Source organism: Peromyscus leucopus, chromosome 5, assembly GCF_004664715.2.
Source record: "Peromyscus leucopus breed LL Stock chromosome 5, UCI_PerLeu_2.1, whole genome shotgun sequence".
NCBI classification, from domain to species: domain Eukaryota; kingdom Metazoa; phylum Chordata; class Mammalia; order Rodentia; family Cricetidae; genus Peromyscus; species Peromyscus leucopus.
In genome coordinates this window covers 30,357,725-30,429,259 of record NC_051067.1, presented here as the reverse complement: position 1 = coordinate 30,429,259, position 71,535 = coordinate 30,357,725, and the positions used below count along the sequence as shown (strand labels likewise).

At 43.3% G+C, this 71,535-nt stretch overlaps 3 protein-coding genes across 3 annotated transcripts; all 3 read left to right on the top strand.

Moving 5' to 3' along the window:
• Positions 1-14,307: 14,307 nt before the first annotated feature.
• LOC114701232 (serpin B9-like) lies at positions 14,308-26,962 on the top strand. Its single transcript, XM_028881245.2, has 7 exons — positions 14,308-14,370; positions 17,935-18,112; positions 19,010-19,147; positions 19,795-19,912; positions 21,798-21,940; positions 24,285-24,440; positions 25,822-26,962. The coding sequence occupies exons 2-7, from the start codon at positions 17,945-17,947 to the stop codon at positions 26,224-26,226; spliced, it is 1,128 nt and encodes a 375-aa protein (XP_028737078.1). The 5' UTR covers positions 14,308-14,370; positions 17,935-17,944; the 3' UTR covers positions 26,227-26,962.
• A 1,289-nt stretch (positions 26,963-28,251) lies between these two features.
• Positions 28,252-29,512, top strand: LOC114701251 (protein FRA10AC1 homolog). The gene has a single exon (XM_037205836.1). It carries the CDS (start codon positions 28,295-28,297, stop codon positions 29,234-29,236), a length of 942 nt encoding a protein of 313 aa, XP_037061731.1. The 5' UTR covers positions 28,252-28,294; the 3' UTR covers positions 29,237-29,512.
• Positions 29,513-43,238: 13,726 nt separating this feature from the next.
• LOC114701227 (serpin B6-like) lies at positions 43,239-62,693 on the top strand. Its single transcript, XM_028881232.2, has 7 exons — positions 43,239-43,310; positions 48,991-49,165; positions 50,970-51,122; positions 54,563-54,680; positions 57,817-57,959; positions 61,721-61,876; positions 62,179-62,693. The coding sequence occupies exons 2-7, from the start codon at positions 49,001-49,003 to the stop codon at positions 62,575-62,577; spliced, it is 1,134 nt and encodes a 377-aa protein (XP_028737065.1). The 5' UTR covers positions 43,239-43,310; positions 48,991-49,000; the 3' UTR covers positions 62,578-62,693.
• Positions 62,694-71,535: the final 8,842 nt, after the last annotated feature.

Below are 71,535 nucleotides of genomic sequence, written 5' to 3'. Positions count from 1 at the left end.
TGTCTTTCCTTGATGTTTCTTTGTTGTTTTGTTTGTTTGTTTGTCAACTTGACACAAGCTAGAGTTATCTGGGATTAGGAACCTCAATTGAGAAAAAATGCTTCCATCAGACTGCCTCAGAAAGTCTGTAGTGCAACCATTATTATTAATGATTGATGTAGAAAGACACAGCCCACTATGGGTGGTGCCACTCCCTAGGCAGAGTCCTAGATGGAGGATCAAAGCAGGTTGAGCAAGCCATGGGGAGAAAAACAGGAACCAGCATTCCTCCATGGCTTCTGTGTCAGATTCTGCCTCCAGGTTCATGCCTTGAGTTCTTGCCCTGATTTCCCTCAATGACAGCATGTGACCTGGGAGTCATAAGTTGGAGTAAATCCCTCCCCTCACACAAGCAGTTTTGGTCATGCTGTATTTTCACAGTGATAAAAGCCCTTACAAAAGTGCTGTCCTTTAATGAAGATACAGAGGAATCCAGAAACAAAATGACACGTTCCCAGAGAAGACTGTTGGTGAGAAGCTGTGTTTCTGGTGAGCTTGGAGTTTCACAGGAAGCATGACTACGTGAGGCCCCACCAGTGCTATCACTATGATGATTTATGTGCTTCTCTGGTTCTGAGGCCAGCAATGCTGCTCCATTGTTCTGATCTTGAAGTTATGATTCTTGGATAAAAACCATGTTATATTATTGTCATGAGCCCAGATTCCTGCTCCTCTGTACAATACTGGGAAATCTCAGAAAACATGCTTTCTCTTTGGCCTTGGTTTAAAGGTCATCTTTGGTTTATCTACTATGTGGAAAGATCCTTGAAAATCAACCATAGAGGAAAGCATTTTCATAGATTTTGTGACATACTAAGAATAATACAATAAGAGAAGATTTTGAATGGAATAATAAATAATCTACTCATATTCTCTTAATTATTAACTTATTTGTGAATAGGCTTAATATCTCTTGTGTATCATTTTTGTGAGGAGTATAAGAGATAAGAGAAGCTAATTATTCTTGTATTAATCATTTATTCTATTTACCTTTGGCCAGATCTAGCTTCCAGCACTAGTCACATTATTTATAACAAAGGGAATTTCCATTAAGCTGTATAGTATAGAGATAGCCAACATATTTATGTTATTGACCTTTTCTATTTTGGGAGTGGTTGGACCTTGTGGACTCCAGTGATCGATCCTCCTGTGCCAGGTCCCCAGTAGCTGGAACTGTGGGTAACATCCCCACAACTGACTTCACACCATATTGTGATGGTTAACATATACCAAGATCCTTCTTCCAGTGTTGGCAACAACAGTAGCTATTTGTTATATTAAAAATCATCATTATACAGCTCTGACAACACAAATGTAATGCTGGATATTAAAGCAAACTCTAAGGACTTCTCTATACTCCCTTTGAATGTAAAACAATGAAGGTTGTGAGTGGAGTGGTTTGGCACCAATTTATTAAGAGCACACATCTCAGCTGTGTTAAAGTATGGCATAAGCTGGTCATGGTGGAGCACAACCATAGCACAAGATAGTTGAGGGCTTTGTTTTGGGATGAGGCCTCTTGGTTTCACGCAGGAGGCTTAAACATTGAACTCATTTCAAGGGCTACTCTTACTGAGTCACTGAGACTATAGACACCTGCTGGTGCTCCACCCTCAGGTGAAGGATTCTTTAAGGCAAAGGCCTCATGAAGCAAGTTGGGTCACTCTGTCTAGGAAAATAGTAATAAAAGGCTTAGGTAATGGTTCAGTAGGTAAGAGCTCTTACTCTATAAGCATTAGTGTCTCAGTTCAAATCCCAAGCTCCCACGTAAAAAGACAGGGTATGACCACAGACATACACCCCTAACCCCTGCACTGTTTGGGAGTGAAGACAGGAGAATCACTGGGGCTTTCTGACTGCCAGCCTAGCTCCAGGTTCAGTGAGATAACCTGCCTTAAGAAAATAAGTTAGAGAACAGGACATAGATGCTCTTTCCTGGCTTCAGTACATGCACATAGCACCTCCCCCAAGTACATACCTCCCTACATATTTTAAAATGAACTAAAATATATTTGGTGCAAATTCTTAAAACTGCATGACTCGAGCCGGGCGGTGGTGGCGCACGCCTTTAATCCCAGCACTCGGGAGGCAGAGGCAGGCGGATCTTTGTGAGTTCGAGGCCAGCCTGGGCTACCAAGTGAGTTCCAGGAAAGGCGCAAAGCTACACAGAGAAACCCTGCCTCGAAAAACCAAAAAAAAAAAAAAAACTGCATGACTCTGTACACACCTACCTATGAATTCATACAATTTATGACATATCTAGGTGACTTGCCAGGAAAATGTATAATTCCTTTGCCAATGTTATCTTTTCTAATTTCAGCATTCACAACAAAGAAATGAGCTAATGCTCCTTTTAAATTGGTCCATGGGAGTACTTCTCAATGATGCTGTTCAAAACAGGGTACAAGTTCAGAAGACAACTCCTAAAAGCAATGCTAAATCTCCAGTAAGACTAACATTGAGTTATTTACCAACCTATTCTCCTTCCCAGTAATGTTTGATCTGCTGGGAAAAACAGACAGATGCAACCTAGGTGGTGGAGCTGCCTCATACAGGTAGAGAGCTGAGCATGGTCATCTCCTCAGGACAACACTCATTTATCTGTGATGAACCCTGAGCAAAGGGACAGAAAGTCTGTGCTTTTCCACTGGCTCCATTTAAGAGCATGTCAAGAATTCCCAAACTTAGGGTGGTCACCAGAACAGGCTGAGGATTTCTTAGCTGAAATTCTTGATACCAGAGTATTGTGTGTTGTTGGTTGTTTTTACTTTTTGCTCTTTTGAGGATCCCACTGTCCAGCTCCCAAATAAATCACACACAGAAGCTTATTCTTTCTTACAAATGCCTGGCCTTAGCTTGGCTTATTTCTTGCCAGCTTTTCATTACTTTAAATTATCTCATATGCCTTTTGCCTCTGGACTTTTATCTTTTTCTATTTCTGTTTATCTTTTCTTTCCTTCTTATTTTGTGTCTGGCTGTTTGACTGTATGGCTATCCTTGGAGTTCTCCTGTTCTTCATGTTCCTTGAACTCTTTTCTGTCTTTTGCTCCTTCTACTTATTCTCTCTACCTACCAGCCCCATCTATCCTTTTTTCTGCCTTGCCATTGGCCATTCATCTCTTTATTAGACCAATCAGTTGTTTTAGACAAGCAAGGTAACACAGTTTCACAGAGTTAAACAAATGCAACATAAAACAATGAAACACTTCTTTGCATCATTAAACAAATGTTCCACAGCATAAACAAATGCAACACATCTTCAAATAATATTCTACAATAGTTGTGGTTTCTAGATTTTTTTGAGATATTGCAATATTTGCATATATCTATTGAGTTACCTTGGAGTCTTAATATGAAATTAATTCATGTTTCACATAGATCCTGTGCACATAGTTGGTGGTGATATTATATGGTGTTTTAATAATTTTTAAAACAAAAATGATTTAGATTGGTTTTTGACTTGATTTTGTCTTTCAGAGGAGGGATGCTTAGACTTCAGTGCAAAGTATCTTTGTTGAGGATGGGTATGCATGGCCATTTAGCACCTTAGTGTAGAACTGCCAGTGAGGACCAATGTTGATGCTTACAAGAAAGAGTTCCAAAAATACATAAATACCATTCTGCCTTCTGAAGGGAGGGGCAAGTTGGGGTCCTCATAATTATGGGATATATTAGCGTGTATTTGAGTCATCATGAGCTCCATTGTGTCCCTCAATATTCATCTTTCAAAGTCCATATTCCTGGAAACTCATGAAGGGATTGCATTTGGAGATGGTCTTGGTGGAAGTGATCAAGTTATTTTTTTTTAAAGGCAGGATAGAGGGGATTCATCCAGCACAAGTAGTGACTTTACAAGATTATTGACCCTCACAGTGCTCCAGAGTTTAAGAATCAGCATTGTTCCTGGTAGGACCTGCATCCAGCACATCACAGCACAGGACAAGGATTTCCTGGGTTCTTTGGTAAGTTCAGAGGTTCTTTCCATAAAGCCAAGTTATGAGTGCTGCCATGCCTACTCCAGAGAATTAGGAGAGGCCAGCAGAGCTGATGTGCAGGAGGCTGTGTGCTGCCGAGACAGAAGCCAGGCCAATCCTCACAACAGGCATCTTAAAAGTACAAAGGGATGGCATCAGCTGAAATGCTGCCACAGGGATCAACCTAAAAGTGATGCCTTAAACCAAACTTCCCATTCCCCTGGAGGATAGGCGCTACAGACCCTGGTTTCTAAGTGGCATTCTGGACTCTGCTATCTTATGGATGATAGGCTGGCTAGTTTGTGTCAACCTGACACAGTGCTCCCACCAGATTTGCCTGTGGGCAAGCTTTGTGATGCATTTTCCACATTGGTGATTGGTGGAGGAGCACCTGGGCCATTTGCTTCTATTTGTGCATGTGCTTCCTTCCTCATGGTCATGGACTAACAGGTCAGAGAATGAGAACTCTGGATACACTGTACACATACAGACGGACACAGGACAAGGAAAGAGATAAGGGAACCCCTCTGTGTCCTTTCTTTTTTCCTTATGGCTAAATAGGATGAGTGACGGGTCGCATAGGACCGAAGCTAACTCCAGGCAGGCAGGCAGCATGGTTCAGGAGGATAGGCAAAGATCCTGGAGGCTGTTCCCATTCTGAATCCCTCAATTGTGTCCTTCCCTCTCTTCCTGTTAAAAGATAAATAGAGGTTTTTTTTGTCTTGTTTTGCTTTTTTACCACTTGTGGCTTGTATCATTCTGAGACATGACTTTTCTATTTTCCCTATCAAGTTATTTCTCTGGCATACAGTGATATGCAGGACACAAATATAAATCCGACCAGTTAATCATAAAAAACTTTACAATTAGGTACCTAATTTAGTGGCCCAAGCCTTTGATCCCAGTACTCAGGAGGCAGAAGCAGGCATAACTCTCTGAGATCATAAATATATATATATATATATATATATATATATATATATATATATATAATGCATTTTTAAAAAAATTGGGGCAGATAATACTTTTTCACCATCTCTGTATCAGGTATTTTCTAGTTCCTCTACTCTGGTGCCAATAAAGCAGGAGAGAAAATGAAAGTTTAGGTGTATTTTTAAGAAAAACATCTACAGACTGCCTTGGACCAGAATTCACTGAGTAGTTGCATGGGTTCTTGGTTTAGCAATGGGGGAGGTGTTGGGGACACATTATGTCATCTGGATTTTCAGATTTGACTCTGCTTTTCCACATAGAAAAAGCACTTACATTTGAGAAGTTAAGACTCTGACAAATATAGGAACGACAACAAAATAAAGTTCCCATCCATTCCCTTTTCAGGCTAAACTTGAGAAAACCAGATATGAATGATGTTAAAATTCTGAATCTTTCTGCCTCTACCTCCCTAGTGCTGGGATTGTAGGCCTGTACTACCATACAGCTTAGTGTCACACCAACTCCAGTGTCGTCCGTGTGACATGAACAATTATGTCAATAATAGTGGACGGGAGATACGTGTCCCATGGGACTAAGCTCCCTGGAGGTCCCTGGCAGAGTGCCCGTGTTATGCCTCCTTCTCGAAGGAGACGTGCTTCACAGATCATGAGCTCTCTGGGCTATGGGTTCTGTATAACTGCTTTTCTGATAATGTTCTAATTAATCTATAAAACACAGCCAAAATTAATGAATGCTTGGGTTGTGAACTGTGGAGGAAAGGGGAAGCTGGACATGGACCTTATTTAGATATAGCAGAATGAACTATTCCTTAAAGACCTCAAGCATCAAGCCGCTAGATAATAGAAAGTATAATAGTTCAGGCACTTTTAGGAAATGAACACTCACCCACTAGGAATCCTTTAGGAATCCCAACTAAAGTGATTTATGGCAGAAAACATTATCTCATAGGAGGCAGATGGTGGGCCCCTCTGTTGAGGAAGTTCAGCATAGAAAACTTAAGGACTACAGAAGAACCCCTTCCCCTTACAGGTGTAAAAGTACAAGTGTCCATATTCCAACAGGTAAAAAGGTTTTATATTAGAAGAGATATATTGTAAAGAACTGAAGAAATACTTAGGGAGGATCTGCAGCATCCAAATTGGCTAAATGGGTCATGAGAACCAGAAAAGTAAAAATGAATAATAAACTAGCAAGCAGCTGAGATAAAGATGAAGGACACAGCTGCAAGAAGCCTACACAAGTCTAGGAACTGTACTGTTTAAAAAACACAGACTGCTCTTTGGGTCATAAAGTTCTTGTGAATGAAGGGATATGTCTAGTGCCGATTAGTAACTGTGTGCTTGATGTTTTTTAAAGATGATGTAATTGAATTATTGTCAAGCTCTTGTTGTTCCCTGTATGACTTGATAGTTTTCTTTTCTGTATATAAACTACTGATTTGCAGAAGTAAAATTGCAGCAGATTCAAACCACTTTTGAGGGGGTTGTCTGTCTGTCAGTCGCCGAATCCTTGCCTTCCTGACTACCCAAGCCCTGATTCTCCTACGGTCGTGGTACTCCTGGTGGGCCAGTCCGTGGCAGCTTAGAAAGCTCTGGAGATCAAATTCAGAGAGTCTGCACATGCTACATTAGCATTGGAACAACTAAACTCAACAGCATCCCCAGCCTAGAGTTTTTTTCTGTGATGTTGAATGCCTGGTGCTTTTGAGGAAGTCAAAGCCAGCTTTTCTGGAATGTAGACTTGGACTTATATTCATCCCAAGATCATGCAGAGGTGCTTTTCAAAGCCTGTGAGGAAAGCCCTGAAGAGTGAGCTATGTGTAGGGGCCCACAGAGGCTCCCTAGTAAGGCCTTACTCAAGGTCAGAGAATCTGGGCTTGCTTTACTCAGCAGGGCTACATAATAGGATGATTTGGCCAAGGGCATGGTTACCAGGTGTTTTGATGGGTCTACAATTGGATGTATATGGTGCTTTGATCTTGAAAGGGGGAGGTCTTTTGCCTGTCCTCTTGGTAGTGTATAAAAAGCCCATTAGAATAAAACTCGGGGCAGTTGGGTATTGACCCTGGGCCCTCCTGAAACTGTCTTGTGTCTATCTCTGTCTTTCTCTTTGTCTAGAGCTGTATTTCTATCTAACACTTCCTCATTTCTCTCTCCTCCCTCCAAGAACCCTTTGACAGGTCCCAGCTGGTCTCCCACAGCTATGGAGGTGGACAGAATGCTCAGAGGCAGGAGAACAGACAGGATTTGGTGAAATCCCCTTTCTTTCACTTGGGAACTAACTCCTGAGTGAACCAGCAGCATCTCCCACTGAAGTGGGTTCTTTTTTCCATCAAAAAGTGATGGCATTCATGGGGATTCTGCTCCCTCTCTTCCTTGCCTTCTTTTCAATCTTGTACGATCAACTTGTAGTTTGAATGGTCTAATGAGTGTGCTCACTGTGTGGTTTGTTAATAGCTGTATCAGTGTTAGAGCCCTGAAGAATAATAGAGGTTCAAATGGCTGAAGTTTCAGACTAAGGACATTTATGGCACCCTTGAAGGGCTCTGCCTCTGTGTACACCCTGGGTGTGCATTTTTGTGCATTCTTGTGAGCTTTCTGGAATGCTACTTTATATGCTCCTATGTGCAGCAAAAACTCTGGATTCTGCTCCCAGGGTGGCCAGAGTGACCACTGAAGTGGTCTGTCTAGCTCTTCTTGCTTGCTGTATAGTAGCTGTTTTCTCTGAATTGAAATATCTTCCTTTGAGAAGAAAATAAAGAGAAACATTTAAAATTTCTAATAGTTCTTCCTTTCATTATTCAATATTCTTTATTTTGATTTAATAATTTACAGTTTATTGGTTGTTTTGAACAAAGAAGTGGACAGCCTTAAGACATGGAAATGTCTTGTTAGCCAGTCCTTTTAGAGAAATGTTTCCTCACAACTGGAAATGGGATGTACTGTCCAGTTACAGCTGCATGGTGTGAAGTATCTTAGAAAAAGAAAAGCAAAAGCTCTTTTTTTTTTGTTTCCTGCTGTGTTTCTTTTTTATTACTATTATTATTTTATTTTATTTTACAATACTATTCAGTTCTACATTGCAGCCACAGATTCCCTTGTTCTCCCCCTTCCTGCCCGCCTCCCCTTCCCCCCAGCCTACTCCCCATTCCCACCTCCTCCAGAGCAAGGTCTCCCCTGAGGACTGAGATCGACCTGATAGACTCAGTCCAGGCAGGTCCAGTCCCTTCCTCCCAGATTGAGCCAAGCATCCCTGCATAAGCCCCAGGTTTCAAACAGCCAACTCAAGCAATGAGCCAGAAAAGCAAAAGCTTTGTATAGACCCCGTTTTCCTAAGACCTTCTCTGAGCTCCATACTCTCCACTTTGACCATTCTTCCCTAAGACTCTGTGACATTTCGAGGACTTTTCCTTGTAAATGTTTGGGAAATTTTGCTGAATTTGTGTGACCTGTGTTCTTATCATTGTGTGTATATATGCTTTAGGAGATTACAGTAGCAGTTATACTAATAATCCCTTGTGTTTTCAACTTGTCAAATTATATAAAAGACAATCAATTTCTAAGAATGATAAAAAGAAAACAGTAGATTTTTTTCTGTGAAATTATTTTAAAATTCTTATAGGATAAAAATGTAGGAGCCAGTGAGAGAGCTTACAAAGTTTGGTCTCTGAGCATGGCAGAACTCCAGGCCTTGGGGAGCTGAAGCAGGAGGATCATTAGATTGAGGTCAGTCTGGGCTTCATGAAGACACTTGTCTCAAACCAACAGGAAGGTGTTTCTCAGGCAAGCTCTTACCCAAAGTGACTAAAGCCAAGAAGTTATAAACTGATAGTTTGGATCCCTGGTTTCCTGACACTACCTGGATGTGTTCTAGTCTTGGTCTCCACTTTTACTCTTTTTATGATTTTTGCTTCAGACAGAGGCCTCTTACACCCCAAGGTTGGGGTGTTAGAATCAGGTAGAGAACTATAACTGCCTGCCTGCCAAAGCATGAGAATGTTCTAAAGATACATTTGTACTTCATTTTGGCTAACAACTATTTAAACATTGTTCCCCCAGTGAATTTTGATTATGCAGGAGTATTATGCTGGTGGAAGCAAGAATACCAGAGCCTTCCAGAGGAAAACTTCCCAGGAAGAGATTTCATAGTTGTCTGACCACCTTGCAGGACAGAGGAGAGCCAAACAATGATAAGCAGGACCACACCTCGACTGCTTAGCTCTGTTTAACTCAGGTCTTCTTGTGGTGATACTTTATTTGTGCTGAAATGTGATATTTTATTTGTATGTTGATAAATAAAGTTTGCCTGGAGATCAGAGGTCATAGCCAGGCATAAACAGAAGTCAGGTGGTGGTAGTACGTGCCCTTAATCCAATCACATGGCAGGCAGAGTCTCTGTGTGTTCAAGGACACAGCCAAACATCGTGACCCACACCTTTAATCCCAGTACCAACCACAGAGGCCTGGAGGTCTGTACAGACAGGCAGTGACGAGGAAGTGAGGTGGCTGAGTTAAGAGCCAATGAGAAGGCAGAACAACAAGGCAATAAAGGCGCAGTTTAGACAGAAAGAGGATCTCATGGGAAGCTATGGCGATGTGGTAAGCTAAGGTTAGTTGGTGGCTATTGCTCTGATCTCTATGGCTTGCAAGCCTGTATTTGGCTCCGTGTTTCTTATTTAGTAAGACTGTTTAGAAATTTGTCTACATCTCATATTAAACTCATGTGAGGAATCTGACTAATGGACATGTGAGGTCACTGAAAGGCTTGGTTCCTCTCCCCAGTGTGGCCACACTGATTAATCCTCCCTTGTCTTCTCTTCACTATGAATTTGCATCTTTTAACTTGCTTTTTAAGGAGAGATGGCCAAACTTGGCTTGTTAGGACTTTCAGAGCATAGGCTCTAACTGATGATGACATGATTGTTTGCCTGTTTGTTTGTGATAGAGTCTCACTCTGGATCCAAGCTGTCTGGAACTTGATATATAGACCAGGCTGCCTTTGAACTCATAGAGATATACTTGCCTCTGCTTCTCGATTCTGGTATTACAAATGCCTGATGTATTTATTCACTTCAGTGAAAGTATATGATAATAACTCTTATTTGGGATTCATAGTTGGTAGCTGGTTAAGCTAATTCGTCAAATCTCAACCTTCACTTAAGATATATTAAATTAAACTTTCCTGTGTTGTTTCCCACATAACATTTACTTCTGATACTCAGTTTCCAGCCACCAAAGGTGAGGCACTTCCCAGCCTGAGCCAGTCTCCTGCCACTGTAAGGTCCACATTCTGATCCCAGGACAGGAGGAGGGTCAGAGGAGGCTGGGAGTTTGAAAAACTTGTGAGGAGCCATGGACAAATAAGACATATTTATTCACTGTGGGTGAAGGTCACTGGGCAGGTAGCCTGCAGCGGGCACCCAGGCACACAATGACACATACAGTCTGAACACAGGAAAGCACAATCACACAGTCCAGCACATAGTCCACACTGAAGTAGGGACAGAGACCCACAGGCTGGCTGCAGAAGATGAAGACTCAGATTCCTGCCTCTCACCTATAAAGACAGAAAGAAACTAAGTTGGGACATAGCATAGCATTCTCTAAGCATAATTTGAAAAAATTCAGCTCCAAAGTGAGAGCATCTTCAGTGTTTGGAACTGGGCAACCCTGAGAGAGTCTGCAGTGGACCACTGAAGTCTCAGATGATTAAGTCTCATTGAAGGAGCTTAAGTGAGAGGTATGAAGGCATGAAAGGAAGTATCTTGACAGAGATCACAGGTTCTAGGGAGAGGCAGACCAAGGTTGTGACTAGGACTGGGAGGATGTTTCATTAATTAAGTGTCATAGAGATGGCAGAGTCACCTGACATGTGCTATAGAGTGTAAGGATCTTTAATCTTGGGAGGATATAGAATTTACCATAGAGATGAAGAAATTAACCAGAACAGACACAGAGTTACAAATTTGGTGCCGTGTAATTCTATGGCAATGATGATGATAATAATCACCCTAATTACAAACAGAAACAGGAATTTGAGTAGACATTCTTGTAGAAAGATCTATAAATGTGAAATGAGCACATGAGCTTATGATTGGCATCATTACTCATCACGGAAATAAAACTCAGCACTAGAAGGAGTACCCACTTCACACCCATTGTCTAAAATAAGAAAAGACAATCACACATGGAGAAACTGAAAGTCACAACCTTCTGGTGGGGACAAAAAGCTGCATAGGGGCTTCCAAACTCATTGGGTGTTTCTTCAAAATGTGAAATGTAGAGTTGTCATGTGACCCAGAAATTCCATTCCTTGGGCTCTTCCCAGGGTAATTCCTAGAAAGCATATGACTATACATAAATTTATACATAAATGTTTGTTATAAACTTAATATAGATAAAGGGTAGAAACAATCTAATGCTGACCAACTGAATAAACAGTCATTATAGACAACATTATTAATATCTTTAACCAGCAATAAAAATGACTGACTGACAAATGCGGTATCGACGCAGCACAGAGAGACCAAGAAAGTTAAGAAGACTCAGGAGCAGAAAGAAGCCTTTCACACCAGTCTGATGGAAGACCCTTGTCAGCTCAGGTGACACTTCCTGTGGGGGTTGGCTGCATACACGCAATACTCATTCTATGCAGAGATAGTTCAAATGAGAATGTTAGAACAGCACTCATGCTTACAGCCTAAGCATACACGGTCCACATATAAACCTGCAGCTTCCTACAAATCCTACAAGAAACCCTACTTACAATACAAGGCATGTCTAATAGCCTTGTAACCCATGCTTTTATTTTAGCATATTACATTTCATTTGTGGGGCATCCCTAATGTCATGCTCATGTATGAAAAACGAGGATGAGATCTTTGGTATGGGGGAGGAGGGATGTTGCTGTAGTCCTGCCGGTTACAGCCCAAACAAACAATATGGTAGATTCTGACTTCAAAGGATTCTCCAGGTGGGAGAAGAATGAGAACCAGGTGCCATCAAGCAGGAAGTTCTGTGAAGATGCTGCCAATGACTTCCTTAAGAAAGAGGAAGTAGAGGGCAAAGACCTGTGGGATCTGAGTCGTAAGAGTGAGCATTGCTTTAAGGGCAAGCCCATCTTCTAACAGACTACATGTAGAAAATGAAAGGGAAAAAAAAGGCCAGAGCATTCCAGCCAGGAAGAGAAAATAACATGGCCTCTTGTTAGAAGATGTAGAGGAGGATGACAGGGAAGACGCTGGAGGGAGCAGGGGTGAGGAAGAAGGAGAAGCAGAACAGGAAGGAGAATCTGTGTCAGAGGACACAGGGACAAAGAGGGACAATAACTATGGGCCAGCTGCTTCAGTGATGAGGGACCAAAGTGAAAAGTGTCCCCAAGAACACAAGCTAAGGCAGGAGATGGTCAGAAGTTGTTGGTCAAAGCAGAGGAGCTAGAGAAGCTAAAGGAAGGGACAGTTGAAATCCCCCTGGGGTGGAGAACACAGGGTGACTGAGGAAGCAGATTCTGCACGTAAGCAAGCCAACCTTCCTTCAAGCAAGATGAGACAGAAGCCTCTGTCCCTTCAGCTGCTGTCACTCCCTGCTGGTTCAGGGGTCAGAAGACAAGGGGAGTGAGCAGCCTCTGTGGAAACATGGAGCCAAGCAACAGAAAATGAGCACCCTGGGGAAGACAATAGCACCAGGAAGCTTCTGGGAGGAAGATTGGTGAAAAGCTGCCGTCCATTAGCCAGGAAGGAGAGCACATGGAGAAGAAAGCTTTCTAGACTGAGTGTGTCACAGATAGTGTGAAATTGAGTGAGCTTTCAGGCTCAGCCAGTTGGAACCTTGACCTTGGGGAGAAGTACATGTGTGATACTGAAGTCAGTGTGAGCTTTTTGTGTGTCTGAAGTCTCTAATGGTCCTGTTACAGAAGGCATCTTACTATGTTGAAGTTCTGTTTATGTATCTTGGTCTCATATAGCTTAATTTATTGAGGTTTTAAAAGCTTGTCCTAAATAACTGAACAAATAGAAGTTGAACCTTTATTAAATAAGACAGAGAAGGTGTGGTTCCTTAGCAACATTTTGGCATGGAACTTTTCAGAATCACTAAAGCCACCTGTGTTTAAACAAATATTTGTTTATTTCTTAATAAATTCAACTCTATTTTATATTGGCTCATCTGGAAATTCCTTTCTATGGCAAAGTCAAGAACTGTGGCTTGACCTGAGTTTAGCTTTCTGAAAAAAAACTCAACCTGCTGTAGGTGGCATTGTGTAGCATGTCTATGACCCTCTCCCTAATCATGGGCTCCTTGAAACAGTAAGGATGAAGCCTTGGAAACATCAGGTTAGTTAAAGAAGACCTCACACAGGCCACATATTTCATTCATAAGAAATGGTCATTACTAGCAAATACAGGCAGAAAATGGATTACTGGTTGATAGTAAAGGAGGGTGGGTTTGGGGAAAGGATACTGGTAATCAGAAGTAAAAATGAAAGTCAGGGATTATATGGTGATCCCTGTCATATAGCTTCATTAATATACTCCAAGACACTCACTGTATGCTTTAAAAGAGAATTAGTACCTTGAGAACAAGGGTTTCTGATATAAATACATCTATCCTGGGACATAGTTCCTAAGCTACCCTCAGCATGGCTAGGTGGACAAACAACTCCAGGATCTAAGAAACACTCCAGTATAGGGAATCTCATGCTGTCTTTTGGCCTCTGTGGGCAACAGGCACACAAATGGTGTACAGACATACACTCAGGCAAAACACTCACACACAAAAAATATACTATTTTAGTCTAAAAACATTAAAGGTGAGACATGTAAGATTCCAAATTTGAGGAGGTCTCTCTTTGAGTTCTGCAAATACAGTGTGCCCTGTGCAAGGAAGGAAGACTAGATATCCTGTACAAATTTGCCTCAGTGTCTATTTCTGTCACTGTGCATGGAGGGGTCCTTCAGTGGAGCATCTACACCCCAGCAGTTGGAAATGTCTCTTCTGAAAGTTAGCACCAGGATTCTGCATGTGGGTCTATGGTAGTGCAGAACTAACATGACACCTAAACTAAACACCTTCACAGCTGAGTCCCTGGCATGGATGGAGACGTGGTATCAGTTACAACCACTAGGTGCTCTGGCACCCTTGGGAATCTTCTCCCTTTGTGCCCTGTCATCCAGAGATCCAAGGCTCCTACTAGATTTTTCTTTCTTAAGGGACCAGGTGTTCACTAACCCCCACCCATCCCCACCCTGCTGAGGACAGAGTTGGATAAGGTCAGGCCAGTCCCTCTTCCTCTGGCCTGGGGCTCTAAGCATGATGTCAGAGCCCTGCAGTGAATAAAGGGTCTTCCTGAACAGGACAGGCTGCTAAGCTGTTTTGCACACTGCACTGGGAGGCTGTGAAGTTGGCAGGTAAGGGATACCGGCTCAGTCGAGGGCTGTGGGACTGACAAAGACCAGCTTTAGAAGGTCCAGCCTGAGTCCAGAAGAAGGAACTCCAGGACCTGAGTCTTAACAAAAGTGAATGAGGGCAAGTGGTGTCTGGTGGGCGTTCACAGAGGGGGCTTCTCTAGAAAGCCCAGCCGTCAGTGGTAGTGAGGCTGGTCTTAGGGCTGGAGTCCTGCAGCTTTGTTGACTCATCTCAGTCAGGCATAGGTGCTGCAGGGTCTCAGGGGTCTTCTCCACTGTCCTCTGTCCTGCTCCCCCTCATATCCTACAACATAGCCCATTTGATTATCTCTGACATCTTCTCAGGATCTGCAAAATAATGTCTCTTACTTCTGGGCCCTTTTAGATCAGCAGGCTCTAATCCAATCTGAGCTCTCTTCATTCCAATTATAAAATCAGTGGTCCCATGGTGACTGGACATCCTCAAATGCCACCTTTAGCCAGGTGCTCAGAATTGGAGGGCCAGACATGTCCCTTGTGTAATGACATGGCATGCAGGAGCCTTGGTGTCCCAGTGGGTGAGGGAGACACGCCATACAAACGCAGTGGTGGGTGGTGTCACAGGTTGGAAAGTCACTCACATCCCAGGCATGGCATTCACGTGGAGAGAGTTTATCATAATAGAGAGACAGAGAAAGAAAGAGAGGGAAAGAGGGAGAGAGGAAGAAAGAGAAGGAGAGAAAGATAGAAAGTGAAGGTGTGCACACCTCATGGTGAGAAAGGGAGGAAGTGGGAAGAGGAAGAACAAGGGAGGGATTTCCCTAAAAGAGGATTTATTCCAGGATGCAGGGCAGGTCTCCAAGGGGGCTGTCAGAATGGCAACATTCCTCCATGTTGATTAGTATAAAAAGGCAAGTTATGGATAGCAACTGGGGGAATAAGGGCACTGAATTCTCAAGACCTCTTCCTGCTGATTGTGGAGCAAAGTGGGAGGAGGAAGTTGGGAGTTGGGTCATATACAGAGGGATGTGTGAGTGAAGGAGCATTCAGCTGGCTGTCATTGTGGCCACCTCAGAGGTGGAGATCTCAGGCCTGTTCCTTGAGGGAGCTGAGAAAGCAGCTTGCTAGGAGAAAAAATTAGATTGTTATCACTGGCCTCATGAGCAGGGCTAGCCACAGGAAGAGAGATAACTGTCAGAAAGAATGAAACAGAGAAATGCCCTGATTGTACTGAAGAGGTGAGGGTGAATGAGTGAGATACACAGGTGGATATGCCCTTTATTGGGACATCTTGCAAAACCAGGTTCTAGTTGCTGGGTAGGTGCCTACTTGAGCCTGGAGAGGTGGTACTAGCAGTGAATTGAGGGATGACGTATTCTTTAGGAGTACATGAGCCATGAAATCTGCTGTTTCACTGGAGGTGGGGGTGCATCCATCCCAGTGGGCATCCTCTGTTGGTGGTTGGCATCCTCGGAGCTGGTGCAGGAGCTGGTCTATGTGGAGGACTCTCTGTGGGTTGGTCTTAGCCCAGGCAGAAGTGAAACTGCAAAATATGCTTTAAAATGGGTGGGGTCAAAATGGGCTCTGGAGACTGTTAGTTTTCATCAGACCAGATGTCTTGACACAGTAACAGAACTTTTTCCAGGAGCCTGCAGATATCTGTCAGACAGCTGGAACAGATTTACATCCTGGCATCATAGCAAAAGGCTATGACTTGGAGTTAAAAGATGTGAACATTTCCTGGTTTCAGCCCAATAAAACATCTTTAAATCTATAACCAGTGGAAATTTACTGAATGGAAGAGGTTGACTGAGTGGAGGAGGAGGGAGGCTTCCCTAAATATCATCAGAGTGAACAGAAGTGAGACAGCTTTCCTAAATTCATATAAAGAAACCTTGAAGCTGTTTCTTTTATCTGATTATCCCGGAGATACTGAGAGCAGTCCATAGTAAAAAGTTACAATGGAAGCTGTTCTCTTGAGTTTTTCTGGTCCGGTAACAAGGTTAATTCTGTCTAGACCTAGTAGTAGCCCTAGGAGAGTGAGACCTGTGAATTTTATATAGAGAACTGAGAAGGCAGCTGAAGCAAAGCCTGGTCATCAGATGGAATCAGAGATCTGAGAAGGATAAATCATATCTGAGTACACCAAGCAGCTTTTGAATCTATTAAAAATGACAGGGACCAGCCCATACCCAGGTCTCCACATCGTTGGAGGCAGAAGTATCAGAACTGCATCAATCTTCAGCACCTACTGAGGCACCAACCCATCAAGGCCTCCTTGTACCATGTCATTACACTGTGTCTTCAGAGAGCTCCAAGTGTGGTGGAGACACAGTGAGCAAGAGAAAGGACCGCACTTAGGAGTGATGACAGAACCGGCTGGGGCAGCGTCGCTAGGGTGGCAGAGCAGAGGCCCTGAGGTTGTCCTGCCCCAATGAAGGAGGGAAGGGTGAGTAGTTTGAACTCAGTGACGGAGAGGGGGTAGATGACCCTCTGGGTGGAATAAACGGCACTTCAAGGATTCAGAAGCAACTTTAAAGGGATGAAGATGGGCAGGAGTGTAGGGGTCGCACAGTAGGTCAGATGAGAAGACCAACCAGAAGGCCAGGCATTTAAATAAAGCTGCCCCAACTTTCCTGAAGAGCCTTTGGGGAATTATAAGGAAGAGTCACAGGATCTGGGCACACTCTCAGGATACTGTGTCCGTCTGTCTGGGGAGAGGGAAGGAGTATGGGTTGTGATGTTCTGAGACTCCCTAGGCTATTTTATCGCCTAGGGATAAAATATCTACATTTAAGCACTGTAGAAAGTACTCGGGAACACACCTCCAGTGTTCAAAGGTCATATGACAGTCAGAGCACAGCCATGGGATGTACAGGGACTCAGATTTGGGATATTGTGGCAGGGGCAGCCACTTAGTCTGGGCCAAGCTGTCTATTCATCTGGGAGTGTGGTATGCTCCACAGAGAAAGAGCCTGGTGCCATTGGCTGATCAAGGCCTCCTGAACAGCCACTGCAGGTGGATGCTCCCTGCTGCACAGCAGAGCTGGTGACACCAGCCTGTCTTTGGGTCTCATTCAGCATCTCCATGTCTGTCCTGTAGCAGCTGCAAATGCAGAGACTCTGTCTAATGCACACCTGGACATCTCAGAGGAGTCTTCACAGGCAGACACAGAATGCAGCTTTGCTGAAGCCAGGCTAGAGGACCTGGATGCTCATGTCTGTTTTCTTCTTCCCTTCCTCTTTTCCTCCTCCTCCTATTTATCCTCCAGGCCACCATCTGCAGAGAGAGGAACTGGTGTGTATGGAAGGAGACTAGAGCCCACCTCTCTCAGCTGGGTCCTGTGTGCGGTTCTGATGATCTGACCTCTACCTATACAGATGACACAGACGCTAGTTTGGTCTGTTGCCATGACCACACTTAGATAATAATGCTAAGATTGGAAGGACTGTGACCAAGAATGAATTTTCAAACCCAACTTTAGGTATTTAGGAGCTTTGAATGAGAACCAAAAGTCTCACAGTCCCCTGAGTCAGGTCAATGAACCTTCAGCGCTGTGTTGAGTACCATTTCTCCTTTGTCTCCAGACTCTGCATCATGAATACTCTGTCTGAAGCAAATGGCAACTTTGCCATCCACCTTTTAAAGATACTCTGTGAAAGCAACCCTTCAGAAAATGTTTGTTATTCTCCTGTGAGCATCTCCTCTGCTCTGGCTATGGTCCTTTTAGGAGCAAAGGGAGACACTGCAGTCCAGATGTCTCAGGTAAGCTGTCTGTCACCCCACACCTGCTTCACTTGCCTAAGCGCTGCTGAGAAGGGAGGGTATGAATATGAACACACTGTTTCATGGGGCAGGGGCTAAAGAGGAAAGAAGCTAGTCTAATCTTGTGAGAACCTCTTCATTAAAAAAAAAATTCTTTTTATGTGCATTGGTGTTTTGCCCACATATATGTCTGTACAAGGATCTGAAAGTCTCTGGAACAGGAGTTTCAGAGAGTTGTGAGCTTCCATGTGGATGTTGGGAATTGAATCTCTGGGAATACAGCTAGTGCTCTTAACTGCTGAGCCATCTCTCTACCCTGACCCCTACCCCAGGACTTCTTTCAGGGCAATGAGCTTTCCAGACTAATACCTTGGAAGAACTCTCAAAATTTTGTCCAGACTTGCCCTAGAAAATGGTGCACAGATAGATTCATGCTATCATGTGGCACAGGGCTTTAATTCCAGCTACTAAGGTGAGTGAGGAAGGAGGATCCCAAGTCCAAGGCTAGCTAAGGCAACTAAGTTTCTAATGAAAAGTTTTATCAAAGGTGGAGAGGAGGCATTGTGAGCATAACTCAGTGGTAGAGCTGGTAAACTCTTGCTTAGCATTTGTTTGGAGCTAGGGTCAGTCCCAAGTACTGCAATGGAAAAAAAGAAGATGTTGAAATTATTTGAAGCATGGGTTGCTAAGACCTATATTATTTTTAGAGTAATAGACTTGTAATTATTCATTAGCAAAGAAAGCTAATTTCTGCTTTTAATTGTCTCAATACCAACCTGTTTCGCATCAGAGCCTCCCTTACTCACTACCTGAGTAACTCTTCAGCTCGAAAATTATCTTTACAGCTACAACATCTCATCCACTGAGCTCATAGTGATTTATTCTTTTCCTTCACAGGCACTTGGTTTAAACACAGAGAAAGACGTTCATCAAGGCTTCCAGGGGCTGCTCAGTAACCTGAACAAGCCCAACAAAAAGTACGCGCTTAGACCTGCCAACAGACTCTTTGCAGAGAGCACTTGTGAATTCCTCCCAGTAAGTTGTATCAGTAGAATGACATCAATTGTATTCAAATACTTGTTGCTATAGATCCCTATTGAAGGACCCTAGAAAACTTGGGAAAATTAAGGATCAAGTTCTAGTCATTGTCATTGTTCACATCTCTATTACCTGCACTTAGAAGACTGAGACAGGAAGGTAGTGAGTTCTAGCCCAGCCTAGTGAGACTCAACTCCTGAATCTTGCCCAAAGATCACAGTTCTGTATTGATATCTTGAAATACTTCAAATCAGAAATATTTTTATTTTTATTTATTCATGTAATTTTTAATTTATTCATGTCTGATTATTCTCACTTACAAAAGCCTAGAAAAAAGGTGTTTGTTCTTTTTGGTTTTTCGAGACAGGGTTTCTCTGTGTAGCTTTGTGCCTTTCCTGGAACTCACTTGGTAGCCCAGGCTGGCCTCGAACTCACAGAGATCCGCCTGGCTCTGCCTCCCGAGTGCTGGGATTAAAGGAGTGCGCCACCACCGCCCGGCAAGGTGTTTGTTCTTTAAAGTGATATACACACCCATTTTAAGTTTGGTTGTTGTTTTTCTTTTAATGCCATAGTATTCAGATGATTGGAAAGTTTGCTGACACTATATTTTGCAATGTTACTTCACTGAACATGTTTCTCTCCAGACCTTTAAGGAGTCCTGTCGTCAGTTCTACCACTCAGAGCTGGAGCAGCTGTCCTTTGTCAAAGCAGCAGAGGAGTCCCGGAAACACATAAACACGTGGGTCTCCGAACAGACTGAAGGTCAGGATTTCAAGTTATTTCACACCCCACATTCTTGTCCTTTCCATCCATCCCTCCCTCCTCCTTCTCTTAATTTTCCCTTCTCCTCCCCCCCACCTAACTAATCTCACTGTTATTTCAGAGAGTCAAAGGGATGCAGACCAGCTAGGCCACATGGTATAATTTAGACCTCAGTGTATTCATGGAGATTTTACTCCGACACTTAGACTTTAAAAACAGAGTTGTTTGTGTATTTCTCTAGGAGAGAGGGGCTGATACAAATGTCCTGAGAACTCGTGGGCCTGATTTCCAGTCTAACAGATTGCATTAGAATACAGGGGTGGTCTGCAGTTGGCAGGCCAGGTGACTCCACTATCTCTGAGATGGATATGTAAGGGTAGAGCTTGCCCATAATCTTGCCCTTGGGCTGGATTCTCCTACAGTCTTTGTTGCCTCGGTCAACACCACCTTTACCTCTGAAGAGGAGTCCTGTTTCTGCTTCCACATTTCCTGCATCAGATCCCTTACTTACATTTGATGAAACTAGACTTGATTTCCTCTGTCAGGGCTGCTCAGTTACATTGGCATAATGGGGGGTGAACTTAGTTGGTTTTTTTTTTTTTTTTTTTTTTTTTTTTGGAGATGACATGTTTCAGCATTGGTCATGGAGATCATTGTTTGATAATTAAACCATTCAGATGCCTCTGCAACACTAGGTACATTCCTATTTCTGCTGAAAGAGGGAAAGACAGACAGACAGAATAGAATGAGAATATTTTCTCAACATCTCAGCAATTGTTTGTGAATTTTTTGTTGGAGTCCTTACTTCTTGTGTAATCTTGATGTCATAAGTTAGCAAGGATTGCCTTGATCATGAAAGAATACTCCTTAATAGGATCATGAAAGAATACTCCTTAATAGAGAAGAAGAGAATATGTCTTTCAACCTGCATTATTTCCTCTAGGGATGGATGGGACTCTGAAGTGTAGAATAGTAATACATCCTCCAAACTAGTGTCTGTACTTGAGTGTCTGACATACTGTGGTATGTAGAGCCGGGCATGATGACAGAGTACTAGATGCTGTATTTCACAGCAGTGTATTCGTCAGAGTGCTCTAGAGGAACAGAATTTTACTAAGGGGATTTAATAGAATGGCACACACAATACAGGCTGAGTAATCAGCTACTGGCCATCTGCTTATGGACAGGCTGAGAGACTGGTAGCTGCCCAGTCTATGAGGCTGGAGACCTTAACAGTCAGTGGGAATGAAAAGCCTAGACGTTTCTGGAGAGTCACTAGTCTTAGTCCATATGGGCTCCAGTGTCAGCTGAAAATTGCAGTTGCAGAGATGTGAACGGTGTCGATGCACTCACCAGCAGGGACTGAGGCAGGCAGACCAAACAGTGCTGCTTCCCTCTCAGTCCTTATATCAGGGCAGCACAGGAAGCCTTTGCTTCCTTGGAAGAGCGTCCTGTCCATTAGTTACTCTTTCTGGGAAATGTCCTCACAGACCTGCCCAGAGACATGTCTCTTGGTTGATTCTAGAACCAGTCAAGATGGCAACCAACATTAGCACCCAGGTGGAAAGTCTGGTGCCCTGTGACCCCTTCTACATATCCTGCTTCTTTGTTTTTCATCCTGGAGTCACTCTTTCTGCTTTTCCCAAACCTGCTTTCCTTGAGAGACTTGGAAATTTTTCAATATCCACACGTTTGCCAAGCTCTTCCAGTGTGCATGGCATCAAGTCAAAAATGGGTGTTTGTATGTTGTTTTGATTTTTTAAATATGTTTATCCACATTCCACAAATTTGAAAACATGATGCTTGGACCTGCCCAGATATCAGATCAGTTCATTTCTCACATGTGTATAACATGAACCTGAATGAATCTCTGCTTCCTCAAAAGGGAAAATTCCAGAGTTGCTGTCAAGTGGCTCAGTTGATTCTGAGACCAGGCTGGTTCTTGTCAATGCCTTATATTTCAAAGGAAAGTGGCAAAAAGAGTTTGACAAAGAACGCACAAGGGAAATGCCCTTTAAAATAAACCAGGTAAGGAACAGTGTCCAAAGGTCCACGCCAGTGTGGTGGAGAGATTGCATGGAAGGGTGTAATTGTGAATGTGTAGCTCTGGGGCTCAGTGGTAGAGATCACATGTCCTGTGTGGGTGCTGGGCTTGGCCCTTAGTGCAGATAGAAAGAGAACAGGAAATCACAGAAAACGACAGAAACATATATTTCTGAACAAAAGGTTAAACTGTGTAGAAAATGATAGGAATAAAGCGTATTTATGCCCTGTGTTATTTTATGTCCTGTTGGTGCCTCTTACTGCTTCTGGTAATTTCTCTAAAACCATTGTTCCTACTTCATTTTAGAAATTAAATTTTCCTTATGTTCTAGAATAGCAAAACTAAGCTGCCAACATAGTATATTATATGTATGGAACATGAGGCAAAGTAGAAAGTAACATATGAATACTTATATAACAGTAATTTTTAATTAAAATAATTATGTAAAATTATTGCACAATTTGTCATTATTAAACAGTTTTTATCACTTTCTAATATTGAAACTGAGTGATTAAGATTTCAGTCTTAATTGACATATAATTTGAATTAAAGTAGATATTAGAATTGTTTGCCCTATACCTATAAAAATATAATTTGATGTGGTTTGGAATATCATGAATGATAAACTCCTTGCTATGCTTTTATTATGGGTGCTTTAAAAAACTTTGTAAAAGAATGAGTCCTTTTATTGGGTAATTTAATCTTCATTATGGGTGGTCTGCAGCAAAATTTTATATTTAATGTACCACTGTAATTAAAATCTTCCCAGATGGTCAGCCCACTTCTGTGTTTAAAAAATACCTCTGGACTATCATAACAGAAAAAAACTGGATTAATCATAGAAATATTCATGAGATTCTATCCAGATAGCCCCTCACTTTTAAAGGGTTGACAAAAACTGTCTACCTGTGATGGGTCATCAGACTGTAATGCACCCCTAAAATGCATGGAGATCAGTCCAGAGGGTCCCCAATTTGTTGCTATTTAACTGGGATTTTCCTTCTCACTAATGGGCTATCAGGATGGAGCTCTGCCCTAGCCTGTGAGTACCTGTGCTCTGGAGCTCTCTGCTCTGTGGTGGGTTAGAAGATTGTGACCCATTGTGAACCTCTAAGCATGTGTGCTCCTGTTTCCAGGCTGTTTTCTGAGAGGATGTATCTGTCTGCAGTCCCATTTATACCACTATGAAAATATCTCCGTCTAGTTTATGAGAGCTTTTCTGTTATTTACAGTTGCTTTTGCTGTTGCCTTAGATATAATGGTTGACAGTATTAAATGGTGGAAACCCTATTTCTGGTGTGCTGGTGGTCATCTTTCCATTAGCGTAGCAAACCCTAGGAGATAACCAAATTAAAGTAGGAAATACTTAATTGGGCTCATGGTTCCAGAAGTTTCAGTCTGGTCAGTTGGTCCAATCACTCTGGGTTGTGGTGATGCACTACAGCATGGTGGAAATGCATGGTAGGAGCTTGTTCGCCTGACAGCAGTCAGGAAGCAAAAGAGAGGAACAGGAAAAGGTTGTAGGACAAGTATCTTCTTCAGGGGTTCCCTCACCAATACTTATCTTTCTCCCATTAGGCCCTACCTCCTAACGGTTTGTCCAGCTCCCAAAGGTGCTACCCTGTGGACAAAAGCCTTGGATCATGAGCCTTTGTGGAACATTTTAGACCCAAGCAGGATTTGAAAATATTAATATTTGAATGGCACATTTGTTGCTGGATGACACATCATCTTTCCTGAGTCGATCCCTGTCCAGGTTGTTGCTTTGTCAACTTGAGATGAGCTAGAGCCATTTGAAAAGAAGGACTCTGCACTGAGAAACTGCCTCCATAAGACTGGCCTAGAGGCAAGTCTGTTGGGCATTTTCTTCATACTTGATTGGTATGGGCCCAGCACATTGTGGGTAGTGCAACTTGGGCAGATAGTCTTGAGCTACGTAAGAAAGAAGATTGAGAAATCCATTGGGAACAAGTCAATAACTAGTTTTCCTTCATGGCTTTTACCTGAGATCCTGCTAACTTGTCTCAGTGATGGAACCTGAGAGTTGTGAGACGAAATAAACTCTTCCCTTCCCAAGTTGGGAAGTTTTGGTGATGGTGTTTCATCACAACTGTAGAACCCTATCTACAAAAGTCCCATAACTGTTTGCACTCAATTATTTTTATGAAAGTAGGAAGAGGCTGATAGATATTGACTAAGTGTGTACTGTACCATGAATAGTGTTTTCATTGTGAGTGCTAAAACATTTCTGCTGTTAAATTCCACTTATTTGGAAACCTTCTGACCTCTCTTAATAATATCTTTTATGTTCTGGATTCTTTTGTTCAGAGGGAGAAAAGACCAGTGCAGATGATGTATCATAGAAGTGTATTTAACCTCGCCTACGTGAAAGAAGTTGAGGCAAAGATGCTGGTGATGCCCTATGATGGCATGGAGCTGAGCTTGATAGTCCTGCTCCCATTTGATGGTGTGGACCTCAGCAAGGTGAGGCACCTCTCTCAATGTCCATGAGAAGAACCCAGTGTCCCTTCTCATTAGAACAGAAAGCAGTGTTTGCAGGTTTGCAACTGCCATTTGAGTAGATGGTACCCAGCTTAGGGCTGAGTGCAGGAGCTGGACTTTGGGTCAAAGCTGTGTCTGAGACTCCCATTGTGGGTTGTGTGACCTTGACACAGAACATAACTTTTTCACTAAATGGGAGATGGCTACATGATAGGACAAAATGAAGACAACTCAGACAATGAACTCTACACATTGGCTTGGTATATAGCCACCCAAAATAAAGACAACCCATATCATGACCTTCCTTAGTATTTTCTTTTAGTATCTGAGAACATAAAATAGACAGTTTGCACTTTTTTCAAAGAGGAAGAGGAGGGATGCAGCTGAGGAGGACAGAGTCAGGCAGAGCATTATGACACATCTTGGTCTTCCTTGCAGCAGGGTACCCACAGTGTGCCAGGCATACTCTGAACAGTGGGCAGTGGAGTGTGCATGACCTAAGGGATCTTTGTAAGCACAATAGCTCCTCTGGCTCTTCCCATCCAGCTTCCTCACTGTGGCATCTATGGTGTTAGTGTTTTGTCACTGACAAAATGACTGACATGAATTACCCGGGATAGGAAGGATTTATGTTAGATCACAGATTCAGAGGGTTCATTTCAAGTTACTTGTCCCCATCAATGGTTTCCATAATGGCAGAGACTACAGACCTTTTAGTAAAGAGGAAGCAGAGAAAGGATATGGGACAAAAGACCAAGGATGACCTTCATAGGTGCACCTTCTGTAACTACTTCCTTAATTCTGCTAGACCCCCTCATGTCTAAATTATAGATGCCCCACTAAATGTTGCTGCCAGCTTCAGAATAAGGTTTCAGTATATGAGCCTTTGGGGGAAAGTTCATATGAAAGCCATAACAGGCCACAAAATGCATAGAATCCAACCCTGGATAGCCCTTCGTTCTGGTTTGGCTCACAGCAAAAGTCCTTATTTTTTCCACTTTTTAAAAACAGCTGCAATTATGTACTATTTTCAAAACTAAGTCTAGATCAAGAAAACAAAAGCAAACACAACCTAAACCATAATCATCAGGGCTTCAACATCTGTCAGAATAAAAGATGTCTCTGAAATGATTTAGGAGAGGACAGCCAAGTCTTCCAACCAACCATCGGCTACTTCTCTCCCATGCCCATCCGTGAAGCCACACAAGCTCGCAGGTTGGTGGGACCCTCACACTGCCTGGCCATGTGAATATTCAGTGGCCCCTGTAGAGTGATGGAGGGTACTGTGAGTGGGAAGTGCCTATGAGCCTCTGAGTTAAGACCTCAACTGTGAATCTGAAAGTCTCTAATTCTTCTTTGTCAGGTGGAAAACAATCTCACTTTTGAGAAGTTAATGTCTTGGACCAAACCAGACTTTATGAGGAGCACTAGAGCTGAGGTTTTACTTCCAAAATTTAAACTGCAAGAGGATTATGACATGAAGTCTGTGTTTCAGCACTTGGGAATGGTAGATGTCTTCCAAGGGGGCAAGGCTGACTTATCAGGAATGTCTCTGGAAAGAAACATGTGTATGTCTGAGTGTGTTCATGAGAGTGTTGTGGAGGTCAATGAAGAAGGCACCGAGGCTGCAGCCTCCACCAGGGTAAATATAAGCTGTGATTCATCTCGTGGTGACCCAAGGTTTTGCGCTGACCACCCCTTCCTTTTCTTCATCAGGCACAATGAAACCAATACCCTCCTGTTCTGTGGCAGGTTCTCTTCTCCATAAAGACACATTTACTATGTGGGAAACAGTTCTCTATTCAGCATCTTGACAGCTCTTACAACCCTGTGAGGATGGACATATAGGTTGAACCCATGTTCCAAGATGAGGGCACTTTCCTCCTGGCAGCCTGATCTTAGGATGCCCACATTCCTCTTCCCTATCCTGATATTCATCAGTGCCCTTTGCCAGGTCACAGGATCACTGAGTGGTTGGGTTTCCTGTTGTGTAAACAACAAAGGAGGCAAACAAATCCCACTAGATAGCCTACAAAGTTCTCTAAGGTGACCCTAGATAAATGCCCCACTCACTGCATAGACAAGCCATGCCAGCTCTACATGCCATGCTTTCCTGGCTCCTCAGCTCTCCCCATCACTTGCCTTAACCTGTTTGCATCATAGTAAATGCTTTTGTGGATGATGACAGCTACTGCAGTTTACTAGTGATTGGTCCTTAATGTCCAGTTTAACTTTATTTTGCTTTACTGTCCACCACTCACCAGGTATGTGCCCATCACTGTGTTAGGCTTGGGGACAGGTGCAGACGGTATGGTCTTCTAACTGCTGACCTTTACCACTTTCTCTCAACTATTCTCTCATGAGAACTACTTGGATTACTACATGTTCTCTTTGCAGAAATTATGCTTTTGTAGAGTATTGTATTTCTCCACAACCAACTGTAATAGTTAAATCCTGTGAAGTCCTTAAGAGCCATTTCAAAATAAATTTTGTTTTCTCACCAATCATGTCTGTTGTGGGATATATAACTATGAACCCCGAGTTTGTGTTGGAGTTAATTAAACATATCAGCCTTTGTTCAGGAGGCAGAGCCAGCAGCTAGTTGACAGAAAGTCATCATAGAGAGTCAGATGGCATCTAAAAGATGATAGAGAGATGCACAGGTAGTAGTGGGGAGGTGCTGAGAGCTGCTGGTACCAAGAGGCCATGGGAGTATACAGCAGGTGACAACTAATATTTATCAGGTAGAACCACAATGCTCTCTGATGGGGAACCCCACCTGCCAAGGTCATGGAGTTACTGACTGGAAACAATCAGTTGCTCCTATCTGTAATTTCTCTCATGTGCCATTTCATTTCTTCCCTAAGAACAGCTGTGGGTGTTTTCCCATTGCATCATCTCATGTATATATTCCATCTGTTGGGCACATTTATCCATGGATGGTCAGGAAGATGACTTCTCACTAATCTGTATAATTTTGATCTATAAAAAATATACTAGGAGCCGGGCGTTGGTGGCGCACGCCTTTAATCCCAGCACTCAGGAGGCAGAGCCAGGCGGATCTCTGTGAGTTCGAGGCCAGCCTGGGCTACCAAGTGAGCTCCAGGAAAGGCGCAAAGCTACATAGAGAAACCCTGTCTCGAAAAACCAAAAAAAAAATATATACTAGGATATGCTTCACAATTGGATCTATTGTCCCTCGAGGACTGTGGAACTTAAAACTGTGCCTTGTTCCTTAAACTCAGACAAACATAAGAAAATAACAGTTTCTCTCCAATCTAAGAAAAGCTACATACATTTTTCTAATTTAAAACCTCAGAGCAGTTTCAAACTAGACTGAATGTTTCTGTAAATGGATTATAAGTTAAAAACTTTACAGAGATGCACAAGGTTAGAGTTGCAGACGTCTAATCAAGGTTGCTAACACAAAGCAGACTAAAACACTATGCCAATTCTAACCAAGGTTATTAACACAAAGCCACCTAAGATGTGGTCCCAAGTCCTCTCTTGCTAGTCTATTTAATAAGACCTGACCTTCTGCAGATCTCTGCAGCTTGTCACTCTATGCACTGTTCCCCTGACTTCAGGTCTCAGTCTTACACCAGGAACCTTGAAAATAGGCATTGCCATGGTTACTTGACTCCTCCAGTGAAGCTTTATTTATTATCCAATGGGAGTCACACATATTCACAGCATACAGAAATAAATCCCCCAGCAATTGAGAAATTTTTCTGTTTAAATGTTCAACATTCTTTGCTACCAGGAAAGTGCAAATTAAAACTTCTTTGAGTGCGGCGGGCGGTGGCGATGCGCGGGCGGCATCGCTGTGCGGCTCGATGCACGGGCATGGAGGTTATGACTCTGATTTTAGTGATGATGAGCAAGGTGGAGAATCCAGCAAGAAGAAGAAGAAGACAGTCAAAGATGAGTTGCTGCTTACAAAACCATTTCAAAAAGAAAAACATGGAAAGGTGGTCCATAAGCAAGTCGCCACCGACCTGCTGGACAGGGAAGAAGCAAGAAATAGAAGGTTTCATCTCATAGCTATGGATGCTTATCAAAGGCACACAAAATTTGTAAATGACTATATTTTGTACTATGGTGGCAAAAGGGAGGACTTTAAGCGCCTGGGGGAGAATGATAAGATAGACCTGGATGTTATACGAGAAAACCATAGATTCCTGTGGAACGAGGAGGATGAAGAAGATATGACTTGGGAGAAGAGACTTGCAAAGAAATACTGTGATAAATTATTCAAGGAATACTGCATAGTCGATCTCAGTAGATACAAAGAAAATAAGTTTGGATTCAGGTGGCGAATAGAAAAAGAAGTAATTTCAGGAAAAGGTCAGTTTTGTTGTGGGAATAAATGTTGTGATGAAAAAGAAGGCCTGAAGAGCTGGGAAGTGAACTTCGGTTATGTTGAGCACGGTGAAAAGAGAAACGCACTTGTTAAATTAAGATTATGCCAAGAATGTTCCTTTAAATTAAATTTTCATCACAGGAGAAAAGAAATCAAGTCAAAAAAAAGAAAGGCTAAAACCAAGATTGAATGTGACGATTCACCGCCTAAGAAATCCAGATCATCTTCAGAGGCTTCCAAGGGGAAGGATGAAGGACATTCATCCTCAAAAGAGTCAGAAGATTCTAGAAACAGAAACCCTGATGAGGAAGAAGGTGCTTCGGAATCCGAGCTCTGGAAGGGTCCCCTGCCAGAGACCGACGACAAGTCACAGGAAGAAGAATTTGATGATTATTTTCAGGACTTGTTTCTGTGAACTGGGAGAGAGCCTCATTCCTTGGTGAGGTAGTGTCCTGTGAAACTCCGAGAATGTGTCCATGCCACTGAGTGGACAGCCACCAGGCCATGTTTCTGAGGCTCAGGCGGGGACTGCCTCAGACACTTCCTCCTCCACTTGGGTGGTGTCTCAGTTGCTTATCCACAGATCGGTCTTGGCCATAGCTCTCCAGTGTATGATACACCGTTTTAAGTAACATTTGAACAGGGGGTGATTGGCATTAAACTGTAAATAAATTATGTAGTGTCTGTTTTTTTTAAAAAAAAAAAAAAAAGAAAGAAACTTCTTTGAGATGTCATCTTACCCCAGTCAGAATGACTAAGACCAAAATATAAAACACCAAAAAACAACTGACAATAAATGTTGCTGTAGATGTGGGACAGGGGAACACTATTCACTTTTGATGGGAGTGCAAACTGGTACAGGCAGTATGGAAATCAGTGTGAAGTTTCCTTAAAAATCTAGAAATAAATCTACCAAATGATCTAACTATACTGCTCTTGGGCATAGACCAAAAAAAAACTTTATCTTACTAGATAGATACTATTTCATCTGTGCTCACTGCTACTCTATTCACAATAGCCAGGAAATAGAAATAGCCTAGAGGCCACCAACTGATGAAAGCATAATAAACAATGTAGTGCACTTACATAATGGAATATTATTCAGATGTTCACAATAATGAAATTAAGAAATTTGTAGACAAATGGATGAAGAAGGAAATAATCATTTGGAGGGAAATAACCTAAATACAGAAAAACAAACTTTGTATGTTCTCTCTTCTATGTGGATGCTAAATTTGAATCTTTAAATATGTGTATTTAAATTAAAGTACTCATGGATGTCGGGAAGGTGGTAATGGACCATGAGGGTGTTCTTTAAGGTCGGGCCACTGGTGTGAAGAGGAAATGAGAAATAATGGCACACAGACCCAGTCAGTAAAAGCACCTATGTAGCCTGGCCTGGGGTGGTTGGACAGCAAGCCCCGTCTCCCTGAGCACAACCATGGCTCCTCCTGGGGTTTCAAACCCCTTGGGCCTGATCTTCCTCCCACCTGTCCCAGATGGGGTGCTGCTCCAGTGTTGGGGGACTGATGCCAGGAGCCTTGGCTCTCTGTGCGGTTGGGCACTTTCTTGTGGAAACAGAATGAATGGCTAATGCTACATCCCGCTAGAGCTGGGGAAGAAAGGAAGAAGCAGCTGGGCTCAGAACTAGCAGACTGGTTGCCTCAGAGTATGACAGGAATCTCATGACGTTTTTCTAAACCCAGCCTTCTCCTCACCGGCCTCATAATGCACCAGGGCCAGTGGTTTAACTAAAGATCCTCTTCTCTCACCAATGCAGTCTCAGCCCTTAGCTAGCCTCCCAGTCTCTGTCCCGTCCTTACAGCCTTGTCCTGTCTGGTCTCACCTCTCTTGAGCTTCTAATCCCCAGTCTTACCCCCTGTCCCCAGCCCTGTGGTTCCCCCGGCTCGAGTCCAGGCTGCTGTAGTCATAGCCCCATTCCCTCACACTGAAGGATGCTCGTGACCAGGAGTCCTGTGTCCCAGGTCTTGTGGTCTTGGCTGACTGGTGTAAGAGAGCTGCCCAGGGCTCAGCTATGAGACCTGGGCATAGGGACTCCTGGTCATGAATTCCCTTCTGGCTGAGGCAGGTGGGCATGGAGAGGTGGCTCCTGCCATGCTAGGCTCTGTGCCCGTTCCTTGAAGGAATGGAAACTCTGGGAGTGGGCGGCAGCTGAGGGCCTGAAATCTTCCCTAACTGCTACACCTCCAAGAAGATGCCAATGAGCCCTAGGAATCCCAGGGCTCCATGGGGACAGGCCACTGGGGTGTGCACTTTGCCTCCAGGGTCTGACCATTCTCTCTCCATCTGGCTCAGCCCTTCCCTGCCTGCTCCTGAGGTCATCTTGGTGGTTCAGTTCACTCTGTCCTCACCAGTGTCATCCTCCAGGTGTCTCAGTGAGAGGCTCTGTCAATTCTCAAATGCCCTGCCTACCCCTCCAGCACCTGCTGGGGAGGCCCAGCCTAGATTCTCCAGCTCATGGGCCTGTAGACCTGGCCACACCAGCCTCACCCTGTTTTCCAACCCTGGTGCTTCAGGTCTGTTCACAGAGAATCTGAGCATCTGACTCTACTTCCCTCCCATTTGTCACCCTGTAAAATCCACTCACACCTCTGACTCCTCACTGCCCTCCAAGAACAAACTGCTCCCTCCCTTCACCTTCTATTTGAGGGCCACTGTGCTCAGCTCTGGACACCCATATATGTCCAACAGGGATTCCTCAGGGCCCCAAACCACTCAGCTCCTTATTTAGAACTAGACCCTCTTTTTGTCCTTAATAACAGATCTCCCTGTCTTTTCAGGCCCCTCTGCCCTCACCTAGTCAGGGTCTGGCTCTTCTCTCTCCATTTGTCCTGTGTATTGGCATTCATGGGAATCCTTTCCCTCCCTGGGAAAACCTCACCGAGGCCTGTGACTTCAAGCTATATGTATTTAACAGTCACATTGGCACTTGGTACCTAGACCTCTCCTGAAATCCCATGGCACTTCAATCTTTCCATGCTAAAACCAAAATGAATTCTGGATCTGGTGGCACAGGCTTGTTATCCCAGTTATGTGGGAGGTAGAAGGAGTTTGAGTCTATCCTGGGCTTAATAAGACCAGCCTGGGTAACTCAGTAAGACATTGTCTCAAAGTAAAAAGTAAAAAGAGAACTGGGCATGTAGCACAGTGGTAGAGTGCTTACCTAGCTTTCAGGAGACCCGGTTCAGTCCCCAGCACTGAAACAAACAAACAAACAAACAAACAAACAAACAAGGACTGCTGAGCTGGCTGAGCTGGCTAAAGTATTTGCTCAGGAATCCTGACAACCCCAAACCTACCTAAAGATGAGAAAAGGAGAACCAGCTTCACAGGTTTGTCTTCTCAACTCTACAGGTGCATGGTGTATGAGCCCATCCCCCTTAATAAATGTGATCTTTAGAGATGTGTTCACTTTTCTGTTTTCCCACCTCGCTTGTCAACCATTCACAGCTGGACCAAGTCAGACATCTGAGAGTCATGCTAGAGTCCTTCTTCCTTACCCACCTAGTCCACACGCCCCAAGGCTGTCTGTCCTCTTCTGTAAATAGCTCATTACTGTGGAGCCCTCTTAGCTCCCTTTATCCTAAGAATGGCAGCATTGCCCTCTGCCTCCTTCCCACTCCAGTCAGGCTTCTGCACTGCTGGGAAGCAAGCTTCCTAGCTGGATTCTGCTGTTGAGTGCTCTAGTTTGCTTTTTCTTTTTCCTCCCTCCCTCCCTCCCTCCCTCCCTCCCTCCCTCCTTCCCTCCCTCCCTCCCTCCCTCCTTTCTTTCTTTTATGGTGGTATTTTATTTGTACTGAAATGTGATTTTAATTGTATGTTAATAAATAAAGTTGCCCAGGGGTCAGAGTTATTAGAGCCGTAGCAAAATCTGGGCATTGGTGGTGCATGCCTTTAATCCCAGCACTTGGTAGGCAGAGCTAGGTAGATCTCTGTGTGTTCAAGGATACAGCCAGCATTAGAGACACACACCTTTAATCTCAATACCAACCATAGAAGACCTGGAGGGCTGTACAACAGACAGTGACAAGGCAGTCATGTGGTTGGTTTTACAACCAATGAGAAGGCAGAACAGAAAGTCTATATAAAGACAAACAGACAGGAAGTAGTTCTCTTTTGGAGAGGTCTCTTGGCTTAAGAGGCTAGCTGCAGCAGGCGGGTAAGGCTCTTAGCTCTGATCTCTTGGCTTTCTTCTTTGCATTGGTTCTGTGTTTCTTATTTAATAAGATGGTTGGTTACATCTACATTCTTCCTTCCTTCCTTCCTTCCTTCCTTCCTTCCTTCCTTCCTTCCTTCCTTCCTTTCTTTCAAAAAAATCTCTCTACATAGCCTGGGCTGCCATGGGACTCACTATGTAGACCAGGCTGGTCTTGAACTCATAGCCTCTGCCTCTGGAGTGCTAGGATTAAAAGCATTTACTACTGTGCCTAACTCTCTAGCTTGCTTTGCATTGATGTGATAAACTTCAAAATGAAAAGCAGCTGGAATATTCCCTCCCGTGTGTCATCTCCTCAGCTTGTCCTCATTCTTTAGTTCCCAGTTCTGTGTTAAGGACTCTGACACCCTTTTTGGTTCATATCCCCAAAGGCAAACTTATTGTTCCTGCTTCTACTTGTTCTTGTCCCTTATATTCAGCACTGGTACTGCATATACTACACCATATTTCATCTCTGTGCAACATGTACTGAGGCTGAGACTGTGTCTTCTCTCTCTCTGTCTCCAAGTGACTCCTGGCCCATTCAGTAAGTAGGATAAGTCTGTGAAAAAAAAATGAAACAATTACACCATGTATGGCAAGTCACTGGCATGATTTTCCCAATTGTAGGCAGTTCATATAATAAAGCCATCAAAGCCAATGATCAAATATCAAACTATGCAAAGAACAGGATTGTAAATGTTCTAAAGGACTTGGACTATGACATTATATAGTTATCTCACAGGCTAGGAAATACCCCTGTCCTTGTGAAGGTCTAATATTTTATTTAGACATGCTAATAGCCCTGGAAAACAGAAGGGTCAGTGTGTCTTTTTGGAGAGAAAGTTCAGGGAATGCTGCCATGGTAACCAGACAACAGAGTCCTGTTCTACCCAACCGCTTTCTCCTTGGGCTCAGCAGATGCCTTCCTCACAAGAGGCTGGGGTTCTTTGGTTCAGGTTGGGGTGGTGCAGTGCTTTGAATGTCCCCAATGAAACTCATGCCAAAGCCAATCACTCATGTTAGGTATTATAGGAGATGGGGGTCTTTATGGAATGATTAGGTCATGAGAGCTTTGCTGTAAGTGATCTAATTCATTCATGTACTAAAGGATTAATTGGGCAATGAACCGTCTTTCCTCCCACCATGCTTTTCAAGATAGGTTCTGTGTGTAACCCTGGCTGTCCTGCCACTCTGTAGAGAAGGCTGGCCTCAAACTCACGGAGATCCACCTGCCTCTGCCTCCTGAGGGCTGGGATTCAAGGTGTGTGCCACCACCTCCCAGTTGGCAATAGGCCATCTTGAACGGGTCTTTTCTAAAGCCTTTTCATCCTTGCCATTTCTATGCATCCCATCCACAGTGTCAAGCTCTATACCTCATCAGGACTCTGCAGAGTCCACACCAACAAGAGGATCCTCACTAACATACAGTCCCTCATTCTTGGACACCCTATCTTCTAGAATCACAAGCTAATTAAGTCTCTGTTCTTTATGAAACTATATTGTCTGTAGTACTCAGTCATGTTAACAACAACAATGACTAAGGCAATCAGACACTGGGAACCAGAGCTTCCTGTCTTCATGTAAAAAGAATGGAAACATTTTAGCCACTTTACCAAGGAGGAATAATAAAGGTTATATATGTCTCATACCACTTTCACTTTCATTCTAGAATACCCAAGCTAGCATTTTGTAATTAATCTATTGTGTGACATCTAAATGAGATTTTGTGATGGTTAGTTTTAATTGTCAACTTGGCACAGCCTATAATCACCTGGGAAGAAAGTCTCCATGAAGTATTGTCTACATTGGGTTGGCCCTTGGGCATGTCTGTGAGGGAGAGTCTCATTTAAGTCAGTTGATGTGAGAAGACCCTGCCCACTTTGGGTGGCCCAATTTCCTAGGCAAGAGTTCTTGAACTGTTAAGAGTAGAGAAGTTGTGTGGAACACCATCAAGCGAGCTTTCAAGCATTCGTTTCTCTCTGTTCTCCTGTGGATGTGATATGACTAGCTGTTTGAAGTTCCTGCCTTGATTTTCCTGTCAAGAAGGACTGTACCCTGGAATTGTGAGCTGAAATAAACCCCCTTTCTCCCTAACTTGTTTTATGTCAGGGTATTTTATTACAGAAATGAAATTAGAATGTTCAAGGAGACCATTACATCTGATCAGGGAAATTATCGTCTAGGTCTCCAAGACCACCTGGATATAATGCAAGCCAAAAATTTAGTCTCTGTCTCCCAGAGCTTCCCCATTGCTAGAGTGGCAGGGGCTGGAGAGGCTAGTGTTCCTAGGCACCACTCACAGGCTGCCTGAAGTTAGCCTCATAATATTCAAGCCCTGCTCACCACAGGTTCACTGCTATTAATTTTTGTTATTTTATTATTTAACCGATTATGTGTGTGTTACAGAATAGAATATTTTTTTTAACTATGTAAAGATGTGTTGCATTTGTTCTACCTTGCCTGCCCAAGGCATCTGATTAGTCTACTAAGAAGCTAAACAGCCATTAGTTAGGGAGTAGTTGGATAGGCAGGCCTGAAAAGCAGAGAGAATAAGTAGGAGGAGGAATCTGGGCTTAAGAGAGATCGAGGGAGAAAGAGAGGGAGATGCCACATGTCAGCCAGGCAGGCAGGCAGGCATTGGTCATCCAGACATGAGAAAGCAGGAGAGTAGGACATACAGAATGAAAGAAAAGTAAAAAGCCCTGAGGCAAAACATAGATGAAGAGAAACAGGTTAAAAAAAGTTATAAAGGCTAGGGATAAGCCTAAACTAAGTTCAAGCATTTATAACTAATAATAAGTCTCCCTGTTATGATTAACACACTAGGTTTCTCTGACTTGGTACTTGAGTGAGCAGTTTTCCTGGCATCCTCATGAACCTCCTTTCAGCAATGACCCAAGACCTCATGGCAGTTGGCTGGACACCTGCACTCTGTCTAGCACAGGGCAATCCCCTCTTCATTTGCATTTGAAGCAGATTACCCAGTGATGCTGGTGTAGATGAGATGACTTATTTGCTATGGAAAAAGAAAAGCAGAGAAGAAAGTCAGAGAAGCAGGCCATTCAGAAAGCTGATTGTCAAGAAGAATTTAGTAATGGGGGAGTTTGTTTTCAAAGTTGCTGAGCACAGACAGAGTCTTCAGTCTGAAGTCACCCTGCTGAGGTGATTGGGGATTTTGTGGAAAGGGAGGTAGGATTGCCCAGGTCTAAGGGAACAGTGACTATAGAGCAGTGACTGTGCTTTACCCTGGTACTCTGTCTTCAGGATTCTTCACAGGACTGCATTCAGAAAAGGGTGGGTTAGCCTGGGTTAGGACAGAGTTTCCAGACCCCTGGAGCCAAAAGTCTCCTGTCAGAAGTCTGAAGTGAATGTCAGTATTTACAGTAAAAATGGGAAGGTTGGGCCTGGAGAGATGGCTCAGCACTTAGGAGTACTTACTGCTCTTGCAGAGGGCCTGAGTTCTGTTCCCAGTGTCCACTGCAGGTGGCTCACTACTGCCTGTAACTCTGCCTCCAGGGCATCTGACACCCTCTTCTGCCTTCACAGGCACTTCCACACACATGACTCAAACTCACACAATAACACACATTACACATAAACATTTAGAAATAAAATAAATATGACACTGTGATTTAAGCTTGTAAATCCCAGGTACTCAGGGGGTTGAATCAGGAAGATCGCAAGTTTAAGGCTTACCTGGACCAGGAAGTAGGTTCAAGGCCACCCTGGGCAGCTCAGTAAGTCCTAGTCTAAAAAGGAAAAAGGGTAGGGATGTAGCTCAATGGCACAGCAACTTGCCTGGCACCTGCAAAGCTTTAGGTTCAATACTAAGTGTGGCAGAAAGAAAATGGGATGGGTGAGAGAGGGGTAGAGATAGAGAGAAGGAGAGTTGAGAAAAGAATAAAAGAAGGAAGGAAGGAAGGAAGGAAGGAAGGAAGGAAGGAAGGAAGGAAGGAAGGAAGGAAGGAGGGAAGGAAGGAAAAATTGCCTTCAAGTTCCTGAAAGTAACTGAGGCAGCCTTTATCTTGTTATAGCCTGAGTCATCAGCACCTTGCCAGTGTTGTTCTGGGGAAGATGTGTGTGCTGAGTTATTCTAGCTTTAACATAAGACTACTTTTGCCTCAGAGCAAGGCCACTGCTGCCATGAACAGACGAGAAGGAATTCACCTGAACAAACTCTGCCTGCAATTTGTCCTAGGGCAGCCTGACACCACTGTAGAGAATTCCACTCTTGAAAGAGTGAGCCGACACCCTTAGAAGTTAGGCTCCCTAGTAGCCCATGCCTGCCTTGCCTAGATAGCCAGTCCCCCAAAGAGACAACCAACTCTGTAAAATGTATTCCTCAGCAAAATAATAGATGTCTGCCTAACCGGTGTGATCTGAGCTCCTCATTAGTGTCCAAGCTGGTAAGACTAAAGAATCAGGGCACTGTCACATTGAAACTTTGCCAGACTGCTGTCATAGAAACAGTTCCCTGCCACCAACCCAATAAAACGATCCTGTTAGAATGCCTTGCTCACTGTAGCTGTACTTCAACATATCTAGTAAACTCTAATTCTGCCTTCTGTGTTTGGTGAATTCATTCATAGCCCATGGATCTCCTGCTTGTTAATGTATCTCATGCTTGGTCCTGGCTTGGCACAGTCGTTTTCTCTTCAGCAGTGTTAGATGGGCATAACTGATACAGGACTGCAATTATAGTACTTGGGTGCCTAAGACAGATGGGTTGCTATTTCAAGGCCAGTCTGAGACAGCAAGACCCTGTCCCAGAAAAGACAACTGGCTTGGTGTTAGGAACATAGTTAAAACCATCTTATGTGACTTGGAATAATATGCTTAAGCTTGCCACCATGCATCTCTGTTGAAAGCTAGGCATCAGAAGCAAGGCCTAGGCTAGCTAGCCACCCTGCAGCTCGGATACCAGCCTAGCCAAGAACCAGCTAATGAGCCAGCCCATGTGAGCCCTGACAGCACGAAACTACCACCCACTGAAATGATATAAAAACGCAACTTTGGGAACGGTCTCTAGGCTTCCCCAGCATCTGTGCTGATATTAAGCAGCAAGAGGGCTTGAGACTGGGCGTGGCTGTTGCTTCAGTGACCTGAACTCCCAGCACTGTTGCTGGACTCACACAGACCACTTGTCAGTCTAGCCACTGGCCTACACTCTTGTGGACCTCTTCCAGTCTCCACATCCTCCCAGCCTGCCACAACTGAAGGACTTCACTGTGAATGTGCGTCAAGCCTGCAAGCATCTGAAGCGTCCGCACTGGAGGAGATTCACCAGTGGAACCCTGCACAGTGTTTTCTGCCTAACCAGCTGTTGGCTTCCTGGTGAGATGTCTGCTTCACTCTTACATTAGTGTAGTATTATTAGGAATGCTGTGTGAGTAAGCCAAGGATATTTGAGAGGCAAATAAAGCATGAATCTTAAAGGGTCTTAATATAAACATACTCAGAGCCAGGTATTGGGGTGAATGCTGGAAGATAAGAAAGCAGAACAAGCCTCAGCTTCCTTACCATGCCAGTTCCTCAGCTGATCCTGTTTCCTCAGACTGGAAGCCTCTGAGTCCTCATCCAGAATAGATCTCAGCTGAATTGCTGCTAAAAGCCTAAAAGCTTAACCATCTCTAGTTTCTCACCCTCATGCCTTAAACACCTTTCTGCTTCCTGCCATCACTTCCTGGGATTAAAGGCTCTTGTTACCATGCCTGGCTGTTTCCAGTGTGGCTTTGAACTCACAGAGATCCAGATGGATCTCTGCCTCTGGAATGCTAGGATTAAAGGCGTGTGTGCCACCATTTTCTGGCCTCTATATCTAGTGGCTGTTCTGTTCTCTGACCCCAGATAAGTTTATTAGGGTGCACAATATTTTGGGGAACACAATATCACCACAGGCAAATCTTGTATGGACATCCTGACTGGTGAGTGCCTTACAGACCACAGGCTGTGCCCTCCCCACTAGGGATGGTAGGTAGTTCATGCCTGTAAGCCCAGCATTTGGAAGGCTGGCAGGAATATTGTTAGGAGACTAAGGTCAACTTGAACTACATAGTGACTTCCAGACAGAGTGAGTGGAAGACTGTTTAAAACTGTAACCAAATCCCCAAACAAACAAAAAACATGCAAAGCTAGTTGGAGACTAATAAAAGTTACATGTAGATGTATGACCTCCAAATGAATGGTTTTGCTAAAATGTGAGTAAGAAAAAGCAGGAGAAGCAGCAGGACTCACATAGGTTTGGTTTAGAGTTCTTGAACTCTTATGACCAGGTGTTCTTTAAAAAAATAAAATCTCCAGGTTACAAGATTCTCAAACTTTAAGTTTTAAATACAAGAGAATACTTTCAGTAGTGAACAGACAATTGAAACTCAGGTCATGAAAGCCGTCTTCCAGGTTTCTGGCATGGTGGAACCTGCAAACCTCATGGCCCCGCCTCTTCTGGGCACCTGTCTTCCAGGTGCTCTGCTACTGTGTTGAGCTGGGGAGTGTAAATGTCACCTGAGCCCCGGAATATGAGGCTGATTAAAAAGAAAACTTAAAGAGAAAGAACAGCAGCACCACTGTTGTGCCCTTGAGAAAACCGTTTTCCAGTTTGGATTTTCTTAATTATCAAACAATTTCTCTGTTTCCTAGTATTTTGCTAGCTGTTTCTGATTGTCACAAGTCAAAGGGCAAATGATACACTAAACCCCCGCGATGTGACCTTCAACAAAGTCCTTCCAGCCCCTTCTGGCTCTGGTTGGCTGTCTCCTTCCAGTTTTTCAAGCTGCTCCTTGAGTGCTATATGCTTCCTCTTCATCGCTGCCCAGGCCTAACTCCACCCAGTTTGCTGTCTGCCTTTTAAAGGTGCTGGGGATGGAACCCAGCATGCATTGCACCCTCTCTACCACTCAGCTGTATGCGCGGCCACACCTTTTAACTCTTCTTTTCTTTCTGTTTATGTTTCCTTTTAGTATAATATTTTAAAGTTTATTCTTTGAAAATTTCATATATATATTTTTATCATATTCCCTCCATTTCCTCCCAACTTCATTTCCTCCTCCTTCTTTTCTTCCTTTCTTTCTTCTCCTCCCATTCCCCCCAACTTCATTTTCTCCTCTTTCTTTTCTTCCTTTCTTTCTTCTCTTTTAAAGAGAACCCACTGGGTGCAGCTAGTGCTATCCATATGCACCTGGGTATAGGGTTGGTCTTTAGCGCACAGGCAGTCTTCCAGGTGCAACACCCCTGACTCTACCTCCCCTAGCAGTGGTTCTTCCTCAGCTCTTTTCTCATCCACACTGGAATGTTGACTGGCTCTATCTTGTACAGGTAGATGAGCTGAGTTCATAGATCCAACGGCTCTGTTGGGTCCAGAAGACACTGGGTTACAGCATTCCTCTGAACCTCTGGCTCTTACATTCTTTCTGTCTCCAGGGAGTGGATTAATGCTCCTCCCAGAGGCCACAGGTTATCAAACAGAAAGTTCTTGCTAGGTATGGGATACTTTCCTTGGAGCTGCTAGGTAGGGGGGTCCTAGAGACCCTAAAACAGTACATGTTGTTGCCATTGCCCCTGGTTGCTCACCAGAACTCAATGGAAAAATTGTATTGCTGAAGTCACCACACAGTTTAGTCACACAGCTTGAAGAAATCACGCTGGTACTGATCTGGAAGCCTCCTCCATGTTGGGTAGCTTTCATAGTGCCAGAAGGTTCTAGGTAGGATGCCAGGAGAGATCCCCCTTGGCCTTCTCCATACTCTCCTTTTAGGGCTGTACCTGGATTTTTAAAATAATGTTTTGTTTTGACTAAGTTCATTGTGGTGCCTCTGCTCGATCTCTCTCTCTCTCTCTCTCTCTCTCTCTCTCTCTCTCTCTCTCTCTCTCTCTCTCCTTTTGTCTTTGTCTTTGTGTGTGTGTGTGTGTGTGTGTGTTGCAAATGATTGAAACATGGATCTTACGTATGGCACACAAGCACTTATCACTGAGCTGCATCCCCCTTCCTTGCCCTCTGTACTTCCCCATCCTCACACAGTGGCCTTGCCCTCATTCATCCATCCATCTGCCACCTACACTGATATGTAGACGCTTCCATTACAAAGGCCTGGACATTTGCTGTGGGTGGAGACTCAGGCTCTGAAACCCCCCTTGGAAAAGTGAGAAACCCAGGAGATCAATGAATCACTGATAACTCCTGCTCATTTTTTGTTCTTTTTCCTGCACCATCCAGGGTCCACAGGGCTGAGGCTGTCTACCAGAGATAAGCACAGTTAGTTCTTCATTAAATGAGGAAGAGAAGAGAGGAAAGAGGAGAAAATACAGAAGACCTATGAGTGATGATGAACAGCGACCTTTATATTCACCATCAAGCATAGAGACTGACTTGCCAGATTTATAAAAAATTGCTAGCCCAGGGAGCTGGGTGGGAGAGGGAGAACAGAGACAGAGTGTGGGCTTAGCCTACAGAGGCTCTGAGTACAGTTACTGGTGAGAGGTGGGGGTGGGGAAGATTCCCAGCAGCTGCTCACTCCTGTCCCTCAGGAATTACCTAAAGAGCCCGGAGAAAGGTCCTAGAAGCATTTCTAGTGGTGCTCATTGCAGGCACAGTAGACAACTGAATCCCAGGCCTTGGTCACTTTAACACCAGCATTACTTACGCATTGGAGTAGTTCACCAACTGTGTGCTTCTATCACGTCCTATAAAACCTGGCTCCTTTTTACTGTCACCTGTCTCTCATGACAAGCCCAGAAGAATACACACCATAAAATGTGACAGGCGTGCATTAAGCAGCCTCATGTTGAGGAGTCTTTCTGGGAAGATGCTGAGGCCCTGCATTTTTAACCCACGCAATCTGGAAACATTTCCTTAAGGTAACTTACTGAATCAGAACCACTCCTCCAGCTGTAGTGGAGGCATTTCCTCTGCTGTGACATGACCGCTGTGCATCATGAAGCAGAGTTGCTGGGTGACCTACAGAACGCCACCGCCCACAGACTTGTCAATGAAATAGGCAGATAGTTAGAGCTATGGTAATGGTACCGAGTCGAAGAGGGTCACCTGAGACTTCTGCTGTCTTCAGATGCACGTATGCTGCCCCCACCACATGTAGTGGATTTGAAAACCTAAAGTCTAGTACTCAATTCACTGCACACAAAGGAATACTGTACTGCTGGGAAAAAGAATAAGGAAGATCTCTGTTTCATATTGGATATAGCTCAAAAACACCCCAACACACACACACACACACACACAGCACACACACACACACACACAGCACACACACACACACACACACACATCTAAAAACCAGAAAACAAACAAGCAAAACAACAACAAAACCCAGAGTGGAGTTAATGAAGGATGAGGAGGAGGAATAGTAAGATATTCTGAATTCTCTTGTTTCAGAACTTCACACATGAAAATTTACAGCTAGGGTGGCCTCCTGCTTTTTTTACCGACATACATTAGGTAGAGGGGCCAAGGGTGCTGGTTAACATTGTGTAAATCAGGACAGCCTCCACAGGAAACATCCAATGTAAGTGTCACCATGGTCATTGTTGGGAACCCTAGGTTTGGGGTCAGGGTCTGATGATTTTAGAGTTGACCTGTCCTTAGAGGTTTAAACCGGACCAGCACTCCCCACCAGGCGACTGGCTTCCCAGAAGGAATGCGAGGTGACAGACAGGGTCTTCAGTCTCATTTATATGAAATATCAGCACTTCCAAGTCTGACTTTTCCAGTACAGAGTAGTGGAGTCTTGGGACACAGGCCCTGAGCACCTCTGTTTTTCTGTGCCTGATGAACAGGTGCTCCAGCTCCGTCCCCAGTAGTTTAATCTTTTTTTTCCCTCCCTCACTTTAAACTTCTGTTCTGCTCTGCCACATTAATGTCCATCCACCAAACACTGGTATACTTGTGGTGACACTAAGACTGTCATTGAGTCTACTACAAAGGCACAGTAAACAGGCAGTAGGAAACCACCCAGAGACTCCAGCCTGAGTAGTAACCTCATGTATTCCAATAGCCTGGAGTTAGCCATAGCATTAAGAAAGTGCCAGAAAGATCAGCTGCAACAATCCACATCCAGTTGGCCAGGAGCCAGAGGAGGGGCTAGGATGGAGGAACTCAGGCACTCTCTTGGCCCCATTGGATGCCCCTGCCTAAGGGCTGTGGCCAGGCTGCAGACTCCGCCTTCTTCCCCCGCCCCTCAGTCATTGGAGGCCCTGGGCGTGGTTGGTGCCTCCTCCTCACTGCTCTGCTCGCTATTGGCCTGGAAACACAGAATCAGGGGTATGCTCTGCTGTGGGCTTGTTTTGGGGCTGGGGACAAGGGGCGCTGGGGACAAGAGCAGGGGTAGCATGCAGCTAGAGTCCTGTGGTCCCAGCTCGGGTTCCCTCTGTTGTGAGCGCCTTCAGCGACCTTTGAAGAGGCTGGCTTAGTAGTTTGTGGTCCTGGCTGGCTGGTGACATGGCATCCTGCGGAGATCAGCCAGCTTCCTTAGAGGAGGCAGCTGGCTAGGGATGGGGGCGACTCAGAGCCTACCCGGCTGCTGCGCTGGGGTCCCAGGTGCAGGTGATCACCCATGTCCCTCGGTCACTGTCACGAGTGATCCTGGAAACCCCTGAGACGCGGGCTGGTGACTACCTGAATGGGTATTAGGATCTGGGGTGGGGAGTGGGGGTTCGGAGAGAAGCCAAGGGCTGGGTGCTCTGGTCCCTCTTTCCTGTCCAGTGTGCTTGGCTCTACCAGGGGCGCGGCCCTTGTGCTGGGAATTTCTGACAAATCCAGGAAACCTTCAAACAGATACTTAAGAGAAACCATTCCAGATCTTTGAACTTTTCCCCATTAAACTCACGCCAGAAGAATTGTTGTGAGATTTGATGTCTGTCGGGCTAGGAGGAAGGACTTGAGCAAAGTTTTGACAGGGTTTCCGTGCCAGATGAAATTGGCATTTGAGTTAGTTTTTCCTCCCTCCTTGTTTTGTTGGTGGACCCAGAGCCTTGCTCTGCTGAACAAGGGCTCTGCCATGAGCCACAGGCCTGCTCTTCCTCCTTTACTGCTTAGTTAGTTGTGAGAATCAGAAGTATGGGAATCTAACAGTCATGTGGTGTCAGGAAACTGGGTGTGAGGGAAAGCTGGGTGGGGTTTGGCACTTAGTATTTCTTGGCCCACTTGGGAGGCAATTGCTTGTGCTAGGATTTTTCCGGGGCTGCTATTTCCTTCCTCCGACTTGGGTGTGGGAGCTGATGTATCAGGAACCTTGGGTAACTGTGTGTGATCAGAGACTAACTTTATAGTCCTGGTGCACATGAAATGACCCCACTCTTATCAGTATACATGGGAGTGTCCCAGTGTTTCATGGCTGCCCTGAGTGATTGTATCCACTACGACTTGTGTCTTGACACAGAGAGGGTGCATTTGGGTTGCTCTTGGCTCAATACACCATCTTTATTTGGCTCCCTATACCTGCAGGTCTCCCCACACATGAATTTCATACGAAGTCAGCATGAATTAGCAAATAGAAATCAAAATCTGACAGCAAACATGGTGGGAGAACTGAAATGTGTTGCTGCACACCTGTAATCCCAGCACTTAGGATGCTGAGGCAGGGGGATAAGAGTTTGAAGCCAGCCTGAGGCTGTATAGACATATATAGACCTTTTCTGTTCTTGTTTTCTAAACGTTGTAACCGTGTATGGTAACAGGAACCATTTATCTAGCACTTACATTGTGTTGGGTATTTACTCATCTCCAGACCATTTAAAGTACACAGGAGCATGTACTGTACATTGGTTAGGGCAAATATTAAGTTATTTTACATATGTAAATTGAGCACTTGAGGATTTTGGCATCTTCAGATACCAACTGATATCTTTTAGATATCCAGGAATACTGTACTTAAAATTCTATTAGACCATTTCCTGACAAAAGCGCCTTTAAATTAGTTTAATGAGTTCTAGTTAACTCAGACCAATAGCAGTAGATTGAATTAGAATAATCAACAATTGTGTCCCCCACCACCCCAGTTTCTGTCAGGAAGAGGAGCCTGCAACACCAACCCTCTGTGTCCCAGTTTCTGTTTTCAGATATTTCAGCTGCGTGCTGGGCCATTGTGCTGGTGAAAGGTACACGTATCTGACCCCATCACTTAGCTGCCGTCCTCATCAGCCATCTCTGTAGCCACTGGTTTCAAAGCGCCATACAAATGCTGGGTTTTGTGTGTGTCTGGACTTGGAGAAGTTGGTGATGACTTTCTAGTTGACAGGTTCTGGAATCACTTAGTACTGCAAGGTACTATCTTGATTAGGTCAGTGTCTTGGCCAGGCCTTTGAGGGACTATCCTGATTAGATTAACTGAGGTTTAAAACCCTACCAGAAAAGTGGGCAGCACCATTCTCTGGGCTGCATAAGAAGTAGAAAGCTAGTTGAATGCACAAGCATTCATTCATCTCCCCCTGAACTCTGGAGGTATGAGGAGCTATGAGCCAAAGTAAATGCTCACTGAAGTTGCTTTTGTCAGGGTATTTTATCACAGCAGCACACGTTGGCGAAGTCCTGGATGAGGCCAGTTCAAGAGTTTTTGCATCTGACCAATAGGTGATGCGGAAAGGGAACACAGAGTCAGTCTATGAGAAATGAGCAGTACCTTCAAAACTGTTTCCAGAGTGAAGAGGAAATTTTCTTGGATTGCTAGTTTGAAAGAATCCTCCAGCAAAACACATGAGTGGAGCTCAGAGAAGGACACAAAATTGGGCATTTCTGAATATCAGAAATAAGAATAAGTTTATAAGCTTTCAGAGCTGGGGTTGGAAAGGGGCAGTAGTAGATGGATCTGGGATCAGCTTATCATCATGCCTTCAAACAGCAAAACTGGTAGCTGGGAAGCAGTACCATAACTGAAAGTTATGGATGTAAAGTCACATGTAACCTTTTTTAGACCCTGCCAGACTCAGTAACATGGAAGGATAATCAATTTTCAGATGTTTAAGAAACCAGAATAGCTATATTCTTTCTCAGAAAATAGTTGGACAGTGCACTGCATCGAAATAAGGGAATAAATAATGAAACAATATGTAGATGTAACAGTCTTATTAAATAAGAAACACAGAACCAAATGCAGTGTTAAAAGCCCAAGAGGTCAGAGAGCAGTAGCTAAGAGCTGAGACTTAAAACCCTTTTTCTTACCCTTTGCTGCCACTGCTGTCCTTCCCCTGAGAAAGAGACCTACTTCCTATTTATCTGTGTTTTTATTGACTTTCTGTTCTGCCTTCTCATTAGTTGTAAACCCAACCACATGACCTCCTTGTCACTGCCTGCCTATACAGACCTCTAGGTCTCTATGGTTGGTATTGAGATTAAAGGCATGTGTCTCCATGCTGGCTGTATTCTTGAACACACAGAGATCTGCCTGTCATGTGACTGGGATTAAAGGTTTGCACCACCATCACCCAGCTTCTGCTATGGCTTGCTATTAGCTCTGACCCCCAGGCAACTTTATTTATTAACATACAAATTAAATCACATTTCAGCACAAATAAAATATCACCATAACAATATGTTTGGACCTAGAACAGATGATATAAATGAAGAGGTATGTACTGTATAGTATTCATAGAGCAAGGGTCTAGAAGTCTTCTGACTGATGTGCTCCATACACTCTAGTTGGTATGAAGCATACATATAATGAAAGAGAAGAGTAGTGAGTATGGATATGAATGCCTCTAAGAGCCAGTGGATCTCAGAAGAGTAGACTGTATAAGAACTTGTAATGATGATCTAATTTAAAGCATGACCCATGGGGGCCTTAAAGACAGCCTCTATCCAATCTTGTCAACTGATGTACCCAACCATAGCAGTTTGTGTGTGTGTATGTGTGTGTGTTTGTGCATGTGTGCACACTTATCTTGTGTTGGTGTAGACTCACATGTCTTGCCTTCCTGTGGAAGTTGAAGGTCAACCTCAGCTATGGGTCCATGCCTTTCACCTTGTTGAGATAGGGTCTCGTAGTTTGCCTCTGCATTTGCTAGGCTTTTGGCTTATGAGCTTCCAGACATTCTCCTGTCTCCACCTCCCATCTCACAGGATTGGGACTGTAGGTATGTGCCACCTTGTCTGGTCTTACATGGGTGCTGAGGCTTCAAACTCAAGTCCTCACACTTGCATGGCAGGCCCTCTATCCACTGAACCATTTCCCCAGCCCAACCACTGTATTTTAAATTGGCACCAAAACTCGGTCTCTTCTTCAAGCACTCAGAGTTAGTGCTTCACAAATCCTCTTCTGAAAGAAACCAGGAAAGGATCCATACTATGCCCTTGGTCAGGATAATATTCTCTTCTTACTGTGGAGTCAGGATGTTTGAGACCAACAGCTTAGGGTCAAGTAACCAATATAAAGAGATTCTCACTAGCCACATGAGGACAGTTTTGTTCACCAACAAGAAAAAAATACCATTAATTGGATTTTTTAAATAAAAAATCTTGAGTCCATAAATAAATTTAAATGAGGCAAATAAGATGATTTAAAAGGCACAAAAGAATTCAGCACTATTTACACTCCTTCTAGGAATGTTAAATATTAAAGTTCCCAGGTCAAGTGCAGTAGTCCAAAAGGCCTGAAGAATATTGGATTAGGAACAAATTACTTGCTACAATTTGCAGCTCATATAGAGGAAAACTCAAGTCATAATACTGCAGAGAGATACCAGGGAAGGAAGGAAGAAACCTGGTGTTTGGATGGAGTCTTGCAAATCCCCATGAAGGTGGGATTGAAATCCAAAGTTATTTTAGCTAGACACGTGCTTGGTCACAACAGGAGTGAGTGCCTGGTACTAAACCACAGTGGGATGGCAGGGAGACCTTGAACAAGGCAGTCCTAGTCCTGTTTCTGCAGGGAGAGGATGCTCCCCGGAGATAATTCAAATCTGGGAAACCACTAAAGTAAGCCTGGTAGAAGGTTAGATGTGTCTGCACACTTCTTGGTCTCTGGGGGTTCTGTGTGGTCCCCCTGCTGTGCCCTGGATTGTTACACTGTCACAACCAGTTTGCATTCCTTTGCTATTCTCAGTTCAAATCTCAGGGTTCTGATTCCTCCCTCACCCCCTCTTCCTCTCTGTTTGCATCTCAGCCAGTCTTGAAATAGAGAGCTTTCTTCCACAGCTTCCCCAGGGCTGTGGTTATAGGTATCATGGCTGGCCACAGTCTTTTGATCTAGAGAACTCACTTCTCTGAATTAATTTCTTCTTGCCTGTCTTCCAATGAGCACCCCTCTTCTATAAGACTGTATGTGATTACATTTAGTGACCATTTGAATAATGCAAGATATTTCATCTTAAGATCCATAATCCTTACTGCAAAGTCTCTTCCTGGGTGAAGAAACTTTCCCAGGTTCCAGGATTTGGGAACTTGGTGTCTTTGGGTTCTTTGTCCAGCTGGCCACAGTTTTAGCTGTAAAGCTATGCCATGTATTCTGTTGAGTTCACTACAACTGGGCACCTTTCCCTTCCCTGTGGCCTGTTACTTCCCCTCCCCATGCTCTGTGAGTTCTCAGCCACTGTTAAGGGGGGGCTGATGGGGAATCTTAGAACTGTTGTACTGTCTAACTGGGGAAAGGAATTTGACAACTGCATGGGATGATATCAGAGCTGACAGGCCCTGCTTCTGCAGTTGCCTGTTTCCAGCCTGCACTGCTGCATTTGTGGACTTCCTGGCTGGTGGGTCCTTACCTGCCTCTTGTCCTCTGAGCCATTTCCTTCTGGTTCCCCGTGTACTGATTACTGCACATGAGGAAGACAAGGTGCTGGCCTGAGTTACCTCAGCAGGGCTGTATCACTTTCTGCACGTGACCTTTACTTTCCAGGCTGTGTTTTCCCTGTGTTCACTGAGCCCCAGCCTCACTGTGTGAGTGAGAGTGAAGACCAGGCCTACACATCAGCCTGTATTCATGTGATACTGATTTAATCCCTCGTTCCAGACTCGCTATCATGGATTCTCTGCGGGAAGCAAATGGCACCTTTGCCTTAAACCTCTTGAAAATACTGGGAGAAGACAGCTCAAAAAATGTATTTTTCTCACCCATGAGCATCTCCTCGGCCCTGGCCATGGTCTTCATGGGGGCAAAGGGAAACACTGCAAGCCAGATGATTCAGGTAACCAGCACCATTTCACAGCAGATAAGTACCATGGACTATCAGTTGAGCTGCTCCTCCACATTCTTAGTCTCAAAAACTAATCCATCTGGAGGTACAAATGGGAATGAAATGATAGAGGGGTATGTTTGGAGAGTTGAGACAAAGGATGCACTCTATCTGTTAAGATCCTGTCACTGACTCATTGTTGCTCGCAGTGTGTATGTGCGAGTAAAAACTCCTAAGGGGCTGGGTGGTAGTGGCCCACACCTTTAATCCCAGCACACAGGAGGCAGAGGCAGGAGGATCTCTTTTTGTTCATGGCCTGCCTAGGCTACAGAATGAGGTCCAAGAAAGGTACAAAGCAACGCAGAGAAACCCTGTCTTGAAATTACCCCCCCCCCAAAAAAAAAACACCCGAAGGGATGATACCAGGGTCCCTTAAACAATCTCAGCTATTTCACCAGTAAGGAACACTGCAACGGTTTTAGCCTTGGCTGGAAGATCAGGGACATATCCATTAGGGCTCTTCTTGGACCTAGTGCTTTAGCTACAGAGGTGTATGAACTGCGGAGACAGGCTGTCCCGGAATAAGAGGGGAGGCTATCTTGGGCAATGACTGCATTCTGGGTTAAGTCTTGGCAGCATGTTTCCATTTTTACAAGACATACTGTGGTTGTTGCTGTCTCAGCCTGCCTCCTGCCTGAAGAGAGTTAGGGCGTAGAGGCTTGCCTTCAATTTAAACTCTCTCTCTCTCTCTCTCTCTCTCTCTCTCTCTCTCTCTCTCTCTCTCTCTCTCTCAGTTCTAAGCTATTATAACTAGTGATAGGCAGTTCATCTATTTCTTATGGAAGCAGCTGAAGTCATTTGTGTAGATTTTTCAAAGGCTTGAAAGGTGTGCAGAACTGTATCTAAGTCTGGCATCTAGGTATTCACTGTTGGCTGGGGTCTTGCATCTCTTTCAAGCAGCTTTATTGTGAAGGCCACAGAGTTTCCTAGTGAGACCTGAGCTTGCTTTACCCATAGAAGCTGAATTAGAGGATTGCTTGAACTTGTGCATGGTTTCTAGGTGATTGGAAGGGTCTACACTTGGCTGAGCTAGGGGAAGGTCTTCGCTCCGCCCCTTGGCATTCCTATAAATACCTGTTAGAATAGGCCAGAGGGGCCAGTGGATAAGGGTCCAGGCCTTCCAGAGGCTATCCTGTGTTAGTATGTCTTTCTCTCGCCTCTATCCTTCTATCTAAATCTCTGATCCCTCACGCCTCAAGAGTACCCTGGAGTAAAGTGTGGGAGCTGCAGGTCTCCCAGTTGGCCACCCACAGTTTATGTGATGGCAGTTACTCCAGGATTTTTATGTGGTCTCCTGGAGGATGGCTTGGATTTCCTTCCACCATGATGTCTGGGAACAAATGCGGCAGCTGCCGGGCCTTTTAAAGCCCAGCCTGGAACAGGGTCACTCTCCTCCATTCTGTTGGGCAGACAACACTGGAGCCATCCAGACCCAAGAGCAGGGAAGAGACAGCATGGTCTGAGGTCAGAACTGGCTGCACTGGAGTCATGGCAGGTCTGCTTGGCAGCCATGCTTGAGGCCAGAGCACAGTTAGTGAACGTGAAGACTGGGCTTGTGAAGGGCCATTTCTGCTCAGGGCTGACAGGGAACAGGGCAGGCCCCTAGAGAGGCAGCAGTCAAGGTACTTTCATCTTTAACTGGGTGGCTCTTTGCGTGGCAGCAAGGATCCATAAGATTTTGAGGATGAGTTGAGTGTTGACTCATTTCCTATAACTGGGCTTGCTGAAGTTGTATTTGAATCTGTTTTGATTTCAGGCGCTTTCTTTGGATAAATGCAGCAGCAGTGGAGGTGGAGATGTCCACCAGGGCTTCCAGTCACTTCTCAGCGAAGTGAACAAGACCGGAACACAGTACTTGCTCAAAACAGCTAATAAACTCTTTGGAGAAAAGACTTGTGATCTTTTAGAAGTAAGTATCATGTGGTACTCGAGACAGTAGGCTAAGGATTCATCTTACTCCCTTGCCCACTAATGTGATTTTGTATTTGGTTACATGCTTTGGAACCACATGTGAGCATATTCTTATTGTACAGAATATTTAAGCAAGAGCCATTCTCTACCTCTGAACCTTTCCAGAAATAGGTTCTTTTTTTTTTTAAAGCAATTGTTGAGAATTGCATTTTTTTTCAAGATTTATTTATTTATTATGTATACAGCATATATGATTGCAGGCCAGAAGAGGGCACCAGGCCTCATTACAGATGGTTGTGAACCACCATGTGGTTGCTGGGAATTGAACTCAGGACCTCTGGAAGAGCAGTCAGGGCTCTTATCCTCTGAGCCATCTCTCCAGCAATAGGTTCTTTTTATATAGGGTGATGTGTATGTTCTGCACTCTTCAGTATTAGCCATCATCTGATAGTCCCGAGTATAGATGTACAGTGACATAGTGAACCGCTTGTGTGTGGGTGACAGTGTGGGCCATTACCAACAGTGAGCTACTGAATGTCGATTTATGACCATGTGTGTGCATTGCTGGCAGATACATTTGTGAAAAGAAGATGAAGCCTTAAGGCTGTAACATGTGTTGCTCCATTGCTCTCCCAGATGGCCAGAGATATCAGCAGAGTGTTCATTTCCTTCCCTGTCAGGGGCTTGCACGATCTTAATCTTTTCAGTTTTGATCTTGAGATTGGAAATTTTGTTGTTGTTGGTTTTTGTTGAGCATGCTGAAGTTGAACATTACTAAATAAAAAAAAAAAAATCTGAAACCTGAAAACTCCTTGAATGGAATCAGGTTCCATTACTATCACCCACATGACAGCTCACAACCATGGGTAGCTACAGTTCTGAGGAATCTAAAGTCCTTTTCTGGCCCTTGAGAACACAGGCACACATGGTGCACTGATACACATGTAGGCATAATACACATTCACATAAAAATACATAATAATAATTTAAGTGATAAAATAATCTATTTGATCTAACAGAGGCCCTGTGAGATATAGTCATCTCTCTCCTGATTTACAGTGGTTGAGGAGGTGTAGAGAGATTGGCTCTTCTAAGACCACTCAGCTGATACTCAGACTGTGGTTCTGAAATCCTGTATTATAATTCTGTTTCCCTCAGGGAATGGAGAGATGCTCATTTGGTAAATAAAATGCCTGGTATAAAAGCATGAAGACCCAAGTTCAGATCCCTGGCACCCACATAGAAACCCAACATAAAATTTCATGTCTGTAAGCTTAGTACTGGGGGATAAAGAGAGGAGTGGATTTCTGGAGTGCACTGGGCAGCCTGCCCAGCTTCATTGATGAGCTCCAGGTTCAGTGAGAGGCTGTCTCAAAAAATAAGGTGCAGAACTAACTCTTGAGAAAGATACTTCAAGTAACTTTCTAGCATTAACATAGACTTCATATACACTTGTACATACATGTGTACATATCTACATACATATGTGTAGCATGAATCTTAAAAGTTCTTATTAATAAAAACAAACCTGGAAGCCAGGTATTGGGGTAAATGCTGGAAGATCAGAGAAGCAGAACAAGTCACAGCCACCTCACCTGGACAGTCCTCAGCTGATCCTCTTTCCTCAAACTGGAAGCTTCTGAGTCCTCATCAAAATGGATCTCAGCTGAACTGAACTAAGTGCCGAAAAGCTTAACCAGCTCTAATCCCTGGATCTCAGGCCTTAAATACCTTTCTGCTTTCTGCCATCACTTCCTGGGATTAAAGGCTCACTTCCTGGGATTAAAGCCATGAGTCACTATGCCTGGGGCTGTATCCAGTGTGGTTTTAAACTCACAGAGATCTGTCTGCCTTGCGAGTGATAGGATTAAAGGAGTGTGTGCCACCATTTTCTGGACTCTATATTTAGTGGCTGTTCTGTTCTCTGACCCCAGATAAGTTTATTAGGGTACACAATATTTTGGGGTACACAATATCACCACACATATGTGTACATATATTTGCCACACACATGTAAATATGCAAATGAAAAATAAAAACAGTTCTCTCAAAGAGGAATTAAATATATAGCCACGAGATGAACTATTTCATAGAAATATTGAGAAACCATTCCATCTACACTGTCAACATAATGGGAGTTTCAGCTCATTTAGGTTGACTTTTCTGTTGTAACAAGACAGAATGTGGGTGGTCATCAATGCTATTGTCATTTTACAGAACATATCAGCAAATGGCTTAAACTTTGGTTTGTCTTGTGGTGCTGGTGATCAGTTGCTTTAAGGCCTTATGCATGCCAGGCTGGTCCTCCACCTCTGGGCTGCACCACTGAACCCCATTCCAGCATGGACTGTGTTTTTGTGAACTGCTCACTCCCCAAAACTGACCTGCCTGAGTTGGTGACCATGGACACAAAGCTATTCAAATTCCACATCATGAAGTAAAGTAAATTAAAATGAAATACTCAGTTTCTTAGCTTCTATGGCCCTTCCCTGGTGTTCTGGGCTGTAGGTGACACCATTTTGAATGCTGCACATTTGTATTTCTGTTAGCATGGAAAACTGTGGTAGAAGGTCCATCCTATGCAGGGCAGAGGTGTAATAGCCCTTGTGGGGTGTGGTGATATTGTGTTCCCCAATATATTGTGCCTCTTAATAAACTCATCTGATGTCAGAGAACAGAACAGCTGCTAGATAGACATAGAGGCCAGAAAATGGTGGCACACACACCTTTAATCCTAGCATTCTGAAGGTAGAAATTCATCCGGATCTTTGTGAGTTCAAAGCCACACTGGAAATAGCCAGGCATGGGTGACACACACCTTTAATCCCAGGAAGTGATGGCAGGAAGCAGAAAGGTATATAGAGTGAGAAAACCTGGAAGTAGCCTGGTTAAGCTTTTAGGATTTTAGCAGCAGTGCAGGTGATATTCATTCTGGTTGAGGATTCAGAGGCTTTCAGTCTGAGGAAACAAGATCAGCTAAGGAATTGGTGAGGTGATGTGTCTGTGGCTTGTTCTGCTTCTCTGATCTTCCAGCATTCACCCCAATACCTGCCTTCAGGTTTGATTTTATTAATAAGACCTTTTAAGATTTGTGCCTCAGTGGGGTTAAGCCTCACTCTGCCCATGTGGTGACAGCATTATAATACTGCATCTGAGGGTCTTCCTCATTGTCTCCTGAGCCTCAGCTATTATTCTAGGATCCAGTTGCTCATCAGACTTTTCAGTGGTACTCAGACCAACCACCATCTTACCTCATTAATAAACTAAAGAGATCTGGAAACAGGAGGGCTGGATTTTACACTCTTTCCATATATTTGTTTGCAAAACCCATCTGTACACCATTAAATTTTGATTTATTGGTTTTGTGCATCAAGGAAGGAGGGAGGCTGTTGGTACTAATCTTTCTCGTGGCTGTATGGTTATGTTGCTATGTCTCAGTCTTTTAAAGATTCCTGCCGCAAGTTCTACGAAGCAGAGTTGGAAGAGCTGGACTTTCAGGGAGATACAGAGCAGTCCCGACAGCACATCAACACCTGGGTGGCCAAAAAGACAGAAGGTGAACACAGAGTCGATCTGTTGTGTTTGTTTTCAGAGCTGGGGTTTGAACCCAGGACCTGAGCATGCTGAGCAGAACCTCGCCCCAGAGCTAAACTCCAGTCCCTGTTAGGCAGTTAGCCTATGTAAGAAAATGGTACATTTGTTAGTTTGTTTATTGTGTGCTTGTGTCTATCTGTGCACATCTGCACTCAGGACAACTCACAGGAGTTGGTTTTCTCTCTACCACTGGGTCCTAGGGATTCTACTCAGTTCTTCAGGTGTGTTAGCAAGAATCTTTACTTGCCAGGCCATCTATCTGTATATTTTTTTTATTTTTATTTCTGTTGTTGTTGTTTTGTTTTATTTTGAGACAGGGTCTCTCTGTGTAGCCTTGGCTGTCCTGAAACTCACCATGTAGACCAAGCCGGCCTCAAACTCAGAGATCCACCTGCCTCTGCCTCTCAAGTGCTAGGATTAAAGGCATGCACCACCATGCCTGGCTTTGTAGTCTATTGTTAATAATCATATTGTTAATGCATTCACAGGCACTTCAAATGTCAACAATAATGACCGTTGTTCTTTAAATCAGGACTTCTTTTTGATGTGCCTGGGGATCGAAAACAAGGACTTGCAAAGTTCTCTAACATTGATCTGCATCTTCAGCCCTAAATCAGAAATCAGAACTCTTTTTTTTCTTTCAAGATAAGATGTCTCTATGTAGTCCTGGCTTTCTGAAACTTACTCTGTAGACCAGGTTGGCCTAGAACTCAGGGATCTGCCTGTCTCTGCCTCCTGAGTGCTGGGATTAAAGGTGTGCATCAATCTGTCCAGCCCCTAAATCAGAACTCTTAAACTGCGCATCCCAACTCCTTTTTGCCTAAGGAATTTTTATATTACCTTCTACAGTGTATAAAACAGTTACACATTTATATAATAGATCTACAGAGATATGTTTTAAAACAGTTTGTTGGATACTTATAAAATTGTCACAATTAAAGATGGAGTCAAACTTGCATACTAGTGAGTTAGAAGCATATCTAATACAATACAATCAGAAGATAGAATAAATTGAAACTTATACAAATCTTTATATGCATGTGTATATGTCTGCATACATTTATGTGCAACCTGTGCCTGCAGGGGCTTGCAGAGGCCAGAGAGTGCCAGATCCTCTGGAACTGCAGTTCCAGGCAATTGTGAGCCACCTGATGAGGATACTGTATGAAATTGTATCCATTTAGTCATCTCTTCCTTTCCCCAAAGATGTAATAATTTGATGCTTACACACTGAGAATGAGAACATGAAAGTCTATTATTCACAATGACGCCATTCTGTCTAAGAGCAGAAATCTTTGAACGTAGATCACAGACGCTGCAGTGTTGGTTGGCATTGCATTTTATAGGATAACACCATGGCATGCACAGTATGAAGTTCTTGTGTATGTTCAGGAGCAAGGACTCAGTGAGGTGGTGTGAAGCTAGATGGGAGCTGCTGTAGTACACTCTTCAGATTCATCGGGCATTGGAGTTTGAATGAAGTTTCGGCTATTGACTGTTCAGAAAGCTGCAGTTTTTCCCTCAAGCCACACAGTCAGGCAGTAAGATCACTATCTGTAGCTTAGGAGACTTTGCTCTAAATAAACTTTACAAAACTGTCTCTAAAATATTGTCAGTTTCTGACATTTTGCAGAGCTTTTTCCTGTTCCCTTTTCTTCTTTAAAGACAGTGAATATGTAGCCCTGGCTGACTTATATCCTGTTACATAGATTGTGTTGGCTCTCAGTGGTGGGATTAAATGTGTCACTACATCTGGATTTTCCCAGCTTTTAACAGCTGTATGTGGTGTCTCCCAGTATTTGATACACCTATTCAATAACCGACCAACCTGCTGCTGTCTCTCCCATCCTTGGTGCCCAAAGAGTCCAGAATGCTTTCCTTCTAGGTCTATAGCCCTTTCCTCTCTGGGGGTGATGCTCCCAAACTCTAGTTAGCTAGGCTGGCTGTACATGTTGGACCCAACCCCCATTAACCTGTGATTGTAGATTGCTTTATACTTATAAGAAATCATTTTATTACTGCTATTCTACTTTCAATTTATTTTTAAGCTGATGCATAAATATACATATTGACAATGTTCCATATAATTTTCAATGTGCATTCTCTAATGTTCAGATTAAGATAAATGTATCTATCACTTCAAATATTTTTAAATTTGAATTTGTAATTGGTCTATTTAAAAACAACCTAAAGTTCATTTCTTAAAATTGTGGGTACCAATTGTCTCTTTCCAGCGCAAGCGATGCGTTTCAATTCCAACTGCAGGTTTAGCACCAACTCATATATTTTATGTGTTTATTTGAACAGTGAAGTTTTTTGTACCAGAACCTTTGGGGCTTATTTTTCTTCTCACTAAACTTTGAAAGAGTTTGGATTTAGTGCTGGAGAGCTGGTTCAGCAGTTAAGAGTACAAACTGCTTTTACAGAGGAGCTGAATTGGTTCTCACCAACATCCTATCATTTCAATTCCAGGAGATCTAACACTTGGGGCCTCTGTGGACTTCAGCACACATGTGGACACACACACACACACAACATAAAACATTAATTTAAAATAAAACTTAAAAAACAAAGAAGGTGTGTGTTCATTTTGATGTCAGGGTTGTTGTTTTAAGGGCCAATATCCTTTTATTTTGAGAGAAAGTGAAATCTCTTATCCATGCTCCTAACCAGAGAAGGAAGTGGTGCTCTTTGCCTGTCAGTCCTTTGCATGTATCAGCAACTCTGTTAGCCAACTGGGTCTTGTCTTTGTTACTGTTCTATTGCTGTGAAGGGGCATCGTGACCAAGGCAACACTTATAAGAGAAAGCATCAAATTAGCTTGCTTATGGTTTTAGAAGGGTTAGTTCATGATCATCATGGCAGGAAACAGACAGGCATGGTGCTGGAGCAGTAGCTGATCTACAGGCAGCAGGCTTTTGAAGTCTCAAAGACCACCCCCAATGACACACCTCCTTCAACAAGGCCATACTTACTAATCCTTTCCAAACAGTTCCATTAACTGGGAACCAACCATTCAAATATATGAGCCTATGGAAGCTATTCTCAGCCACCCACCATGTCTTTTAATTCCTTTTTTTTAAAATTCATTCTTTCAGATAAAATCAGAGAGTTGCTGTCTCCAGGTACACTGAATTCAGACACTCTGCTGGTCCTTGTTAATGCCATCTATTTCAAAGGAAACTGGGAGAAGCAGTTTGACAAAGAGGACACCAGGGAGATGCCTTTCAAAATCTCCAAGGTAAACACAGCGCAGTAGCAGAGGAGACTCCTGGGTAAGGTCCCCTGTTCACATTGGCTTCTGAAACACAAGGAGGCTGCTTCTACAAGTCTACAGCTGCTTCACGTAGCCTGTGCCTCTCATGTCTCTGGGCAGCTCAGCAGCCAAGACTGCTCTCTCAGCTTTTCTCTTTCTCTTCTCTTTCCTTTTGCATGTTGCAGTCTACATGGGTTCAGACCAGGCCTTGCTTCTCTCATTGGTACTGTTAAGGTCAGACCTGATAGCAGAGCTCTGCAGTGTACCTTAAACAGTCTGCCATATACCTTTCAAGATATGGAAGTCTGAACTCCAGCTGTGGTCTCTGAGGCTCTTTGTGGCCCTGAGTGCACCCATTCCTCATGATTCCCCTCAGTGGTGCACATTCCTTTCTTTTCAGTGTGTCTTCCTAGAAGCAATGTCTAATATCTTCTCCTTCCTTCAAGAGGACCACAACTCCAGCTGGTTGCCACAAAACAATGTAGTGGGAAAAGAACCTTTCTCACCCTGCTGGCAAAAGAGCAGAGGGCAAACAGCTTTCTACTGAGTGCCTAGGTTATGGCCGGTGCTCAGTAAACACTGAAGCAGTGTGTGAAATTCAGTCTTGGTTTGATGGGATAAGCACAGATTTCTGCTTATAGACAAGTGTAGCTAGAGTTTTCCTGCCTGGCCCATAGTCAGGACAAATCTCTGTCACCTGCCAGTCCCACAGCCGCTCAGACCCAACCAAGTAAACACAGAGACTTATATTGTTTAAACTGTTTGGCCTAATGGCTCAGGCTTCTATCTATCTAGTTCTTACATCTTAAATCAATCCATTTCTATAAATCTATACCTTGCCACATGGCTCGTGGCTTACCGGCATCTTCACATGCTGCTTGTCATGGCTGTGGCTTGCAGTGTCTCCCTGCCTCAGCCTTCTACTTCCCTGAATTCTCTTCTCTGCTTCTCCCGCCTATACTTCCTGCCTGGCCACTGGCCAATCAGCATTTTATTTGTACAGTGATATCCACAGCAGACAAGCACACAAAGGATGTGTTTATGGAATAGACTCTACATTCAACCTCTTTGAGATTGGAGCATGTTATTTGCTGGTGGCCCAGTGTTTTCTTATATCTAGTTCTCTCTCTCTCTCTCTCTCTCTCTCTCTCTCTCTCTATATATATATATATATATATATATATATATATATATATATATCTTTCTCTCATACTCCTTGGCTGAAAAAACAAATTAATTATATCACATTCTGGATCATTAACCATTCCTTAAAATCCAAGGCAAACTTTAATTTGAACCTCTATTTTCTTAGGAAACACTTTTTATTTCAAGATTTATTCTTAAATAAGCTGTTCTCTTTTCTCCTGATTAAAGTATTTCTGTCTTTGAAATCAGTTGTTGAAAAAGTGTCCATTATGACTTCCTTCAACTGCAAGCAACAGAAACCCTAGATGACTATAGTTGCACTCATACAAGTTCATCACCCACCAGGAGGGCAGGAAATGGGTAGAACTGGGGCTTCCTGCATGGGGTGATGCTCTTGGGAACTGACTCTCCTTTCCTGCTCTACCACCATTAGTATAGAACCTTTCCCTCATGCTCACATCAAGACTTTGGTGCTGACTCAGCAGTCCACGGGGAAGGATATAAGACTGAGAACAAAAAGCCTCCTTCAGAGACCTTTCTCCTTTACTATATAAAAGGAACTACTACTGTGGCCCCTGCTAAGTACAGGGCCAAGAGGCATTGTCTTGCTTCCTTGGCTCTGCCGTCAACCTAGACTGGTCTGTGGCTTCATCAGATGTTGACTGTAATCCTTATATATTGTCATGCCTTCAAACCACAAGATTTTCCGTTGATATGGATTTGTATTTATATTACGAGCAGTATTCCTGCTCACTAATTTGCCACTAATATGGTCTTCAAATGTTACATAAGAGCCCACTGTGCACCAGACATTAATTAGTTGACTGTGTCTGCCCTCATGAAGCTTTGTTTTCCTAGAGGAGAGAAATTGGAGATAAGCCTAGGTAAGACCACAGTGGTTGGTGGGAGGGCATCAGAGACATACAAATGAGGGGGCAGGATGCTGTACTTGAGTGTGGTTGCAGAGGAGAGCTGCGGAGGAAACCTTCCCTTGGAGATGATATGTGAGCAGACACCAGGACATAAGAGGAATGTTCCAGGTCTGAGGACTAGTTTGTTGGGCAGAAAGGGACTTAATCTAGTTAACCACAACACTACAAACAGCCCTATGACTGGATCAAAGAAGATAGAGTGGAGTAGAACAGGAAGCAGGGAGGGCTCTTTTCTATACCAGGGTGACTTTTTAAAGTCCTTTTAAGGACTTCAACTTTTGTTCCTGCTAGAGTGGTACCACACAAAGGTGTACAGCCACAGTGGTGTGGTCTGACTTACTCTGCGCTGGGAACTCTGGCTGCTGTGTTGAGGTCAGTGACAAGGAGGTCATCACTGTACCCCAGGGCTGTGCTGATGGCAGTGGAGGTTTAAAAATAAAGTCAGATTCGGGTTCTATTTCAAAGGGACAGACAACCCAGTTTGGTAATGAGTCAAATGCAGGGTATGAGAGAGTGACAGAAGTCAAGGACACAGATTGGTTTGGGCAAGTGAAAGGAGGACATGTAAGAATTGTAGGCAGAGAAGCTATACAAAGGAATATCAAAGTGCAGGAGTCAAATCAACTATAAAATGCATTATTTCAGAGTTCAGGGAGGAGTCCAGGCCAGAACAGTGAATTTGGGAATATGTTCAAAGTTATGAGAATAAATGAGACCCCCAGTAGAGAAGAATTGTTGGCCCAGGACATCACAGGGTGTTTGGCGATTGGGTCAGTCAACTTTCTGACACTAAAGTGTGGAGACAGACAACTTAATAAGAGAAAGGGTTTATTTGACTCGGTGTTAGAGGTTTAAGTCTGTGATGACATGAACCCATTGTTTTGGGGCCTGTTTTCAGGGTACTGGAATGGCATCCTAGGAGCAGGTACTGAAGTAAAATGGTTCAGCTCAAGACCAGGAAGTGAAAGAAAGGAAAAGTCCAGGATCCCACAATCCCTTTCAAGGACACATCCCAATGACACACACACCTCCCTCTATCCCCCACCACTTAGAGATTCTGTACCCTTGCCAGGCATGGTGGCACACACCTTTACTCACAACACTTGGGAGACAGAAACAGGTAGGTAGCTCTCTGTGCATTCAAGGCCAGCCTGGTCTGTGTAGCAAGTTTGAGGCCAACTAGAGCTGCATAGTGAGACTCTGTGTCAAACAGGCAAGATTCCACCTCCTCCCAATCTAGCACTCCTGAGGACCAAGCCTTGATAAGGGGGCCTTTTGGGGCATGTAAGGTCTAAATAAGTATTTGGGAGGCTGATGAAGTGTTCTAGAAGTCAATTTAAGAAAATGCTCCTAAGACTGGAGAGATGGCTCAATAATTAGAAAAAATTGTTCTTGAAGAGGAGCAGAGTTCAAATCCTGCACCCACTGGTGTCTCATAACCATCCATAACTCTAGTTACAGAGGGATTTGACACCCCTTTTTGAAATATGCAGATAATAAATGCACATAGTCATGTGGTACGCATACACATATTCAGGCCAAATACTCATATTATATAATAAAAAAAGGGCAAGTATTCCTAGTGGCAGTGACTGGCTTCCTTGATTGAATCTGCCCAATGTTTCACTTGTGTCTCCTTTCAATTTAATATTCATCTATCCTTCACAGAATGAGGAAAAACCTGTGCAAATGATGTTTAAGAAGTATACTGTTAACATGACCTATATTGGAGAGATATTCACCAAGATTCTGTTGCTTCCCTATGCTGGCAATGAGCTGAACATGATCATCATGCTTCCAGATGAGCACGTTGAACTGAGAACGGTAAGGAGCATGGGGCCTTGATGGGGCTGTGAAAAAAAAAATGGCACTTGGGTTTCTGCTGGGGCAGCTCTCCTAGGCTCCCATGATCATGTTTTTGTCTTCCATTCATTTGTGAGGGTAAGGTGGAACCCAGAGCCTGGAGCCTGCCTGACAAACACTCACCACTGAGCTGTACTCACCCCTCCCAGCTACCGTATTGACACTTACAGCTGCACTGACACTTCCCCGTGCAGTGTAGAGCCTCCCCATCGTCTCAAGTGCCCTGTGACATCACTGTCCTGAAGTCTTCAACTCTCTTCTAGGTGGAAAAGGAAATAACTTATGAGAAATTCATAGAGTGGACAAGGCTGGACAAGATGGATAAAGAAGAGGTGGAGGTTTTCCTCCCACGGTTTAAACTGGAGGAGAATTATGACATGAAGGAATTCCTGTGCAAGCTGGGCATGACTGATGCCTTTGAGAACAGGGCAGACTTTTCTGGAATATCTTCTAAGGAAGGCTTGTTCCTCTCCAAGGTTGTGCATAAGTCCTTTGTGGAGGTCAATGAGGAGGGCACCGAGGCTGCGGCTGCCACAGCTGCCATCATGTTGAGGAAGTGCATGAGGTTCACCCCCCGCTTCTGTGCCGACCACCCCTTCCTTTTCTTCATTCAGCATAAGACCAATGGCATTCTGTTCTGTGGCCGGTTCTCCTCTCCCTGAGGAAAAGGTGTTCCTATCAGTCTTTTATCCATTCTCCATGGTTTGCCTGTGACCCAAGTGACCTTATCCATAAGTGCAATGACAATTTTGAAATAAAGAGCTTTCTAGCATCCTACCTTCATAAGTGTTTGTCTGCCTCATGGGAGGGCTTTTTATGTGATTTGAAATTGCATTTCTGGGTTGTGTGTGGTGTTGCTGGCTTCAGCATCCCAAAACAGCATGGGAAGAGATAATCAAATGTGGGGCTAAAATTAATGAAATAGAAACAAACAAAACCCAAAAAATACAAAGAATCAAAGAAACAGTAGACTCTTCAAAAAATATTTAACGAGATTGGCACATTGTAGCCAAATTAATAAAAAAAGAGAAAAGATCTAAATTACTACAATTAGGATAAAAAGGGAGACATCACTATACCACGGACTGGCCCATCGGGTGTACCATGACCGTAGAAGAACCAGGACTTGGGTAGTCAGGAAGGCAAGGAGTCGGCAATGACAGACAGACAACACACTCAGAAGTGGTTTGAATCTGCTGCAATTTTACTTTTGTAAATCAATAGATTATATACAGAAAATAAAACTATCAAGTCATACAAGGAACAACAAGAACTTGGCAATAATTCAATTACATCATCTTTAAAAAACAGCAAGCACACAATTTTTAATCGGCGCTAGACATATCCCTTCACCCACAAGAATTTTATGACCCAAAGAGCAGTCTGTGATTTCTAAACTTAATACAGTCCCTAGACTTGTGCAGACTTCATGGGGTTGCAGCTGTGTCCTTTATCTTATCTCAGCAGTTTTTTAGTTTATTATACATGTCTACTTTTTTGGTTCTCATAACCCACTTAGCCAATTTGGATGCTGCAGACCCTCTCTAAGTCTTTCTTTAGTTCTTTTACCACATATCACTTTTAATATAAAACCTTTTTACCTGCTGGAATATGGACTCTTGTACTTTTACGCCTGTAAGGGGAAGGGGTTCTGCTGTAGTCTTTAAGTTTCCCATGCTGAACTTCCTCAACAGAGGGGCCCATCATCTTCCTCCTATGAGATAATATTTTCTACCATAAATCACTTTAGTTGGGATTCTTAAAGGATTCCTAGTGGGTGAGTGTTCATTCCCTAGAAGTGCCTGAACCTTTATACTTTTTTTTCCTAGTGGCTTGTGGTCTTTAAGAAACAGCTCATTCTGTTATATCTGATTAAGATCCATGTCCAGCTTCCCCATTCCTCCATAGTTCACAACCCAAGCATTCATTAATTCTGGCTGTGCTTCATAGATTAATTAGAACATTATCAGAAAAACAGTTATACAGAACCCATAGCCCAGGGAGTTCATGATCTGTGAAGTACATCTTTGAGAAGGAAGCATAATGCAGGCACTCTGCTAGGGAGCTTAGTCTCATGGTACACGTATCTCCCGATGGCTATTATTGACATAATTGTTCATGTCACACAGATGACACTGGAGTTGGTGTGGCAACTATAGGCCCTGCAGCAACTCAAAATCATGAGGACATACTTAAAAAAAATTTTATCCTACCAAACTGGGAGATCTAAAAGCAACAGATGAATTTCTAGATTTATATTACCTACCAAAGTTAATTCAAGGTGAATTAAATAATGTAAAAGACATATAACAATGAGATGGTAACAGTAATTAAAAATCTCTTAACTATCACCCAGAGAGTCCTGCCACTAGGTCCCAGGCCCTGGGATACAGCCAGTCCTTAGGAACCCCCAATCCAACTCTGCCCCAGTTGCCAGCCAGCAGGGAAACCTCCTGCAGGAAGGCCCCTTCACCAAAACCCCACATCGGACCCTGCAATCTACAAGTTCCACGCCTTGCCCCAATACCCACCTGCCTGTGACCCCAGTAACTTCTTGAGACAAGGAAACAAAACTGCCAGCTCTCATTGGATCAAGAACTCTCATTGGACCAAGAGTAACTTCCTGAGACAGGGAATCCGCCTGCTCTCACTGGACCAACAGAGGCTTCCTGAGACACAGAGTCTGTCAGCTCTGACTGGACCAAGAGCCCGGATAAGAGCAAGAGCAGCTCCATGAGTCACAGAATCAGCTAGCTTGGATTGGGCTAAGAGCAGCTCCCTGAGATATAGAATCTGCCAGCTCCAATCAGACCAAGAGCTCTGATTGGACCCAGAGTGGCCCCCTGAAACACAGACACAACAAGCACAGCGTGGACCAATAGCACCTCACTCAGACACAGGCACCTCTTGCACCTATTAGAGGAGGAGATGCACAGACATCAATGCAAAAATACATACAACAACATAAAGAGCAATATGGCCTCAGCAGAACCTAGCACTCCTCCAACAGCAAGACCTGAACATCACAGTGTAGAAGAAGCAGAAGAAAGTGACCTTAAAAATAGCTCCATAAAGATGCTAAAGGCCTTTCAAGAAAAAAGGAAAAAATTCCCTTAAAGCAATTGAGAAAAAGACAAACAAAAAATTGGAATAAATCAATAAAGAAATTGAGGAAAACACAAACAAAAAATTGGAAGAAATCAATAAATCCCTTAAAGAAAGCCAAGAAAACCATGAAAATGCAATTAAACATGTGAGGGAAACAGTTCGAGACCTGAAAAGTGAAATAGAAACAATGAAGAAGACACAAACAGAAGGAATGCTGGAAATAGAAAATCTGAGTAAACGAACAGGAAACACAGATGCAAGCATAACCAGCAGATACAAGAGATGGAAGAGAGGATCTCTGTTGTAGATACAATAGAGGAAATAGATTTATTAGTCAAAGAAAACACCAAAGCCAAAAAAGTCATAACACAAAATGTCCAGAAATCTGGGACACCATGAAAAGGCCAAACCTAAGAATAATAGCTAAAGAAGAAAGGAACAAATACCAATTCAAAGGCACAGAAAATATATTCAACAAGATGAAAGAAGAAAACTTTCCCAACTTAATATAAAACACCAAACAGCCTAGACTCTCCAAAAAAGTCCCCATGCCACATAATAATTAAACCACTAAACATATAACAGAATAAAGAAAGAATATTAAGAGTAGCAAAGGAAAAAGGCCAAGTGACTTAGAAAGGCAGACCCATCAGAATAACACTTGACTTCTCAATAGAGACTTTGAAAGTCAGAAGGACCTGGACAGATGTAATGCACACACTAAGAGACCATGGATGTCAGCCTAGACTAATATACCCAGCAAAACTTTCAGTCACCATAGATGGAGTGAACAAGACATTCTAAGACAAAACCAGATTTAAACAATACCTATGCACAAATCCAACCCTACAGAAAGCACGAGAAGGAAAATTCCAACCTAAGGAAATCAGATACACCCACGAAAACACAGGCAATAGATAACCCCACAGTAGTAAATGCCAAAGAACAGAAATACACACACACTACCACCAAAAGATAACAGATATTAACAATCACTGGTTATTAATAATTAATCATTAATATCCCTTAATACCAATTGAATTAATTCACCTATAAAAAGACACAGCCTAACAGAATGGATATGAAAGCAGGACCCATCTTTCTGATGCATACAAGAAACACACCTCAACTTCAAAGATAGATACTACCTCAGAGTAAAAGGCTGGGAAAAGTCTTTCCAATCAAATGGTCTTAATAAGCAAGCTGGTGTATTATTTGTATCCAACAAAATAGACTTCAAACTAAAATCAATCAAAAGAGATCGAGAAGGACATTATATACTCATCACAGGAAAGATCCACAAGATGAAGTTTCAATTCTGAACTTTTGTGCCCCAAATACAAAGGCACCCACATATGTAAAAGAAACATTACTAAAGCTTAAATCACACATCAAAACCCATACATTAATGGTGGGAGACTTCAACACCCCACTCTCACCACTAGACAGATCTGCAGGATTGAAACTTAACAGAGAAATAAGAGATTTAACTGATGTTATGACTCAAATAGACTTAATCAATATCTACAGAACATTCCATCCTAACACAAAAGAATATACCTTCTTCTCAGCACTGCATGGAACCTTCTCTAAAATTGGTCACAAAGCAAATCTCAACAGATACAAAATAATTGGAATAACCTCCTGTATTCTATCAGACCACCATGGTTTAAAGTCAGATTTCAACAACAAAAATTACAGAAAGCCTACAATCTCATGGAAACTGAATAATGCTCAACTGAATCACCAATGGGTCAAGGAAGAAATAAAGAAAGAAATTAAACATTTCCTAGAGTTCAATGAAAATGAATGTACTACATACCCAAACTTATGGGATGCTGTGAAAACAGTGTGAAATTCATAGCACTAAATGTCCACATAAAGAAGTTGGCAGAATCTCACACTAGTGACTTAACAGCACACCTGAAAGCTCTAAAACAAGAAGAAGCAGAGTCACCCTGAAGGAATAGATGCCAGGAAATAACCAAAATGAGAGCTGAAATCAGTAAAATAGAAACAAAGAGAACAATACAAAGAATCGATGAAACAAAGAGTTGGTTCTTTGAGAAAATCAACAAGATAGACAAGCCCTTATTCAGACTAACCAAAAGGCAGAGAGAGAGAGAGAGAGAGAGAGAGAGAGAGAGAGAGAGAGAGAGAGAGAGAGAGAGAATCCAAATTAACAAAATCAGAAATGAAAAGGGAGACATAACAACAGACATTGAGGAAATCCAGAGAATCATCAGGTCATACTTCAAAAACCTGTACTCCACAAAATTGGAAAATCTAAAAGAAATGGACAATTTTCTGGATAGGTACCACATACCAAAGTTAAATCAAGACCAGATAACTATTTAAATAGACCAATAACCTCTAAGGATAGAAACAGTCATTAAAAGTCTCCCAACCAAAAAAAGCCCAGGACCAGATGGTTTCAACACAGAATTCTACCAGATTTTCAAAAAAGAGTTAATACCAATACTCTTCAAATTGTTCCACAAAATAGAAACAGAAGGAACATTACCAAACTCCTATTATTTAACCTTCTCAGATCTCTGATGGTACTGAAGGCTAGGGTGACTGTAGCTTTGTCAGCTTAACAGCATCAGCACCAGCTCCTCCCCAAGGCTGCAGCTGTCTTGGTAGTTCCTTTAAATCAGGCTTCAGGCCTCACATTTTTGGAGCTGTAGGTCTCCTGTGGAGAAAGACAGAGATCTATAGTTTATCTTGTTGCCAGACTTCATGCTGATAAAAATAAACTGGCAAAACTTGTTTCAAATACCTTGAAACCTAGCACTCAGTAAGAAGAGATCTATCTGGATCTCCCTGAACTACATGAGATTGATTCCGTCTAGGAGAGAAACAGAGCCAGGCAGTGGTGGCACACACCTTTAATCCCAGCACTTGAGATCTCATGCCTTTGCTACCAGTATTTGGGAAGCACACATACATTTAATCCCAGCATTAGGAAGGAAGTGATACGGCTGGGTGGAAAAGGCATATAAGGTGTGAGGAGACAGGAACTAGAGGCTTTTTGGCTGAGGACTCAGAAGCTTTCAGTCAGGGGATTCGTGGATATGGGATCTTGTCTTCCATTTGGGCTGAAGATTGGTAGTGGTGAGAAGTTTCTCTTGTGGTTTGTTCCTTTGTCTCTCTGATCTTTCAGCATTTATCCCAATATCAGGGTCATGGTTTTTATTATAAGACCATTTAGAATTCCATCAATTGTCTATTATACTGAGTGATTTAAAGACTGCTTTTTTTTTTTTTTTTTACTATACCTTTACAAGAACAGGATAAAGAAGAATTTGCCTTCACAGTGCCTACTGGTAATAATGTTCAACCTGTTAAAAGGTTAAGTGGAAAGTTATTCCATAAGGAATGTTGAACAGCCCCAGCTTCTGCCAATATTTTGTTCAACAGCCATTAGAAATAATTTGTAAACAGTTTCCTCAATCTAAAATTATCATAATATGGATGATATCTTACTGGCAGTTTCAGATGCAGATACCTCACGGGGGGGGGGGATGTTTGATGATGGAAAGAGAATTTTGCCTTAGTGGTTATTACAAAGCTTTCCTTAAAATATACTAAGAGGAGAGTCTATCAGTTATCTAGGATATAGAGAGGTCTCCAGGAAATTCGATCACAGAAAGAACAAATTAGGAGAGATCAATTTCAAACTCTTACTAATTATCAAAAATTGCTAGGAGATCTTAACTGGCACACAATTGGATTAATCACTAATTAATTAAGTCATAAGTAATTTATTTCAAACCTTAAAAGCTGATAATGGATTTAGTATTCCAAAAAAATTATCAGCTGAGGCTGGGAAAGAGAATTGGCTCTGCTATAAAAGAAATTATAAGTTACACGTGTAGATTACTTGGATCCAAAGCTTGATTGTATTTTAGATACTTTGCCTTCTACTCATTCTCCCACAGGAATTCTTATGCAGAGATAAGATACTGTCTGTCTCAGAATGAAGAATTAAACACACAATCCGAGTAAATATTTAAAGAACTATGTAGAAATATATTCTGGAATGATTCTGAAAGGGAAAATGAGGCTTTGTCAAGGAGCAGGAATAGACCCAGCAGAAATTTTGGTACCACTTTCTAAAGTGTGGGGGCAACTGCTGCAGTCCTGTTGGTTTCAAACATGAACAATATGATACATTTTGACTCCATAGGATTCTCCACATGGGAGAAGAATGAAAACCTCGTGCATTCAAGCAGGAAGTACAGGGAAGATGACACCAATGACCTACTTAAGGCAGATGAAATAGATGCTGAAAAGAAATATGTGAGATCTGTACTATTAATAGTGACCTCTGCCTTAAATGGAAGGCCCATGTTCCAAGAGACTACATATAGAAATACAAAGACAAAAAAGAAAAAAGAAAAATAGAGAGCATTCCAGACAAAAAGTGTTATGACCTTTAAAAAGAGGAGAATGAAGAGGAGGATGACAGGAAAGACACTGGAGGGAGCAGGGGTGAGAAAGAAAGAGAAGCAGAACAGGAAGGAGAATCTGTATCAGGGGACACACAGAGAAGGAGGAACAATAACTATGGCCCAGCTGCTTCAGTGATGAGGGACCAAAGTGAAAAGTGTCCCAAAAAGACAAGTTAAGACAGGAGATGGTCAGAAGTTGTTGGTCAAAGCAGAGGAGCTAGAGAAGCTAAAGGAAGGGACAGTTGAAATCCCCCTGGGGTGGAGAACACAGGGTGACTGAGGAAGCAGATTCTGTACGTAAGCAAGCCAACCTTCCCTCAAGCAAGATGAGACAGAAATCCAGAAGCCTCTGTCCCTTCAGCTGCTGTCACTCCCTGCTGGGTCAGGGGTCAGAAGACAAGGGGAGTGAGCAGTCTCTCTGGAAACATGGAGCCAAGCAACAGAAAATGAGCACCCTGGGGAAGAAATGGCACCAGGAAGCTTCTGGGAGGAAGAGATTGGTGAAAAGCTGCTGTCCATTAGCCAGGAAGGAGAGCATATGGAGAGGGGAGATTTCTAGACTGAGTGTGTCACAGATAGTGTGAAATTGAGTGAGTTTTCAGGCTCAGCCAATTGGAAACTTGACCTTGGGGAGAACTACATGTGTCATCCTGAAGACAGTGTGAGCTTTTTGTGTGTCTGAAGTCTCTAATGGTCCTGTTACAGAAGGCATCTTACTATGTTGAAGTTCTGTTTATGTATCTTGGTCTCATATAGCTTAATTTATTGAGGTTTAAAATGCTTGTCCTTAAATAACTGAACAAATAGAAGTTGAACCTCCATTAAATAAAACAGGGAAGGTGTGGTTCCTTAGCAACATTTCGGGATGTAACTTTTCAGAATCACTAAAGCCACATGTGTAGCTACTGCTGAGAAACTGAAGCCATGTTCTCCCTTCAGACACTTGCATGCTTAGGTGTGTCTCGTCGTTTCTTTTCCTACATGGCCTCTCTTTGTATATCACCTGTGTTTAAATATATATTTGTTTATTCTTTTTTTTTTTTTTTTTGGTTTTCCGAGACAGGGTTTCTCTGTGTAGTTTTGCACCTTTCCTGGAGCTCACTTGGTAGCCCAGGCTGGCCTCGAACTCACAGAGATCCGCCTGCCTCTGCCTCCCGAGTGCTGGGATTAAAGGCGTGCGCCACCAACGCCCGGCTATTTGTTTATTCTTAATAAGTTCAACTCTATATTGGCTCTTCCTGAAATTCCTTTCTGAGGCAGAGTCAAGAACTGTGGCTTGACCTGAATTTAGCTTCCTGAAAAACACTCTGCCTGCAGTAGGTGGCATTGTGTAGCATGTCTATGGCCCTCACCCTAATCATGGGCCCCTTGAAACAGTAAGGATGAGCCTTGGAAACATCAGGTTAGTTAAAGAAGACCTCACAAAGGCCACATATTTCATTCACAAGAAATGGTCATTACTAGCAAATACAGGCAGAAAATGGATTACTGGTTGATAGGAAATGAGGGTGGGTTTGGGGAACAGATAATGATAATCAGAAGTAAACATAAAAGTCAGGGATTATATGGTGATGACTGTCATATAGCTTCAAAGACACTCACTGTAAGCTTTAAAAGAGAATTAGTACCTTGAGAATAAGGGTTTCTGATATAAATACATCTGTCCTGGGACATAGTTCCTAAGCTACCCTCAGCATGGCCAGGTGGACAAACAACTCCAGGATCTAAGAAACACTCCAGTATAGGGGATCTCATGCTGTCTTTTGGCCTCTGTGGACACCAAGCATACAAATGGTGTACAGACATACACTCAGACAAAACACTCACACATATAAAATATACTATTTTAGTCTAAAGCATTAAAGGTGAGACATCTAAGTTTCCAAATTTGAGGAGGTCTCTCTTTGAGCTGTGCAAATACCGTATGCCCTGTGTAAGGAAGGAGGACTAGATAACCTGTACAAATTTGCCTCAGTGTCTATTTCTGTCACTGTGCAAGGAGGAGTCCTCCAGTGGAGCATCTACACCCCAGCAGCTGGAAATGTCTCTTCTGGA

Bases quoted from the DNA above. Each gene is read 5' to 3' on its own strand.
- LOC114701232 (XM_028881245.2), top strand. From the start codon at position 17,945: ATGAATACTCTGTCTGAAGCAAATGGCAACTTTGCCATCCACCTTTTA. The intron at 19,148-19,794 runs GTAAGTTGTATC...GTTTCTCTCCAG, and splicing joins GCACTTGTGAATTCCTCCCA to ACCTTTAAGGAGTCCTGTCG. The intron at 24,441-25,821 runs GTGAGGCACCTC...CTTCTTTGTCAG, and splicing joins ATGGTGTGGACCTCAGCAAG to GTGGAAAACAATCTCACTTT.
- LOC114701251 (XM_037205836.1), top strand. From the start codon at position 28,295: ATGCACGGGCATGGAGGTTATGACTCTGATTTTAGTGATGATGAGCAA.
- LOC114701227 (XM_028881232.2), top strand. From the start codon at position 49,001: ATGGATTCTCTGCGGGAAGCAAATGGCACCTTTGCCTTAAACCTCTTG. The intron at 49,166-50,969 runs GTAACCAGCACC...TTTTGATTTCAG, and splicing joins CTGCAAGCCAGATGATTCAG to GCGCTTTCTTTGGATAAATG. The intron at 51,123-54,562 runs GTAAGTATCATG...GCTATGTCTCAG, and splicing joins AGACTTGTGATCTTTTAGAA to TCTTTTAAAGATTCCTGCCG.